This window comes from Puccinia triticina, chromosome 11A (genome assembly GCF_026914185.1).
Source record: "Puccinia triticina chromosome 11A, complete sequence".
Classification (NCBI taxonomy): domain Eukaryota; kingdom Fungi; phylum Basidiomycota; class Pucciniomycetes; order Pucciniales; family Pucciniaceae; genus Puccinia; species Puccinia triticina.
In genome coordinates this window covers 6,539,632-6,611,362 of record NC_070568.1, presented here as the reverse complement: position 1 = coordinate 6,611,362, position 71,731 = coordinate 6,539,632, and the positions used below count along the sequence as shown (strand labels likewise).

At 45.2% G+C, this 71,731-nt stretch overlaps 6 protein-coding genes across 6 annotated transcripts; 2 read left to right on the top strand and 4 right to left on the bottom strand.

Annotated features, from left to right (window-relative positions):
- Nucleotides 1-8,991: 8,991 nt before the first annotated feature.
- PtA15_11A677 (uncharacterized protein) lies at nt 8,992-9,546 on the top strand (the record flags this gene model as incomplete). The annotated part of the gene is made up of 4 exons (XM_053161610.1): nt 8,992-9,126; nt 9,205-9,262; nt 9,336-9,398; nt 9,479-9,546. The coding sequence occupies 4 exons, from the start codon at nt 8,992-8,994 to the stop codon at nt 9,544-9,546; spliced, it is 324 nt and encodes a 107-aa protein (XP_053025540.1).
- Nucleotides 9,547-46,285: 36,739 nt separating this feature from the next.
- PtA15_11A676 (uncharacterized protein) lies at nt 46,286-46,928 on the bottom strand (the record flags this gene model as incomplete). The annotated part of the gene is made up of 2 exons (XM_053161609.1): nt 46,286-46,489; nt 46,569-46,928. The coding sequence occupies 2 exons, from the start codon at nt 46,926-46,928 to the stop codon at nt 46,286-46,288; spliced, it is 564 nt and encodes a 187-aa protein (XP_053025539.1).
- Nucleotides 46,929-47,100: 172 nt separating this feature from the next.
- Nucleotides 47,101-48,018, top strand: PtA15_11A675 (uncharacterized protein; the record flags this gene model as incomplete). The annotated part of the gene is made up of 3 exons (XM_053161608.1): nt 47,101-47,225; nt 47,296-47,368; nt 47,731-48,018. The coding sequence occupies 3 exons, from the start codon at nt 47,101-47,103 to the stop codon at nt 48,016-48,018; spliced, it is 486 nt and encodes a 161-aa protein (XP_053025538.1).
- Nucleotides 48,019-49,063: 1,045 nt separating this feature from the next.
- PtA15_11A674 (uncharacterized protein) lies at nt 49,064-51,048 on the bottom strand (the record flags this gene model as incomplete). Its single annotated transcript, XM_053161607.1, has 4 exons — nt 49,064-49,444; nt 49,525-49,727; nt 49,810-50,801; nt 50,900-51,048. The coding sequence occupies 4 exons, from the start codon at nt 51,046-51,048 to the stop codon at nt 49,064-49,066; spliced, it is 1,725 nt and encodes a 574-aa protein (XP_053025537.1).
- Nucleotides 51,049-52,874: 1,826 nt separating this feature from the next.
- Nucleotides 52,875-54,985, bottom strand: PtA15_11A673 (uncharacterized protein; the record flags this gene model as incomplete). The annotated part of the gene is made up of 7 exons (XM_053161606.1): nt 52,875-53,064; nt 53,353-53,699; nt 53,783-54,035; nt 54,099-54,166; nt 54,231-54,358; nt 54,433-54,475; nt 54,548-54,985. The coding sequence occupies 7 exons, from the start codon at nt 54,983-54,985 to the stop codon at nt 52,875-52,877; spliced, it is 1,467 nt and encodes a 488-aa protein (XP_053025536.1).
- Nucleotides 54,986-68,422: 13,437 nt separating this feature from the next.
- PtA15_11A672 (uncharacterized protein) lies at nt 68,423-69,793 on the bottom strand (the record flags this gene model as incomplete). The annotated part of the gene is made up of 4 exons (XM_053161605.1): nt 68,423-69,120; nt 69,202-69,291; nt 69,371-69,673; nt 69,751-69,793. The coding sequence occupies 4 exons, from the start codon at nt 69,791-69,793 to the stop codon at nt 68,423-68,425; spliced, it is 1,134 nt and encodes a 377-aa protein (XP_053025535.1).
- Nucleotides 69,794-71,731: the final 1,938 nt, after the last annotated feature.

The window sequence follows — 71,731 nt, the reverse complement described above, 5'->3', positions numbered from 1 at the left end:
TGCGCAAGTAGGCGCAGTCACTGCGGCCGCGACCCCAAATGCAACGTCAGGTGACGCTGCGGGCCGCAACGACACCTATTTGCCCGTAGTGTGTGTGTTTAGCTCAGTGGTATAAGAGAAGCTCTCATGAACATAGAAGGTTGTGGGTTCAAATCCCACAACACACATTTCTTTTCACCTGAGTAATTTCAACACATTATCAGTACGGATGCTCTCAGTGAATTGAATTAAAGTTGGCTAAACCCTGTGAATACTTGATATTCATGCTTCCATATGCATATGCAATATTAAATTTTATAATTTTTATGCATTAATCATTATCTATGATGCATGACAAACATACATGATTTGCATATGCAATATTCATAGTTTGTTCATGGTGCATGAAGCAAGGGGGTGTGTTGGAATATACGCTTCAAGCCCCATTTGAGTGGCCAAGCTATATGATTTAATATCCAAAAATCACCAGCAAGACCAACTGTGTGTTTAGCTCACACCAGATGCAAACAGGTGACGATTTCAAGCAATTGTCATCATGGGGATTTGCGCGCTGGCTCCATTGCGGGTTGGTGACACCCGCGTGACAGCTCAATCAACATGAAACAAGCAGATCGTCAGCTGGCCCCGGCACAGCGACAGTTGGCATGTTGCGCGCCGTTGATTTATAGGGCAAATGAGACCCGCAGCGTCAGCCCAGTTGTCCCCTCATATTCCCCGCAAGACAATTTTATTTTGGCATGTTGCGCGGGTGTCACCAATTTGGAATCAACCCCCGCAACAATCCCCATGATGACAATTATTTCAAATCGTCACCTGTTTGCATGTGGTGTCAGTGGTATAAGAGCAGCTCTCATGAATGTAGCAGGTCGTGGGTTCAAATCCCACAACACACAATTCTTTTCACCTGAGTAATTTCAAAAGTAGAATTGGTCCAGCTCTTGCCCTCCACTCCGGTCCACCACCCAATCCAAATTCCGTGGTCCGCAATGCACATAGTGTTTTATCCATGCTTTCCGTTGTAAGAATCAACAGTGGTAATGAAACCCTTTTGCTGAATTTCAAAGGGTATGATGGAGTTGCAAGCTCTACCCTTCTGTTATCAGTCAACAAGACCCACCAAGCTCTGCGCAATTTTTATTAAGTGATAGGTCTGGTCTGTTCTAGATGAAATCTGTTTGACTTGCAACATGTAAGTGTTTTAATGACTATGTTATAAGGGTTGAATTCCTTTATTATAAGGGTTGAATTTCTGTTATAAAGGTGTTAGGATTTGAGTGTGGATGAGTGTTGGGTGACTTGTGAGTTCTGTGTGAGGAACTGGGGAGCAGACCACTGGAGGTGGAGAGAGCTCATTTTATAGAAAAAAGTGGAGCCCCAGAGGGGCTTGCGGGTTAGGGTTTCAGCTAATCTAGACAACAAGGTGAGGGATTTTAGCTGGTGGGAGTAGATACAAATTATTTCATAACCCCTCAGGGGTGCATGAATGGTGTCAGCATATACAGCAAAACATTCTAAACATGCCAGGGGTGCATACATGATGTCAGAATATACAACAGAACATTCTAACACATGCAAAAGGTGACAGTAGATTGCATGAGCTGTCATACAGGGGTAATTAGTGTATACACAAAGTCTGAGGCTGCAGAAACAGTGTGAATGGTGTCATACTATGTAGATAAAGGAGTGTATTTCGCTAATATGTAATGAGTGTAGCCTGGCAGGGAGATGTATGTTTGTATCCTGTGATATTTATAAGTGTACTATTGTGAAACTTGGGTTGAGGCAGGTGACAGCTGGGTTACTGGGGCTGGCCGTGTGATAGGTGTCCATGAGGTGTAACTTCCACACTAGAGGGGGCCCAGGGGTGCTTCCAGATGCACACTGAGCTCAGCTGCATGTGCATTCCCGCCATTGCAATTGATGAGTGGACATATTCTTACACTCTTCAATATAAATCACCACACCACCCAGGGCAATTAGCAACAGCTCAGCGGAAATGAAGATTTGCTACGCTATCTGCTATTTTAGTGGATAGCGGAAGTTCATTGTTTTTTTTCCAGGGAAAACCAAAGGCAGTTAGCTCAGTAGTTACAACATTGAGTCTCTGGAAGGTTCCAGGCTGTGATTTCTTACAAAATGTGATCTGATGTAAGTTCAATGTTAAATTCTACTCTTTGTTCACTTTCTCCCCAATAAAAGGGTAACTGTCCTCACTCCACATGGTTGCAGTAAAGGGCAATAAACTTTGATCAGACAAATATCTGGTGTAGAAATAAAGGCTGGTCCTGGTAAGAAATGACGAGTCCACCTCTTTTCAAGTATGTGCACTGCTGAGTGATCACTGATGATGTCAGCTCTTTACCACTATGTTCCGCTAATCTTCAGAGCTCTGCAATGATTCTGATCTTTAGTGTAACAGTCTGCAGGTGATAAGCTCTGCACTTTTTAAGCACAATTCCACAACAGCAAGTAAGAATAAGTGTAACATGTAAAACTCTCTTGATACTCTCTGTACTGTCTGTAAGTGTAAATACAATGAGATGAGTAGTAATTCAAATGATGAGAAAAAGAAGAGAAAGAATCCCCTCTCTTCCCCTTCCTGCCCTACACACTTTTCAACTTCCATTCCCACAGGAATACGCACCATAGCACAATCCTGAACTAATCCACCAGCTCAGCACAACAACCGCATGCTAGGCTCCTAGGCCCCACTCCTATCCAATGCTTGAACTCACACATCCTCTGGCCAGCCCTCAACATTCAGTCTCTCACTGGTGCCTCCACCCCAGTTCCACCACCTAGTAATCCCCACTCCAGCTGCCACACCACTGCTATTTTCTATGCCTTTGCTCCACCAGATTGCAGTTCTAGCCCCCCACTCTGCTTTACTATCTGGTTTAGCTTCTGATACAACCCCTTAATCCACGAGTTGTCCCTTGTGTCTGCTTTTCCCCAGGCTTTTTGACATTGCCTCTCAGTGCTTATGTCAACAAATGCACAATGAGATCAGCTGCACATGCATTCCAACCAGTGGACATTCCACCAACCAATTCCCATATAAAACACCACACCAGCAATGATTCTTCCTTTTCCTGCAGCCCTTGGAAGGATTCTCCAGGTTTTACCGCTTTCACTCCTTGGCCTAATTAGGCTCTCACTTGTGAAAATTAGGAATAAGGTGCACAACACAACTGTTTCCTTCACATACTCCATGTTAACTGACAATGAAACAAGCTTGAGTCCACTAAAAAACAACTTATGATGCTTCTTTTGCAGACAGAGTGAATAAAGATGAATGAAAATGTGTTTTTTTTTTTTGCAAAAAGTTTAATTCTCAGTTGACTCAATACCTGCTATGATCTATGATTCTGTATCACTACTTGTCAGCAGAATTTGACCTTAGCACAAATTGGACTGTTTCCCACTTAACTCTTGTTTCAATATCTGGTTCAAGACTTTGGCCCCGTTTGGCTGCCACGTTATACATCATAAATGGTTGAGTTTATGACACGCGACGCCTTGGTGGCAACAAGGGTCAACCTTTGGGTTGCGCGTCATAAATTTGACCACTTATGGCAGCCAAACGGGGCCTTGAAAAAAATACCTGCTATTATCTATGATTTGATAGCATCACTTGTGGCCAAATTGCTTAATTTTCAGATTGATTTCATTTGGCATGAGGTGGATGACTGTGTGAAGTGACATTTTAACCCTTGACCCATTAATTTTTGGGAGGGTTGGAGCTGATTTGGTGGGAATCAACATGTGGCAGAGTGGGAAAATCTCCTGTGACAAGCAGTAGCACAGCTGCCTTGAGATCCTAGTCATAAAGAAAGTTTGCAATGGATCAAAAAAGTGGAGTCCACAGACAGTATAAATTGGTGTGGTGATTTTAAATAACTCTATGAAACATTCAGTCTCTTTCTGATAAAATACTTCTTTACCTTGTCTAGATGATTGAGAGAGATGAAAAGGATACAGAAGAAGAAAATACCCCAGAATAAAAAGGTGATGAATTTGGTGGGGAGAATGGAACATAAGTGATTGATGAGAGACAGAGCATCAAAACAATAGTGAACTCCCCCCTTGGAATCCAACATCATGACAGCCTATCTGCATGAATGGAATGCTTCCCTCAGGGTTGGATACCAGTAAAGGATGTCTAACCAGCTTATCTTCTCATTTCAGAAGAAGAAAAATGTAAAAAGGGAATCAGTTGAAACTAGGTTTATTTGGCTGGATAATTTTGGCCACCTTAAACGGATTTCAATACTGACCTACACACCAGACCAGTTATAACGAAACCCACAACAATGAACATGATCAACCAAGAAATCCTGCGACAAACACTCCTATCTACATCGGCACCTTGCCTTCCAAACGGATGTTCAAATTCGCTGAAGGACCCGCACCAGCAACTGAAAGTGTTGTGGTAGTCAATGTCCATGTCGCGAGCCGGGCGACGAACTTGTGCTCGCATGCCCATTTGCCTGGGATTCTGTAAACCTGTGTTTCTCACCGGAGGCTGAAAGCTTGCACTTATCCCCGGAAGCTGAATGTCTGCATTTCTCACTGGAGGCTGATCAAAGCTTACACTTGTCACTGGAAGCTGAATGTCTGCATTTCTCACCGGAAGTTGAGTTTGAACCGGAAGAGAATCGGCCGGCTGTGTTAATGGCGCTCGAAATGGCGCTCGACAGAGCGGACAGGTAATCTTGCCACACCTTTCCCATTCATCAATACATTTGAGATGGAAGCTGTGCTGACAAGGCAACAGAGCTTTATTATCTGGTAAGGGATCATCCACCACGAGCTCCAATAAACATATTGGACATTCCACTGTTTTTTGATTACTTTGACCAGGATCTTGGTATCCGCTGTCTGCTTTTGAAGGATTGGAAGCCGGGATGGATGTTGGTAGGATAGCTGTCCTGCTTAATTTGGGATCATTGTTTGGTTGAATACTTGAATTTCCTGTAGTTGGGCCTCTTTCTTCTCTTTCATGATTGATTGTAATACCAATCTCAGGCTTCTCCATAAAAATTGATTTCCACAAAGTCTTCAGGTCATGGTCCTCACCAAGGCTATAGGGAAGTTTCAGGATAGAGATAAAAAGGGTGCAGACTTACACAGGTGTACTGGTTAGATGTTCCACCATCTAAAGTCAGCTCAACTGAATTTACTGGCTGTCCATGCAAGCATATTGGGTTGGAGCGACTGGGCAAGGACCCTGTTAGCCGTGGACCTGACAATGGAGAGAGCTGTTGACTATTTCTGAGGAAAAATTCAGCCCCTAAGATACCTCCAAGAAGTTGCTACAAAAAAAATGTTGGATGTAAGCTTTTGGATTGAATTAAAATTTAAAATTAATGAAGTGAAGCTGAAAAGTATTGAGGATGATACTTAACTGTTAGCAGTATTAACCAAGCAAACATATCCACAAATTAGAATCTTGACAATGTGCTCTTTTTCAACTAGTAAGCAGCCAATAAAATCCTAAATTAAGGGGTCAGTAATGATTTGGCAATTTTTTCTTGCGGTATTTATTTCAAGTCTGCTGAAGATAGAATCTAATCAGGACAGCGGTTCTGACAGCTTGCATGGATATTTATATCAAGCCTTCCCTGTCAGATGAAAATCAACTATGTATTGGTGGGCAAGAGGCACCCTGTACCCAACTGTCACAGCACACCAACTTTGGTAAAACCAATTTCACATTTTGGTTCAGTTTTTTCTTTACACCCAATGTAGAATTTGAATTGATGTTTGAATGAAGTAACTGTTTAGTTTTAATTATGATTGGAGTTGAAGCACATGTTTCATCAAATTATCTGCATCATCATGTGAACTGGTGACAGTTTCCCAACATGTTTTTTGTAGTTTTGCCATTGAATATGAGGCAATATTTTAAACCCACATTGATTTGTCCTGGCAGTGTAGGTATCCAGATGTTCATGGCATTGACTTTGGAAGGCATATTTCTGTTTCGCCATTGAGGTTTCAGTAGATTGCACTAACTCTGTAAAGGTACCAGATTCATCAAAGACCCTTTCATGTACTTTCTCTAGTATTTTTTCTGAAGGGTGAAATTTACAACCTGCATGTTGCTTTTATTTCTCTGGATCTCAAAGGAGAAATGCACAATGCATCGCCAGGGAGAGCGCTCCGCGCGGGGTACCCCGGAACATGGATGTCCAGTCAAACCAAGACGTACTTTTGGCCCATTTCTGTCACTCTCCTTGAAAACACCCCCAATTGCTATCCTAATAGTATGACCAATGAAAATGGCGCAAGTTGTTGTTTAGTCCAGCAGAATCCAAGAAAGCTTACGCGATAGATCGCCAGCTCGCGCCAAAGGGCTCACTTATGAATCAGAACATAAGGCGTGAATCAGTCGCGTCGATACACACCACAGCTGCAACGGAGACGCCGCTTCATAACCTTGAACTCAGAGTTCAGAGTATACATAAATATATATGGGCCCGGCAGACAAACAGACATCGATATGATCTGATCTGATATGTTGTGCCGCATTGAATATTCATATCCCTACACAAAGTCAAAAGTTCGACCGATGAACCGCAACACCAAGCATGTGGGCTGTGTAAATTACTGCAAGGTCATGAGTGCGTGACTGAAGTGTGAGTGTTTGTGAGTCGACGATGTCCTGGGCTATGGATGCCCACCACGGTTTGTTGTTGAACAGCACGGAGATGTCACAGAATGTGCTTCAAGGCATCGTGCGACGTCCACAGCTTTTACCCTACATACCATGTGTGCTCATGATTTTCTTTGGACATCGATCCTCCACATTTACACAGAACCGGCACTTCCGAGTCTCGACCTGCGAAAAGACCTTGGTGGTATTTTTTTTTCGGTATGTCCGGCTCCTTTGTTTATGACAGTGGAGGACTTTCCTTCGGTTCTCTTCCAGTGTTGGGTTAATAAATATCTTGATGATGCTGGGTTCAGGAATCATTTTGATCGGTAGAGTGGAGTCGTGGGCCAGATGATGTTGTCCGCGACTCCGCTTTCGGCAATGCTTTTAATCCAGGTGGAGGACAGGCGGACTTGTTGTGCATTCCGCCTGACCGACGCGTTGTTAAGATCTTGGATTTCTTGCCGGTGAGGTGTCTGCTGAAAGCGCACGAAGCGCACCCAAGTGTTGAAGACGAAAGAGCTGATCATCAGCTTCCTCCTGGCCGGCTGGTCTCGTGAACATGGAGACGGGGGAGAATAATCCAGCTAGCTCGGTGATATTTCAGTACTGGCGAGGGAAATAATCGGCCATACTTATCATAACAAACGTCGAACACACACCTGGGTTACATATCACTGCTATGTATGTATTTATGAATAAAGTGTGTGGATAATAGTATGGACATAGACATATTTTGGCTACGGGGGCCCCCCAGCGAGAGAGCGAAGACCTCTCCGCCCCCTAGGAGTGGTGCGGTTGAAGCGTGCGTGCCGCTCATTGGTTGAGCTTCTGCGGGTGGACTGTAGTCCAAGCAACACGGTCATCGGTCAACAGGTTTCAGCCCACTAGTACTGCTGCAGCCCCTGCCCGCCTCGCTCTCACTTCCCCCCTCATACACTCCACCACCCAACTCTCGCCCACTCGCTCGCCCCTATATCGCTCCCACCCGCACACACACACCGTCGTCCGCACCTCTTCCACTGCCGCTGGCTCTACACAGTGCACCCACCCAATTCATCCTAGCACCCTGTACTCTTGCTGGCCACCCCACGCCTGCCACCCCATAGCCCTCCCCCATCTCATCCACCGCCCCTAGTGCACGCCCCACCACAGCCCCCTTATATTCCTCTGCCTGTAGCTTTCCTTGTCCAGTCGACTCATTTCCACTATTTGGGAGCATTTCCACAAGCCCCCGGCCGAAGTAGCAGTAGTGAGTCTCCCCCCGGCCGAACCCCCCTCGAAAAGCAAATCCACTACAGCGCTGCCACTTTGCCCTGTTCTTCTTCCGACAATGTTTTGAGGCTTACCAACACTGCTCCTCTGAACCCCAGTTACCACCACCCACGCACTCTTGCCGGACAACCCTACATAGCGCCCGGCTGCCAGTACACCCAAGCCTTCCGTCTCGCGCTTCGACCAGCTGTTAGTCTTTCCTCCAATTCTTCCCCTTTGGTTTCCCGATCCAGACCTGCCATCGCCACTTGGACTGCTGGCCGTCATCATCATCCATCTTCCTTGCCGCCGATCATCCCCATTGGCCCCTACAAGCGTATCCCATTTCCCACTCTCCTGCCAATCCCACCCACACACCGCAAACCCTTTGTGATGGAGATCAGCCCCTTTCCAGCCTATTTGTCCTGTTGATCTGAGATGCTCGAGTGCAAGTCGCCGCGTGTTTCGATCCTCACCACCCCTCCAGAATCCCCCCGAGTTTCTCTTGATTTGGAAAGCACGGGGGACGACCCACTAGCCTGGCCTTTGAAACCCCTGTGGTGTCCACTCCTCCCGTCTATCATAGAGACGCCCTGGGGGGACGTTTCTCTGTTGACAGCTGGCACGAGCCCAGCAGTTGTTGCATGCCATCTTTCCCGCTGCTCCGCCTGTTCTGAGCTTTCAGCCGGACCGACTGACGAGCTTCACAGTGTGGCCTTGGCCGGAGTGGCACCCAACTTTGATCCTTGACGCGCTCCACACGTCGCCACGTGGCTTGGGGCCGATCAAATTTACCTGCCATGTATGACGTAAGACAGTAAATTATCGATGGCCTCCATCCTTGAGCGTCTCGAGATCTGCGGCTGAGTAATCCGATTCATCGCCCTGTCGCGTCCCCGGCGCATACATCCAACTCTCCTTCCTCCTCTCCCCCGGGCTGCTCTCCGCTCCTCCTCCCCAGCAGCACAGCATCGGGTGGCTGTCCACCCTCTTCGCGACTTGACACTGATCCATTGCGCCGGGCGTCTCCCACCTTGATTGGACTCTTGCAGTGACCGCCCCTATTCCCATCCAGCACCATGCCTAAAGACACAACCGCCAGCTCGAAGCGCGCGCCCAAACTGGATTGCGATGGTAATCCGATGCCAAAAGTCAAGAGGGTCAAGAAAGAGAAAGACCCCAATGCACCCAAGAGACCACTATCGGCCTACATGGTCAGTCCTCATCCTCGCTCTTCTCCAACTGTGCTACGAGGGGCAGTCCTGATATTCAGTACTATCTTTCCTTCGCAGTACTTTAGCCAAGATTGGCGTGAACGGATCAAGACCGAAAACCCCGACGTCTCATTTGGTAAGCCAGAACACGTCACCGTGCTCCCCCACTATGTCACTGACCAGTCTAACCGGCCCGTACGCTCCTTCAGGCGAAATCGGAAGGCTACTTGGTCTTAAATGGAAGGCTCTGGCTGAGGAAGAGAAAAAACCTTGTGGGTAAACTTTCCTCTGAAAGGAGTCAGAAGTCATTCTTGGTTACTAAGACTGCGACCTGGGTTCTTGTTTGTTTCAGATGAAGATATGGCTTCTCGGGATAAAAAGAGGCACGAGGCTGAAAAAGCAGAGTACGAACGAAGCTAGAACCTGTGACTTGCTGTTGTGTTTATCCTCTTCCTCCGTCTTCTTCTATCCCAACTTTTAACTCCCTTTTATTAGTTTCTCCAGGAGATATAACGTTGGCTCCACAATGCGCCCACTTAATTACTTCCTCAGCAAGTGTGAAAAGAGCCTCATCTCACTGACCCCTCCTGACAAGCTGTGTTGTATTTTTGCCTTCACGTGAGGGCGCGTCTATACGGTGATGTTTTCTTATGTGTCCGCCCTACTACTCTCATCATCCGTCTTAGCACCTCTGGCTTCAGTTTCTCTCCGGCTGACTAAATAAGTTTCAAAGTTTATCGAGTAACAATTCTCTTATATGCGGTTTCCCCTTCTCTCAAATTGATTCATAACCCATTTTGCCTGGGCGAGCCGCCTCATCAGCAGTTCCCCCTTTCCACAACTCGCTTTCCAATGGGTGGTCGGCTGCTGAGCGGTAACACTCGGCTAGTTGACTGGTCGTGTGCGTAGCAGACCCGGCACTGATACACTGAGCTTCGACAAGGTGCATCGCCACTGCGGGCTCCCGAAGTACGTCAGGACGGATGTCATGGAATCCAATCAGATTGTATTTAGTCGAATACAACACCCTTGAGGCTTGGGGATGCGATGCTGTGATCTGAACTTCTGAGCAACAATTTGAATTATAAACTGGAGTAGAATATGTGTATCCTTGAGGGAAATCACTAAAAGGATGTCTAATTCAACCAGTCAAAATTCCTCCAGCCACAATTATCTAAGTTTCAGCCTGCAGTGTTCTCATATGTAACAGGATTCAGAATTGAAATTTTGAATGCTTGTTTCACTCACTATTTTTTTTTTTGCACGGCAGGAGCAACTCCAATCCTGGAGTGTGTGTGCGTGTGTGGGTTGAAGCTTTGCAGCAGTGCATGCTGATGCTGGTTTGAGATAAGTCATCGTATGAGAATGGCCAATTTGAATTGTGAACCCCGCTGTTCCAAGTAACGTGTCGAGCTTGTGCTGAGTAACCCTTGCTGAGACTGACACTTATCATGCATGGAAATATCCCCGCAAGCAGTAAGGACAACGGTGGGCTGTTACACCCCGTTGACCGAAATGGCCATCGCGAGCTATCCTCGGGGCCCTGGGCTATGCTCCACTGACACCGTAGTGTTAGCGGCGCTATGCTAGGATAATATTGTTGCAATATTACGCCACCTGGCGGTGAAACATAGCAGTTAGCTCTAGTTAGCTTCAGCATAATACATACAGCTAACACCTAACGGGGAATACCGCCGGTGTTTGTGGTGTGACGCTGCGCTATTGTTCTGACAGCATAACTGACCCGCTTTTGGTCAGGAATCAGTCCTGATTTGGGGGCCACATCCATTGCTGCTCTGTCTCTCAAAGGCTGAAAGTAAATACTGCAAAGACAGCTCCAATTATATTCCAGTCAAACCTGCCTAACATCATATTCCTTGGTGGAACTAATTTGCTATGTGGTTGGCATATATGATATTTATATGTGGTTCCAAAGGTTAGCATTATGTGAAGTTCCTTTATACAAGTATGCAGTTGGACAGGTTTGACTTTACACCAATTGGCTACTTACTATCCAGAGCCAAAAACAATCTCAAAATTCCAACTCAATGATATGGCTGCCTGGTTATTACTGCTGAAAGTTAAGCATCTTACCCCACATATTCCAACTTCACTTGATCAATTCAATCTAATTCAATTCAATTTGATTCAAAAGCTGACAGCCAGTGGGATCTCTTTGTCTTTTCAGAATATTCTTGGAGGGATTGTAGGAGTCCAATGTGCATTTCAACATACTCAGGAGTACACTGGCTTGTTAAGTCCACAAACAACAGGGACCTCTGCCGGTCACTTCATTGCCCCCACATTACTTGAACAGCCATCAAGTCAAATCGAGTTGAATGTGGATAGTGACCCATCAAATCTGAATGTCTTTGTAAGTGTGCCATTTGATTTTCATGAGCTTCAGTCTTAATTTTCAACCTACAGGCTCACTTCATCACCTGATGAATTTGCAATATTGTTGTGGAAAACAATATAAAATAAGAAGACTAAGACAAGTACTTCAATCAATGAAGGGGATGAAAGAAGTCCAGCTATAGAAAATTGCACTATTCAGCCACCCATAGATCCCACCTCAAGCAGTAACCCTGAGAAATCTATCCTGGTTGCAGATTTACTCAAGGCAGATAGCAGAAACCAAGCTGCTGGTCAAACCAACCAAGAAACCAGGGACTGTCGGATATGCTTAGAAGAGATTGTTATAGAAGCTCCTTTACAAGCAGTTCTTTTGTTGGATTGTATACACTGGTTTCACTACCACTGTGTGGAAACATGGTTAAAAACTGATGATCGTACCTCATGTCCTATCTGTCGAGTATCAACTGGAGACAATCCTGTGGTAATAGACTTATATACTGGGTTTCCTGTCTTGCTACATACTGATCAAACGGCCCCAAACACCGAATACTGGATTCCAGAGCTTCAAAATGCAGAGCAACCTGTCTTGAATGCCAACCTTCCTGAAACTGGGCAGACTGCCTCACTAGAAGTTGATCAACGGGCTGCCTACATCAACCGTTTGCAGAACACATTTTTTGATTTTCTCAAGCATTTGCGCAAATTCTTTGGAGATATACGGTCATTAGGAAGTGCCAAGATTGAATCCATTCTTTCCTGTGGTTTTGGTTTTTTGGTTTTAATTTTCTTTGCTGCATTGATTGGTACAGCTATTGTAGTGGATCACATGGCAAGGCATCACGCATAGGTCAGTAAAAAATATTCAAATATCTCTGAACATTTCCATTTTTGTTAATAAGCAACCCCAGTTTTAACTCTTTTTTTGCCCTACTTTATTTTTATAAACAAAAGGTAACCTTCAGATTAGCTGGCTGAATATCTTTTATCTGTGTCCAAGATTGGAACCTATCTGCAATAAGATTTGAAAAAGCTCAGAAATTTGCTTCTGTTATGTAACATGCACTCATGACCAACTGATCATAATGGAAGTCAATTTACTGCCACACCTGAAAATTTACACTGAGAAAAACAACTGGGTCAACTGCTTGCAGTTGCAAGCAGTTGACCCAACATGCAGAGTGCTCAAATCAAGCTTTCATTATAACCCCAATTGTAATTACATAAGTACCTTTTAGGCACAACACTGTGCAATGTGCACAGTGAATGGGTATTGAAGCTTGGTTGAGTAATAACTTTGAGAAAGGTGCCAGTAGCACCAGTTCCCATATGTCAACTGCTTAATTACCCAGTTTTTTTGGCAGTGGTAGAATATTTTTCTTCTGCGATTGACAGAATCATATCAAATTACTGCTTTCTTCTGTTAACAGCTGAACAGATTATATTTCAAGGGCTGTAGAGTGTCTCTTCTATGAGGGAATACAGATTTTAAGACTCCTGGAATGGGGTCTTCACTGATGGAGAATCAGGTTGTAGGGAGGACCGGCCAAAGTGTAGAGTTCTAGCTCCACGGCTGGGGGGTTATATTACTAGTAGGCAGATGGAAGGGGTTGGTTGGTTCTCTATTTTTCTATGCTATCTATTGCTCAGAAGGGGGGAAATAAAGTATATAAGAGAAGGGGAAGCTTACCTAGTTGGCAGAGAGAAGGGTTTGGTTGGCTCTCTGCTAGACTAGGTAAGGGGATAAGGCCAGATATGTAGCTGGAAGGCAGTAGTATTGATGTGACAAATATTGTGAATTCTGCAGTGTGCATGTGGGCTTTACACAGATTCAGCTTATTCTGACTCTGGGGAATCAAATACTTGAATATTTTGGGATGAAATTTCAATGGTCCCATTTGTGGTCTCAGGAAGTTAACAATTGTCAGGAATTCCAATGATAAAACAAGAGGCTGGATTAAATTCTTATTTCTGGAACAGTTGGTAAATACTCCCTTGTAATTGAGATGATGATGTCAAATTATTAGGGGGCTTCAAAGTTGGCCATGCAAAGCTTGAATGTACTTTTGGAAGGAAAGCCTTGAACACCAAATCTCAAAAAGAGTAATTCAAGCGGGCTTAGGGGTTGCAGTACCAATATGAATTGCATGAACTTTTGCAACTCAGTGTTCAAGAATGAAATTGAATACTAACTTGCAAAAGTGCATGCACCTGGTCAACTTTGAAACCCCCTAAAACTGCAAGAAAAAGTCAAGCCATTGCAAGCAGTTGACATGTCAGAACTCCAAGCAAGCTTGTGGTATTACACAAGCCTTTCTCAAGGCTTACTGTTGACCAAGCTTCAATTCACAGTCACTGTGCATGATAAGAAGCTTATGTGTGTTTGGGTGGAGCTAGCACATCAGTTCCACAACAGTAACCCACATGTTAACTGCTAGCAGTTGAGAAAGTTTTTCTTGTAGTGTAATAGATTCCAATTGAAGCAAACATCCCGGTGATAAAGCACACTTAATAGCCTTCTCTTCATCAAAATCATCATTTCCCACAACAATAATCAGTGATCAGTTTGATAAAATGCCTGGTGAAGGTCTTAAACTGATGAGAAATTGTGTCATTGGTGGGGGTAGCACCAACATAAAATGTTTAATTTAGCTGCTGAGGGTAAAGGCGCTCTAGCTAAGTAGCTAAGCAAGTAAGCAAGTTTGATTCAATTCAACAAGAGGAAAAGTAAACATGAGCTTCAAACACATAGGTGTGATTTTTGTACAAGCAAGATCTAGAAGCAAAGGATCAGGTGGGATCTTCTAACACCTCTGGTTATGTTGGAGTGTAAGCAGTGTGGTAGGTTTTGATGTAGGGGTTTGAAAAATTGACTCACAAAAATTAATTTTCCAACTCCCAAATGTTGTGGACGTCTGGAAGACAATATTCCAACGTCTGCAACGGGTCGCCAGGACCCAAAACTGGTCCGGGGCAATTTTGGGAATCAGATAATTAATTCTGCTATCAAGAATGGGAGTTGAAAATTTAATTTCACAAAAAATGTCAAAAATAAAGAAAAAATTATATCTCCGCATGGCAGCACCCAAACCACCCCAAAGTGTTACAGCGTGCAGAGTACCCTCCATCCAAAGGTAACATGGGGAGGTGTATGGCATTTGCTCACCACAGGAAAGCCATGCGCTACTGTGGCTGTAATTTGGCAGATTTCCTATGAAGGAAAATTACCACAACCTTAGCTACGGTGCCCTCAAGTGCCCCAAAATTTGAAAGAAATGAGTTAAATAAACTCTATAGAATGGTTAGCTTCTGGGAAGTACCTCACAAACAGAAGTTAGTTTTGAGGGTGTGGCAGCTTTTGTTCATGTCATATCTCCTACTAAGGTACTTATTATCCGGCACATTCATAACTTTTTCTTCCCATGCACCACCACCAGGGGAGATTTTGACGCACTCTCCAGAGAGTGCCATACTGTACCCATTTTCCACAACTGTGCTGGATGCCTTTGATGAAAGTAGTGCAAGAATTAATGAAAAATTCTGGAACTAATCCACAAATGATTTGAAACTGATCCTGGATTCAGGCATAAACCATCCAGAAGTCATGCAGAAGTCAACTGGAAAACAACTGGAATGCAGTTGAAACCACTAAGACACAATGGCCACAATCAAAGCATAATTAAATTTGAACTGTTTGGTAATTGATATGAATTATTGGGGTTCAATTCATATTATTTATGTGCGCATGAAGGTGGTCATTGTTTTCACTTTGCTAATGTAACTGTCATGTGCATGTGTGTAAGTTTGTTAAAAATTGCAGATTGGGCCTCCTGCAGATCAAAAACATGTACACCCCTGTTAGAATGATGTGAAAGGCCCATCTGAATTGGCATATTTCCCTAAAGAAGGCCAGTATCATCTAGAATTGAGCCAAAAAAGGATGAAAGTAGGGTGAAAATATGAGTCAAGTCAAGCTTGGAGGTGTGTGGTCCCAGATTTCAGATAGACATCCTGGCTTCTTAACATATATAAGCTTGTGAGTTGTTTTTGTGTTTGTTTGTTTTCCAATGTCTCCATGCACATGCATGTGAGTTTTTTCCCAATTTGCCAATGTCACCTTCGTGTACGCGCGTACATGAGGGTGACAGATCACTGGAGGTGCCTTTCACAGCTCCAATACAAGTAAAAACTGGTCAGAAAGCCATGAAAGCCCCCGCAGGTCACCTTTACGTTGTTTGGAACCCCTTTGACATAGAGAAATTGATCAACAGAAATTCACCATAAATGAGTAATAGTTGGGCATTGATTAGGGGGGTTCACAATAGGATAAAAGTAAAATTTAACCAGCATCAGCATGCACTGCTGCAAAGCTTCAACCCACACACGCACACACACTCCAGGATTGGAGTTGCTCCTGCCGTGCAAAAAAAAAAATAGTGAGTGAAACAAGCATTCAAAATTTCAATTCTGAATCCTGTTACATATGAGAACACTGCAGGCTGAAACTTAGATAATTGTGGCTGGAGGAATTTTGACTGGTTGAATTAGACATCCTTTTAGTGATTTCCCTCAAGGATACACATATTCTACTCCAGTTTATAATTCAAATTGTTGCTCAGAAGTTCAGATCACAGCATCGCATCCCCAAGCCTCAAGGGTGTTGTATTCGACTAAATACAATCTGATTGGATTCCATGACATCCGTCCTGACGTACTTCGGGAGCCCGCAGTGGCGATGCACCTTGTCGAAGCTCAGTGTTGAGATAAGTCATCGTATGAGAATGGCCAATTTGAATTGTGAACCCCGCTGTTCCAAGTAACGTGTCGAGCTTGTGCTGAGTAACCCTTGCTGAGACTGACACTTATCATGCATGGAAATATCCCCGCAAGCAGTAAGGACAACGGTGGGCTGTTACACCCCGTTGACCGAAATGGCCATCGCGAGCTATCCTCGGGGCCCTGGGCTATGCTCCACTGACACCGTAGTGTTAGCGGCGCTATGCTAGGATAATATTGTTGCAATATTACGCCACCTGGCGGTGAAACATAGCAGTTAGCTCTAGTTAGCTTCAGCATAATACATACAGCTAACACCTAACGGGGAATACCGCCGGTGTTTGTGGTGTGACGCTGCGCTATTGTTCTGACAGCATAACTGACCCGCTTTTGGTCAGGAATCAGTCCTGATTTGGGGGCCACATCCATTGCTGCTCTGTCTCTCAAAGGCTGAAAGTAAATACTGCAAAGACAGCTCCAATTATATTCCAGTCAAACCTGCCTAACATCATATTCCTTGGTGGAACTAATTTGCTATGTGGTTGGCATATATGATATTTATATGTGGTTCCAAAGGTTAGCATTATGTGAAGTTCCTTTATACAAGTATGCAGTTGGACAGGTTTGACTTTACACCAATTGGCTACTTACTATCCAGAGCCAAAAACAATCTCAAAATTCCAACTCAATGATATGGCTGCCTGGTTATTACTGCTGAAAGTTAAGCATCTTACCCCACATATTCCAACTTCACTTGATCAATTCAATCTAATTCAATTCAATTTGATTCAAAAGCTGACAGCCAGTGGGATCTCTTTGTCTTTTCAGAATATTCTTGGAGGGATTGTAGGAGTCCAATGTGCATTTCAACATACTCAGGAGTACACTGGCTTGTTAAGTCCACAAACAACAGGGACCTCTGCCGGTCACTTCATTGCCCCCACATTACTTGAACAGCCATCAAGTCAAATCGAGTTGAATGTGGATAGTGACCCATCAAATCTGAATGTCTTTGTAAGTGTGCCATTTGATTTTCATGAGCTTCAGTCTTAATTTTCAACCTACAGGCTCACTTCATCACCTGATGAATTTGCAATATTGTTGTGGAAAACAATATAAAATAAGAAGACTAAGACAAGTACTTCAATCAATGAAGGGGATGAAAGAAGTCCAGCTATAGAAAATTGCACTATTCAGCCACCCATAGATCCCACCTCAAGCAGTAACCCTGAGAAATCTATCCTGGTTGCAGATTTACTCAAGGCAGATAGCAGAAACCAAGCTGCTGGTCAAACCAACCAAGAAACCAGGGACTGTCGGATATGCTTAGAAGAGATTGTTATAGAAGCTCCTTTACAAGCAGTTCTTTTGTTGGATTGTATACACTGGTTTCACTACCACTGTGTGGAAACATGGTTAAAAACTGATGATCGTACCTCATGTCCTATCTGTCGAGTATCAACTGGAGACAATCCTGTGGTAATAGACTTATATACTGGGTTTCCTGTCTTGCTACATACTGATCAAACGGCCCCAAACACCGAATACTGGATTCCAGAGCTTCAAAATGCAGAGCAACCTGTCTTGAATGCCAACCTTCCTGAAACTGGGCAGACTGCCTCACTAGAAGTTGATCAACGGGCTGCCTACATCAACCGTTTGCAGAACACATTTTTTGATTTTCTCAAGCATTTGCGCAAATTCTTTGGAGATATACGGTCATTAGGAAGTGCCAAGATTGAATCCATTCTTTCCTGTGGTTTTGGTTTTTTGGTTTTAATTTTCTTTGCTGCATTGATTGGTACAGCTATTGTAGTGGATCACATGGCAAGGCATCACGCATAGGTCAGTAAAAAATATTCAAATATCTCTGAACATTTCCATTTTTGTTAATAAGCAACCCCAGTTTTAACTCTTTTTTTGCCCTACTTTATTTTTATAAACAAAAGGTAACCTTCAGATTAGCTGGCTGAATATCTTTTATCTGTGTCCAAGATTGGAACCTATCTGCAATAAGATTTGAAAAAGCTCAGAAATTTGCTTCTGTTATGTAACATGCACTCATGACCAACTGATCATAATGGAAGTCAATTTACTGCCACACCTGAAAATTTACACTGAGAAAAACAACTGGGTCAACTGCTTGCAGTTGCAAGCAGTTGACCCAACATGCAGAGTGCTCAAATCAAGCTTTCATTATAACCCCAATTGTAATTACATAAGTACCTTTTAGGCACAACACTGTGCAATGTGCACAGTGAATGGGTATTGAAGCTTGGTTGAGTAATAACTTTGAGAAAGGTGCCAGTAGCACCAGTTCCCATATGTCAACTGCTTAATTACCCAGTTTTTTTGGCAGTGGTAGAATATTTTTCTTCTGCGATTGACAGAATCATATCAAATTACTGCTTTCTTCTGTTAACAGCTGAACAGATTATATTTCAAGGGCTGTAGAGTGTCTCTTCTATGAGGGAATACAGATTTTAAGACTCCTGGAATGGGGTCTTCACTGATGGAGAATCAGGTTGTAGGGAGGACCGGCCAAAGTGTAGAGTTCTAGCTCCACGGCTGGGGGGTTATATTACTAGTAGGCAGATGGAAGGGGTTGGTTGGTTCTCTATTTTTCTATGCTATCTATTGCTCAGAAGGGGGGAAATAAAGTATATAAGAGAAGGGGAAGCTTACCTAGTTGGCAGAGAGAAGGGTTTGGTTGGCTCTCTGCTAGACTAGGTAAGGGGATAAGGCCAGATATGTAGCTGGAAGGCAGTAGTATTGATGTGACAAATATTGTGAATTCTGCAGTGTGCATGTGGGCTTTACACAGATTCAGCTTATTCTGACTCTGGGGAATCAAATACTTGAATATTTTGGGATGAAATTTCAATGGTCCCATTTGTGGTCTCAGGAAGTTAACAATTGTCAGGAATTCCAATGATAAAACAAGAGGCTGGATTAAATTCTTATTTCTGGAACAGTTGGTAAATACTCCCTTGTAATTGAGATGATGATGTCAAATTATTAGGGGGCTTCAAAGTTGGCCATGCAAAGCTTGAATGTACTTTTGGAAGGAAAGCCTTGAACACCAAATCTCAAAAAGAGTAATTCAAGCGGGCTTAGGGGTTGCAGTACCAATATGAATTGCATGAACTTTTGCAACTCAGTGTTCAAGAATGAAATTGAATACTAACTTGCAAAAGTGCATGCACCTGGTCAACTTTGAAACCCCCTAAAACTGCAAGAAAAAGTCAAGCCATTGCAAGCAGTTGACATGTCAGAACTCCAAGCAAGCTTGTGGTATTACACAAGCCTTTCTCAAGGCTTACTGTTGACCAAGCTTCAATTCACAGTCACTGTGCATGATAAGAAGCTTATGTGTGTTTGGGTGGAGCTAGCACATCAGTTCCACAACAGTAACCCACATGTTAACTGCTAGCAGTTGAGAAAGTTTTTCTTGTAGTGTAATAGATTCCAATTGAAGCAAACATCCCGGTGATAAAGCACACTTAATAGCCTTCTCTTCATCAAAATCATCATTTCCCACAACAATAATCAGTGATCAGTTTGATAAAATGCCTGGTGAAGGTCTTAAACTGATGAGAAATTGTGTCATTGGTGGGGGTAGCACCAACATAAAATGTTTAATTTAGCTGCTGAGGGTAAAGGCGCTCTAGCTAAGTAGCTAAGCAAGTAAGCAAGTTTGATTCAATTCAACAAGAGGAAAAGTAAACATGAGCTTCAAACACATAGGTGTGATTTTTGTACAAGCAAGATCTAGAAGCAAAGGATCAGGTGGGATCTTCTAACACCTCTGGTTATGTTGGAGTGTAAGCAGTGTGGTAGGTTTTGATGTAGGGGTTTGAAAAATTGACTCACAAAAATTAATTTTCCAACTCCCAAATGTTGTGGACGTCTGGAAGACAATATTCCAACGTCTGCAACGGGTCGCCAGGACCCAAAACTGGTCCGGGGCAATTTTGGGAATCAGATAATTAATTCTGCTATCAAGAATGGGAGTTGAAAATTTAATTTCACAAAAAATGTCAAAAATAAAGAAAAAATTATATCTCCGCATGGCAGCACCCAAACCACCCCAAAGTGTTACAGCGTGCAGAGTACCCTCCATCCAAAGGTAACATGGGGAGGTGTATGGCATTTGCTCACCACAGGAAAGCCATGCGCTACTGTGGCTGTAATTTGGCAGATTTCCTATGAAGGAAAATTACCACAACCTTAGCTACGGTGCCCTCAAGTGCCCCAAAATTTGAAAGAAATGAGTTAAATAAACTCTATAGAATGGTTAGCTTCTGGGAAGTACCTCACAAACAGAAGTTAGTTTTGAGGGTGTGGCAGCTTTTGTTCATGTCATATCTCCTACTAAGGTACTTATTATCCGGCACATTCATAACTTTTTCTTCCCATGCACCACCACCAGGGGAGATTTTGACGCACTCTCCAGAGAGTGCCATACTGTACCCATTTTCCACAACTGTGCTGGATGCCTTTGATGAAAGTAGTGCAAGAATTAATGAAAAATTCTGGAACTAATCCACAAATGATTTGAAACTGATCCTGGATTCAGGCATAAACCATCCAGAAGTCATGCAGAAGTCAACTGGAAAACAACTGGAATGCAGTTGAAACCACTAAGACACAATGGCCACAATCAAAGCATAATTAAATTTGAACTGTTTGGTAATTGATATGAATTATTGGGGTTCAATTCATATTATTTATGTGCGCATGAAGGTGGTCATTGTTTTCACTTTGCTAATGTAACTGTCATGTGCATGTGTGTAAGTTTGTTAAAAATTGCAGATTGGGCCTCCTGCAGATCAAAAACATGTACACCCCTGTTAGAATGATGTGAAAGGCCCATCTGAATTGGCATATTTCCCTAAAGAAGGCCAGTATCATCTAGAATTGAGCCAAAAAAGGATGAAAGTAGGGTGAAAATATGAGTCAAGTCAAGCTTGGAGGTGTGTGGTCCCAGATTTCAGATAGACATCCTGGCTTCTTAACATATATAAGCTTGTGAGTTGTTTTTGTGTTTGTTTGTTTTCCAATGTCTCCATGCACATGCATGTGAGTTTTTTCCCAATTTGCCAATGTCACCTTCGTGTACGCGCGTACATGAGGGTGACAGATCACTGGAGGTGCCTTTCACAGCTCCAATACAAGTAAAAACTGGTCAGAAAGCCATGAAAGCCCCCGCAGGTCACCTTTACGTTGTTTGGAACCCCTTTGACATAGAGAAATTGATCAACAGAAATTCACCATAAATGAGTAATAGTTGGGCATTGATTAGGGGGGTTCACAATAGGATAAAAGTAAAATTTAACCAGCATCAGCATGCACTGCTGCAAAGCTTCAACCCACACACGCACACACACTCCAGGATTGGAGTTGCTCCTGCCGTGCAAAAAAAAAAATAGTGAGTGAAACAAGCATTCAAAATTTCAATTCTGAATCCTGTTACATATGAGAACACTGCAGGCTGAAACTTAGATAATTGTGGCTGGAGGAATTTTGACTGGTTGAATTAGACATCCTTTTAGTGATTTCCCTCAAGGATACACATATTCTACTCCAGTTTATAATTCAAATTGTTGCTCAGAAGTTCAGATCACAGCATCGCATCCCCAAGCCTCAAGGGTGTTGTATTCGACTAAATACAATCTGATTGGATTCCATGACATCCGTCCTGACGTACTTCGGGAGCCCGCAGTGGCGATGCACCTTGTCGAAGCTCAGTGTTGAGATAAGTCATCGTATGAGAATGGCCAATTTGAATTGTGAACCCCGCTGTTCCAAGTAACGTGTCGAGCTTGTGCTGAGTAACCCTTGCTGAGACTGACACTTATCATGCATGGAAATATCCCCGCAAGCAGTAAGGACAACGGTGGGCTGTTACACCCCGTTGACCGAAATGGCCATCGCGAGCTATCCTCGGGGCCCTGGGCTATGCTCCACTGACACCGTAGTGTTAGCGGCGCTATGCTAGGATAATATTGTTGCAATATTACGCCACCTGGCGGTGAAACATAGCAGTTAGCTCTAGTTAGCTTCAGCATAATACATACAGCTAACACCTAACGGGGAATACCGCCGGTGTTTGTGGTGTGACGCTGCGCTATTGTTCTGACAGCATAACTGACCCGCTTTTGGTCAGGAATCAGTCCTGATTTGGGGGCCACATCCATTGCTGCTCTGTCTCTCAAAGGCTGAAAGTAAATACTGCAAAGACAGCTCCAATTATATTCCAGTCAAACCTGCCTAACATCATATTCCTTGGTGGAACTAATTTGCTATGTGGTTGGCATATATGATATTTATATGTGGTTCCAAAGGTTAGCATTATGTGAAGTTCCTTTATACAAGTATGCAGTTGGACAGGTTTGACTTTACACCAATTGGCTACTTACTATCCAGAGCCAAAAACAATCTCAAAATTCCAACTCAATGATATGGCTGCCTGGTTATTACTGCTGAAAGTTAAGCATCTTACCCCACATATTCCAACTTCACTTGATCAATTCAATCTAATTCAATTCAATTTGATTCAAAAGCTGACAGCCAGTGGGATCTCTTTGTCTTTTCAGAATATTCTTGGAGGGATTGTAGGAGTCCAATGTGCATTTCAACATACTCAGGAGTACACTGGCTTGTTAAGTCCACAAACAACAGGGACCTCTGCCGGTCACTTCATTGCCCCCACATTACTTGAACAGCCATCAAGTCAAATCGAGTTGAATGTGGATAGTGACCCATCAAATCTGAATGTCTTTGTAAGTGTGCCATTTGATTTTCATGAGCTTCAGTCTTAATTTTCAACCTACAGGCTCACTTCATCACCTGATGAATTTGCAATATTGTTGTGGAAAACAATATAAAATAAGAAGACTAAGACAAGTACTTCAATCAATGAAGGGGATGAAAGAAGTCCAGCTATAGAAAATTGCACTATTCAGCCACCCATAGATCCCACCTCAAGCAGTAACCCTGAGAAATCTATCCTGGTTGCAGATTTACTCAAGGCAGATAGCAGAAACCAAGCTGCTGGTCAAACCAACCAAGAAACCAGGGACTGTCGGATATGCTTAGAAGAGATTGTTATAGAAGCTCCTTTACAAGCAGTTCTTTTGTTGGATTGTATACACTGGTTTCACTACCACTGTGTGGAAACATGGTTAAAAACTGATGATCGTACCTCATGTCCTATCTGTCGAGTATCAACTGGAGACAATCCTGTGGTAATAGACTTATATACTGGGTTTCCTGTCTTGCTACATACTGATCAAACGGCCCCAAACACCGAATACTGGATTCCAGAGCTTCAAAATGCAGAGCAACCTGTCTTGAATGCCAACCTTCCTGAAACTGGGCAGACTGCCTCACTAGAAGTTGATCAACGGGCTGCCTACATCAACCGTTTGCAGAACACATTTTTTGATTTTCTCAAGCATTTGCGCAAATTCTTTGGAGATATACGGTCATTAGGAAGTGCCAAGATTGAATCCATTCTTTCCTGTTGTTTTGGTTTTTTGGTTTTAATTTTCTTTGCTGCATTGATTGGTACAGCTATTGTAGTGGATCACATGGCAAGGCATCACGCATAGGTCAGTAAAAAATATTCAAATATCTCTGAACATTTCCATTTTTGTTAATAAGCAACCCCAGTTTTAACTCTTTTTTTGCCCTACTTTATTTTTATAAACAAAAGGTAACCTTCAGATTAGCTGGCTGAATATCTTTTATCTGTGTCCAAGATTGGAACCTATCTGCAATAAGATTTGAAAAAGCTCAGAAATTTGCTTCTGTTATGTAACATGCACTCATGACCAACTGATCATAATGGAAGTCAATTTACTGCCACACCTGAAAATTTACACTGAGAAAAACAACTGGGTCAACTGCTTGCAGTTGCAAGCAGTTGACCCAACATGCAGAGTGCTCAAATCAAGCTTTCATTATAACCCCAATTGTAATTACATAAGTACCTTTTAGGCACAACACTGTGCAATGTGCACAGTGAATGGGTATTGAAGCTTGGTTGAGTAATAACTTTGAGAAAGGTGCCAGTAGCACCAGTTCCCATATGTCAACTGCTTAATTACCCAGTTTTTTTGGCAGTGGTAGAATATTTTTCTTCTGCGATTGACAGAATCATATCAAATTACTGCTTTCTTCTGTTAACAGCTGAACAGATTATATTTCAAGGGCTGTAGAGTGTCTCTTCTATGAGGGAATACAGATTTTAAGACTCCTGGAATGGGGTCTTCACTGATGGAGAATCAGGTTGTAGGGAGGACCGGCCAAAGTGTAGAGTTCTAGCTCCACGGCTGGGGGGTTATATTACTAGTAGGCAGATGGAAGGGGTTGGTTGGTTCTCTATTTTTCTATGCTATCTATTGCTCAGAAGGGGGGAAATAAAGTATATAAGAGAAGGGGAAGCTTACCTAGTTGGCAGAGAGAAGGGTTTGGTTGGCTCTCTGCTAGACTAGGTAAGGGGATAAGGCCAGATATGTAGCTGGAAGGCAGTAGTATTGATGTGACAAATATTGTGAATTCTGCAGTGTGCATGTGGGCTTTACACAGATTCAGCTTATTCTGACTCTGGGGAATCAAATACTTGAATATTTTGGGATGAAATTTCAATGGTCCCATTTGTGGTCTCAGGAAGTTAACAATTGTCAGGAATTCCAATGATAAAACAAGAGGCTGGATTAAATTCTTATTTCTGGAACAGTTGGTAAATACTCCCTTGTAATTGAGATGATGATGTCAAATTATTAGGGGGCTTCAAAGTTGGCCATGCAAAGCTTGAATGTACTTTTGGAAGGAAAGCCTTGAACACCAAATCTCAAAAAGAGTAATTCAAGCGGGCTTAGGGGTTGCAGTACCAATATGAATTGCATGAACTTTTGCAACTCAGTGTTCAAGAATGAAATTGAATACTAACTTGCAAAAGTGCATGCACCTGGTCAACTTTGAAACCCCCTAAAACTGCAAGAAAAAGTCAAGCCATTGCAAGCAGTTGACATGTCAGAACTCCAAGCAAGCTTGTGGTATTACACAAGCCTTTCTCAAGGCTTACTGTTGACCAAGCTTCAATTCACAGTCACTGTGCATGATAAGAAGCTTATGTGTGTTTGGGTGGAGCTAGCACATCAGTTCCACAACAGTAACCCACATGTTAACTGCTAGCAGTTGAGAAAGTTTTTCTTGTAGTGTAATAGATTCCAATTGAAGCAAACATCCCGGTGATAAAGCACACTTAATAGCCTTCTCTTCATCAAAATCATCATTTCCCACAACAATAATCAGTGATCAGTTTGATAAAATGCCTGGTGAAGGTCTTAAACTGATGAGAAATTGTGTCATTGGTGGGGGTAGCACCAACATAAAATGTTTAATTTAGCTGCTGAGGGTAAAGGCGCTCTAGCTAAGTAGCTAAGCAAGTAAGCAAGTTTGATTCAATTCAACAAGAGGAAAAGTAAACATGAGCTTCAAACACATAGGTGTGATTTTTGTACAAGCAAGATCTAGAAGCAAAGGATCAGGTGGGATCTTCTAACACCTCTGGTTATGTTGGAGTGTAAGCAGTGTGGTAGGTTTTGATGTAGGGGTTTGAAAAATTGACTCACAAAAATTAATTTTCCAACTCCCAAATGTTGTGGACGTCTGGAAGACAATATTCCAACGTCTGCAACGGGTCGCCAGGACCCAAAACTGGTCCGGGGCAATTTTGGGAATCAGATAATTAATTCTGCTATCAAGAATGGGAGTTGAAAATTTAATTTCACAAAAAATGTCAAAAATAAAGAAAAAATTATATCTCCGCATGGCAGCACCCAAACCACCCCAAAGTGTTACAGCGTGCAGAGTACCCTCCATCCAAAGGTAACATGGGGAGGTGTATGGCATTTGCTCACCACAGGAAAGCCATGCGCTACTGTGGCTGTAATTTGGCAGATTTCCTATGAAGGAAAATTACCACAACCTTAGCTACGGTGCCCTCAAGTGCCCCAAAATTTGAAAGAAATGAGTTAAATAAACTCTATAGAATGGTTAGCTTCTGGGAAGTACCTCACAAACAGAAGTTAGTTTTGAGGGTGTGGCAGCTTTTGTTCATGTCATATCTCCTACTAAGGTACTTATTATCCGGCACATTCATAACTTTTTCTTCCCATGCACCACCACCAGGGGAGATTTTGACGCACTCTCCAGAGAGTGCCATACTGTACCCATTTTCCACAACTGTGCTGGATGCCTTTGATGAAAGTAGTGCAAGAATTAATGAAAAATTCTGGAACTAATCCACAAATGATTTGAAACTGATCCTGGATTCAGGCATAAACCATCCAGAAGTCATGCAGAAGTCAACTGGAAAACAACTGGAATGCAGTTGAAACCACTAAGACACAATGGCCACAATCAAAGCATAATTAAATTTGAACTGTTTGGTAATTGATATGAATTATTGGGGTTCAATTCATATTATTTATGTGCGCATGAAGGTGGTCATTGTTTTCACTTTGCTAATGTAACTGTCATGTGCATGTGTGTAAGTTTGTTAAAAATTGCAGATTGGGCCTCCTGCAGATCAAAAACATGTACACCCCTGTTAGAATGATGTGAAAGGCCCATCTGAATTGGCATATTTCCCTAAAGAAGGCCAGTATCATCTAGAATTGAGCCAAAAAAGGATGAAAGTAGGGTGAAAATATGAGTCAAGTCAAGCTTGGAGGTGTGTGGTCCCAGATTTCAGATAGACATCCTGGCTTCTTAACATATATAAGCTTGTGAGTTGTTTTTGTGTTTGTTTGTTTTCCAATGTCTCCATGCACATGCATGTGAGTTTTTTCCCAATTTGCCAATGTCACCTTCGTGTACGCGCGTACATGAGGGTGACAGATCACTGGAGGTGCCTTTCACAGCTCCAATACAAGTAAAAACTGGTCAGAAAGCCATGAAAGCCCCCGCAGGTCACCTTTACGTTGTTTGGAACCCCTTTGACATAGAGAAATTGATCAACAGAAATTCACCATAAATGAGTAATAGTTGGGCATTGATTAGGGGGGTTCACAATAGGATAAAAGTAAAATTTAACCAGCATCAGCATGCACTGCTGCAAAGCTTCAACCCACACACGCACACACACTCCAGGATTGGAGTTGCTCCTGCCGTGCAAAAAAAAAAATAGTGAGTGAAACAAGCATTCAAAATTTCAATTCTGAATCCTGTTACATATGAGAACACTGCAGGCTGAAACTTAGATAATTGTGGCTGGAGGAATTTTGACTGGTTGAATTAGACATCCTTTTAGTGATTTCCCTCAAGGATACACATATTCTACTCCAGTTTATAATTCAAATTGTTGCTCAGAAGTTCAGATCACAGCATCGCATCCCCAAGCCTCAAGGGTGTTGTATTCGACTAAATACAATCTGATTGGATTCCATGACATCCGTCCTGACGTACTTCGGGAGCCCGCAGTGGCGATGCACCTTGTCGAAGCTCAGTGTTGAGATAAGTCATCGTATGAGAATGGCCAATTTGAATTGTGAACCCCGCTGTTCCAAGTAACGTGTCGAGCTTGTGCTGAGTAACCCTTGCTGAGACTGACACTTATCATGCATGGAAATATCCCCGCAAGCAGTAAGGACAACGGTGGGCTGTTACACCCCGTTGACCGAAATGGCCATCGCGAGCTATCCTCGGGGCCCTGGGCTATGCTCCACTGACACCGTAGTGTTAGCGGCGCTATGCTAGGATAATATTGTTGCAATATTACGCCACCTGGCGGTGAAACATAGCAGTTAGCTCTAGTTAGCTTCAGCATAATACATACAGCTAACACCTAACGGGGAATACCGCCGGTGTTTGTGGTGTGACGCTGCGCTATTGTTCTGACAGCATAACTGACCCGCTTTTGGTCAGGAATCAGTCCTGATTTGGGGGCCACATCCATTGCTGCTCTGTCTCTCAAAGGCTGAAAGTAAATACTGCAAAGACAGCTCCAATTATATTCCAGTCAAACCTGCCTAACATCATATTCCTTGGTGGAACTAATTTGCTATGTGGTTGGCATATATGATATTTATATGTGGTTCCAAAGGTTAGCATTATGTGAAGTTCCTTTATACAAGTATGCAGTTGGACAGGTTTGACTTTACACCAATTGGCTACTTACTATCCAGAGCCAAAAACAATCTCAAAATTCCAACTCAATGATATGGCTGCCTGGTTATTACTGCTGAAAGTTAAGCATCTTACCCCACATATTCCAACTTCACTTGATCAATTCAATCTAATTCAATTCAATTTGATTCAAAAGCTGACAGCCAGTGGGATCTCTTTGTCTTTTCAGAATATTCTTGGAGGGATTGTAGGAGTCCAATGTGCATTTCAACATACTCAGGAGTACACTGGCTTGTTAAGTCCACAAACAACAGGGACCTCTGCCGGTCACTTCATTGCCCCCACATTACTTGAACAGCCATCAAGTCAAATCGAGTTGAATGTGGATAGTGACCCATCAAATCTGAATGTCTTTGTAAGTGTGCCATTTGATTTTCATGAGCTTCAGTCTTAATTTTCAACCTACAGGCTCACTTCATCACCTGATGAATTTGCAATATTGTTGTGGAAAACAATATAAAATAAGAAGACTAAGACAAGTACTTCAATCAATGAAGGGGATGAAAGAAGTCCAGCTATAGAAAATTGCACTATTCAGCCACCCATAGATCCCACCTCAAGCAGTAACCCTGAGAAATCTATCCTGGTTGCAGATTTACTCAAGGCAGATAGCAGAAACCAAGCTGCTGGTCAAACCAACCAAGAAACCAGGGACTGTCGGATATGCTTAGAAGAGATTGTTATAGAAGCTCCTTTACAAGCAGTTCTTTTGTTGGATTGTATACACTGGTTTCACTACCACTGTGTGGAAACATGGTTAAAAACTGATGATCGTACCTCATGTCCTATCTGTCGAGTATCAACTGGAGACAATCCTGTGGTAATAGACTTATATACTGGGTTTCCTGTCTTGCTACATACTGATCAAACGGCCCCAAACACCGAATACTGGATTCCAGAGCTTCAAAATGCAGAGCAACCTGTCTTGAATGCCAACCTTCCTGAAACTGGGCAGACTGCCTCACTAGAAGTTGATCAACGGGCTGCCTACATCAACCGTTTGCAGAACACATTTTTTGATTTTCTCAAGCATTTGCGCAAATTCTTTGGAGATATACGGTCATTAGGAAGTGCCAAGATTGAATCCATTCTTTCCTGTTGTTTTGGTTTTTTGGTTTTAATTTTCTTTGCTGCATTGATTGGTACAGCTATTGTAGTGGATCACATGGCAAGGCATCACGCATAGGTCAGTAAAAAATATTCAAATATCTCTGAACATTTCCATTTTTGTTAATAAGCAACCCCAGTTTTAACTCTTTTTTTGCCCTACTTTATTTTTATAAACAAAAGGTAACCTTCAGATTAGCTGGCTGAATATCTTTTATCTGTGTCCAAGATTGGAACCTATCTGCAATAAGATTTGAAAAAGCTCAGAAATTTGCTTCTGTTATGTAACATGCACTCATGACCAACTGATCATAATGGAAGTCAATTTACTGCCACACCTGAAAATTTACACTGAGAAAAACAACTGGGTCAACTGCTTGCAGTTGCAAGCAGTTGACCCAACATGCAGAGTGCTCAAATCAAGCTTTCATTATAACCCCAATTGTAATTACATAAGTACCTTTTAGGCACAACACTGTGCAATGTGCACAGTGAATGGGTATTGAAGCTTGGTTGAGTAATAACTTTGAGAAAGGTGCCAGTAGCACCAGTTCCCATATGTCAACTGCTTAATTACCCAGTTTTTTTGGCAGTGGTAGAATATTTTTCTTCTGCGATTGACAGAATCATATCAAATTACTGCTTTCTTCTGTTAACAGCTGAACAGATTATATTTCAAGGGCTGTAGAGTGTCTCTTCTATGAGGGAATACAGATTTTAAGACTCCTGGAATGGGGTCTTCACTGATGGAGAATCAGGTTGTAGGGAGGACCGGCCAAAGTGTAGAGTTCTAGCTCCACGGCTGGGGGGTTATATTACTAGTAGGCAGATGGAAGGGGTTGGTTGGTTCTCTATTTTTCTATGCTATCTATTGCTCAGAAGGGGGGAAATAAAGTATATAAGAGAAGGGGAAGCTTACCTAGTTGGCAGAGAGAAGGGTTTGGTTGGCTCTCTGCTAGACTAGGTAAGGGGATAAGGCCAGATATGTAGCTGGAAGGCAGTAGTATTGATGTGACAAATATTGTGAATTCTGCAGTGTGCATGTGGGCTTTACACAGATTCAGCTTATTCTGACTCTGGGGAATCAAATACTTGAATATTTTGGGATGAAATTTCAATGGTCCCATTTGTGGTCTCAGGAAGTTAACAATTGTCAGGAATTCCAATGATAAAACAAGAGGCTGGATTAAATTCTTATTTCTGGAACAGTTGGTAAATACTCCCTTGTAATTGAGATGATGATGTCAAATTATTAGGGGGCTTCAAAGTTGGCCATGCAAAGCTTGAATGTACTTTTGGAAGGAAAGCCTTGAACACCAAATCTCAAAAAGAGTAATTCAAGCGGGCTTAGGGGTTGCAGTACCAATATGAATTGCATGAACTTTTGCAACTCAGTGTTCAAGAATGAAATTGAATACTAACTTGCAAAAGTGCATGCACCTGGTCAACTTTGAAACCCCCTAAAACTGCAAGAAAAAGTCAAGCCATTGCAAGCAGTTGACATGTCAGAACTCCAAGCAAGCTTGTGGTATTACACAAGCCTTTCTCAAGGCTTACTGTTGACCAAGCTTCAATTCACAGTCACTGTGCATGATAAGAAGCTTATGTGTGTTTGGGTGGAGCTAGCACATCAGTTCCACAACAGTAACCCACATGTTAACTGCTAGCAGTTGAGAAAGTTTTTCTTGTAGTGTAATAGATTCCAATTGAAGCAAACATCCCGGTGATAAAGCACACTTAATAGCCTTCTCTTCATCAAAATCATCATTTCCCACAACAATAATCAGTGATCAGTTTGATAAAATGCCTGGTGAAGGTCTTAAACTGATGAGAAATTGTGTCATTGGTGGGGGTAGCACCAACATAAAATGTTTAATTTAGCTGCTGAGGGTAAAGGCGCTCTAGCTAAGTAGCTAAGCAAGTAAGCAAGTTTGATTCAATTCAACAAGAGGAAAAGTAAACATGAGCTTCAAACACATAGGTGTGATTTTTGTACAAGCAAGATCTAGAAGCAAAGGATCAGGTGGGATCTTCTAACACCTCTGGTTATGTTGGAGTGTAAGCAGTGTGGTAGGTTTTGATGTAGGGGTTTGAAAAATTGACTCACAAAAATTAATTTTCCAACTCCCAAATGTTGTGGACGTCTGGAAGACAATATTCCAACGTCTGCAACGGGTCGCCAGGACCCAAAACTGGTCCGGGGCAATTTTGGGAATCAGATAATTAATTCTGCTATCAAGAATGGGAGTTGAAAATTTAATTTCACAAAAAATGTCAAAAATAAAGAAAAAATTATATCTCCGCATGGCAGCACCCAAACCACCCCAAAGTGTTACAGCGTGCAGAGTACCCTCCATCCAAAGGTAACATGGGGAGGTGTATGGCATTTGCTCACCACAGGAAAGCCATGCGCTACTGTGGCTGTAATTTGGCAGATTTCCTATGAAGGAAAATTACCACAACCTTAGCTACGGTGCCCTCAAGTGCCCCAAAATTTGAAAGAAATGAGTTAAATAAACTCTATAGAATGGTTAGCTTCTGGGAAGTACCTCACAAACAGAAGTTAGTTTTGAGGGTGTGGCAGCTTTTGTTCATGTCATATCTCCTACTAAGGTACTTATTATCCGGCACATTCATAACTTTTTCTTCCCATGCACCACCACCAGGGGAGATTTTGACGCACTCTCCAGAGAGTGCCATACTGTACCCATTTTCCACAACTGTGCTGGATGCCTTTGATGAAAGTAGTGCAAGAATTAATGAAAAATTCTGGAACTAATCCACAAATGATTTGAAACTGATCCTGGATTCAGGCATAAACCATCCAGAAGTCATGCAGAAGTCAACTGGAAAACAACTGGAATGCAGTTGAAACCACTAAGACACAATGGCCACAATCAAAGCATAATTAAATTTGAACTGTTTGGTAATTGATATGAATTATTGGGGTTCAATTCATATTATTTATGTGCGCATGAAGGTGGTCATTGTTTTCACTTTGCTAATGTAACTGTCATGTGCATGTGTGTAAGTTTGTTAAAAATTGCAGATTGGGCCTCCTGCAGATCAAAAACATGTACACCCCTGTTAGAATGATGTGAAAGGCCCATCTGAATTGGCATATTTCCCTAAAGAAGGCCAGTATCATCTAGAATTGAGCCAAAAAAGGATGAAAGTAGGGTGAAAATATGAGTCAAGTCAAGCTTGGAGGTGTGTGGTCCCAGATTTCAGATAGACATCCTGGCTTCTTAACATATATAAGCTTGTGAGTTGTTTTTGTGTTTGTTTGTTTTCCAATGTCTCCATGCACATGCATGTGAGTTTTTTCCCAATTTGCCAATGTCACCTTCGTGTACGCGCGTACATGAGGGTGACAGATCACTGGAGGTGCCTTTCACAGCTCCAATACAAGTAAAAACTGGTCAGAAAGCCATGAAAGCCCCCGCAGGTCAACTTTACGTTGTTTGGAACCCCTTTGACATAGAGAAATTGATCAACAGAAATTCACCATAAATGAGTAATAGTTGGGCATTGATTAGGGGGGTTCACAATAGGATAAAAGTAAAATTTTAGAGTCAATTTTAAGGTCTTTATCAAGAATTTTTTAAAAATCTGGCAAGTTGTACAGGACTGGGTGTCCCCTGAGAATCAGAGCAAATTCTTCATTTTCAAAAAAATGGATCATAAAGGCCTTAAAATTAGCTCTAAAGTTTTATTTTTATCCTATTGTGAACCCCCCTATTAACTATGATTTCATGAAAGATTGTAATTAAATTATACTTAGAAAATTAAGTGGTTCTATAAAACATTGCACAAGGTCCTGTGATAATTCCGCATCACTTCTGACACACTTCCCATTGACTTCTGAAGAATTTATCAATCATTTCCTAATCCACATCAGACTCACATCAGACCCAGAACAACATAAAATTAGACTCTGGCACTCCCTGGAGAGTGCGTCAAAGTCTCCCCTGGTGCACATGCATAAAAATTTGATAGCACAGATGCACAAACTGAACTCCTTGAAATTTCTAGAAACATTGTGTCATCAGAACATGTGATATAAGGGGTGCACAGCGGAATTAGTAGGAAAATGACTTCTAACTGTATACCTTTTTGCTTTTGTGCCCAAACAGTCTGGAATAATTTGATTTTAGATAATATTCATACAATTGATTTCTGAACAATGGTATGGCATCAGAACATACGTGGAGGGCTTAGTAGGAAAATGACTGCTTACAGTATAACTTATTTTTTACGTGTTCCATCAGTCTCAAAACTTCAGGCAACCTATCATCATGCATAATTTATGTGCCATGAAATTCTTGGCCATACTGGTATGTCAGAAAATGAGATATAAGGTTTGCGCGGTTGTCATAGTACCTACTAGTGCACATCCCTTATATCCCATGTTCTGATGACACAAGATTTCTAGAAATTTCAAGGAGTTCAGTTTATGCATAATTCTCTGTGCTATAAAATTTTTATGCATGTGGTGCATGGGAAGAAAAAGTTATGAATGTGCCAGATAATAAGTGCCTTAGTAGGAGATATGACCAAAAGCTGCCACACCCTCAAAACTAACTTCTGTTTGTGGGGTACTTCCCAGAAGCTAGCCATTCTCAAAGAGGTTATGTAAATCAGTTTTGTGAAATTTTGAGGCACTTTGGGGCACTGTAGCTAAGCTTTTGGTAATTTTCCTGTCCGCTTACAGGGAGCGCAGTGGGATTTGGGCAGAGTCCATGAAGCGCTAATGGATAGGAAGTACACCGCTCTAAAGAGCGGCAACAGAGAGGCACCAACATCAAGGAGGTCCGCGCTCCGCAGCAAGAGTCGCAGCAGCGGGCCAAAACTGTTGTGGCTAGAATGCTTGATGTTCCATTGCTCCTCCCCGACCTCCTCTTGACTCTCCATACTCCAAATGTGGAGTTTGTACACCCCATGCTACAACATCCCCCCTCAAACTCCACACCACTAAGTACAAGATTCAAATGAAAATGAAAAAGAAAGAAGAAAAATAGCTGGGATAGAAAGAAATGAGTAGAACATGACTGGAATTGAAAGGAAGGAATGAGACATGAAGTAGAAAGATGAGACATTTGGGGTTGGATGACATTGAATTATTGAAAGACCGGATTCACTTGAATATTTTTTGCATGGATTGTGAGTGAAGGTTTGCGCGGAGGGGTTTGGTGAAAAAATCAGCGATGTTGTCGGAAGTTGATACCCAGTCGAGTTTGATCTGATGTTCACAAACCGCGTCATTCACGAAAAAGAAGTTGCGCTCCAGGCTTTTCATTCTGCCTTTCAATGCATTGTCGTCGGACACCAATACTGCGGCCCGGTTGTTGCACTTGAAGACTAGTGTTGGCTTGATGTTCAGGGAATGAACAATGGGGATTAGGAATAGCAGAAAATCCATTGCCGATCCAATTGAGATGAACTCTGCCGCGCATGTGGACGTTGCTACAACCTTCTGTCGTCTCGAGCCCCATGCAATTGGGCTACCCATGAACTCGATGATAAATCCCGATGTCGATCGTTGAAATTCGCCCCCCCAACTGGCATCGGACCAAGTCACAAGTTGGTCATTCGAATTCGTTAGCTTGAGTCGTTTGTGCCGAGTCGTTGCAAGATATTGGACAAGATGCTTTAGTTCGTTCCAGTGGCTATCATTTGGGTTCGAGCTGAATTGCGCGAGGTAGTTGACCGCAAAACTGAGGTCCGGCCTGGACCCCAGCGCCAGATAATTCAGAGAGCCAATGAGGGATTGGTAAAGAGTTGGTGATACGGGTTCCTCATAAGACGTGGTGAGGTTGCATCCTTGAAGGGGAGTATATTTCGGAATGATCGATGACTGAACTTGATCTTGGAATTTTTTTATTGTCTGGTCGATCAGCAAAGGTTGACTAAGGAAAATTGCCTGGGATTCATAATCGATCTTGATGCCTACTAGTTTGTCTGGTTGTGATTCCCATTTCAATCGCAAGTTGCCCTCCAGATTTTGCCGAAGATGTTGTAGCGCTGAGTCGTCGTTACTGAATACAATTCCATCATCTACATGTATCCAGATGATTATTACAGATGTACCCTTCCAATAACGGTATAAACATTCCTCCACTTTGTCGCAGCTGAAGCCCCATCCCTGGAGGAGCCCGCGGAAGTGCTTCCACCAGCATCGACTCGCTTGGCGTGTTCCATACAATGCTTTCTTTAGCCGAAGTACCTTGCCCGTCAAGTGTGGAAAGAGTTCGACCGGCGGATCAACGTATATTGTTTCCTCAATCGGGCTATGAACGAATGCCCCAGTTACGTCGAACGAGTTGATCTTCCACCCATTCTTCAACGCTAACGTCATGAGAAGCCGGAGAGTCGTGAGCGAAGCTGTCGGTGCGAAAGTGGATTTGACATCCCGCCCAATCCGCTGTCTGAATCCTTTGACCACAAATCTGGCCTTCAGTCGATCGACGGTACCGTCCGATCGCCTCTTGATGTTGAATACGAACCGGGTGCCGATTGAATGTTTCCGTTCTTTGTCTTCAATCTCAAAAGTATCGATCTGTTCCAATTGGTCCCACTCGGAAATACAAGCCTGACGCCATTGGTCGCCGTCGGGACTTCTGAGTGCATTGCGTAAACTTGTCGGGATGTCGGCATCCGCAATAGCCTGGATTTCATCCAATTGATTGTCCTGGGCGTCGCAGATTTCTTTGGTCTTCTCTTCGCTGAGTTTCAGAATTCTACGTGCAGAAATAACATTAGGAGAAGATACTATGGGCTTTCCTTGAAAATCTAGAAAGTCAGCACACTCAGAGTTTATGATCTTCTGAGTCGCTGGATTCCAAAAGTACCACCCTCTCTCATCGTCTTGATAGCCAACGAGATAACTGATCCATCCACAAGTGTCCATTTTTCGACGCCGCTCCTTGGGAACATGTACGCATGCTTTGGTTCCAAATGGGTAGAATGACTCGGCAGATGGCTTGCGATCAACCCATAATTCCAGCGGACTTGTCGCGCACCGAGTGTTTGATAGCCTATTGACGAGGAAGCATGCCGATTTATATGCGTACGACCATAGATTAGGAGGAAGTTTAGAGTGTGATAAGGTAGTCCGAGCAATTTCGCCTAGGGTACGGTTCAGACGTTCTGCCTCACCGTTCTGTTCCGGAGTGTATGGCGAAGTGAAAATGATTGTCGAGCCGAGGGTTGAGAGGTATGTCGTGAGTGATTGGGTGGTGTATTCTTTTGCATTGTCACACCTGATGAACTTGGGGGTGGTTTTGAAATGGGAGTGTATGCGTTTGATAAGTGAGATGAGAATTTGGGGAACTTCGGACCGACTCTTCATAGGAAACACAAAAGAATATGTTGTGGCGTGGTCCCGTACGGTAAGTAAGAATCGATTGCCCATTATGTCGGGGTCAAGAGGACCCAACACATCGGTAACCAAGAGATCAAGTCGTTTGTCTTTGGGAATGACCTCGGGGAGTGCGTGCCGCCGGCGTTCGCTTTTGCATTGTTTGCATGATTCGCAGATGAATGGAGACCAAGATTTGATATCAAACGAGGGAACGAAGCGCTTTAAGAAACTTTTTACAATGTTGTCCGAAACGTGACCAAGCCGGCAGTGCCAGTCATAAGAAGGGGAAGTCGGAACTGAAGAAGTCGAGGTTGAAATAGATTTTATAGAGGGGGAAACCGGTTGAATCGAGTCGGGAGAAATTAACCAGGACCAATTACAATATGAGGCCGTGATGACGAAAAAAGGAGAAGTCAGGACAATGTCGTTGTTGGTCAGAAATTGTGGCCGGAATCCCGAATCGACGAGTTGACCAAGACTAATGAGCGTGCCCGTCATTTCCGGGCTGTACAGGACCCTCGGGACCGCTAGGGAACCAGCCCCACTGGTTATCCGCAGGTGTCCACTATGGGTCGCCATCATGAAGCCCGTAGACGACGCCAGATTCAGTTTCACTGGAGGTTTTAAAATTTTAAGAAAAGAAAAATCTTGGAGAGAGCCGCTCACGTGATGGGTCGCCCCAGAGTCCAAAACTGTGCCAACACCAGCTGTGCCTGTCGCATCCGCGCCCACTGCTGATCTGACCGCCGGGTTTCCTTCAGTTTGGGTGGGTGGGTCGTTCGGAGGCACAGCTTGGCGGGCGAAACCGGAGACAGGGCGACCAGTGACGGGGGTGTTAGGTGCCTGCAGGCCGGCGTCACTGCGGAGGATCGGACAAGTCGATCGCCAATGACCTGCGCCCCCGCAATATAAGCATGGCTTCCCGAGGAAGAGATTGTGATTGCTGGGACTGGTGTTTCCTTTCTTGATGTTGTTGATCGCCGCCGCGATGTCATTGATTGTTGGGTTGCCTGGCGTGCCGACGTTCTGTGTTCGCATTTGACCATAGCCGGATTGTTGTTGTTGAGTGGCGTTTTGGCCCGTTTGCCGTTGAGGATGAAACCTTTGTTGTCGGGACTGAGGGTTTGACTGATTCTGAGCGGGATTCGGCGCTCCCCATGAGTTGTTAGGATTAGAATTTGGCCAATTTTGGAAAACTGAAGGGTTGGGTGGTCCGGTTGAGTCGAAACGGAGAGATTCCCCGTAAGCCGATGTGACAATTGTTTGGATGTCTCTCGCAGTGACATCTGCTTTTGTGCCGAGTTGTAAAGATATATTTTGAAAGAGTTGCGATCGTGACATCGATGCCGGCGGTGGTACAATGGACTGAAGAACAAGGCTTTCCACCAGCGGCGAGAGTGGGGCCCCAACCTTTTGAAGGTCTGAGAAAATATTGAACGTCTTGTTGAATAGTCCGGTGATTTGTGACGCCTCTGTCGACGGACCGGATACTCGGAGCTCCAATAGTTTGTCCACGAGTTCCATCTGGCGGAAGCGGACCGTCCCTTGAAAATTGGTTTGAACCGCCTTGAAAGCTTCCGTTCCAGTGGTGTGACGATTGACGAGGGATGACAGTTCGTCATGAACCGTAATCTGGATGAGGAATAGGAGGCATGTATTCTCCTGAGCCGATAGTTTGCTATAGTTCTCAGCCTTGTTGAAGAAATTCGGGTGGCCGAGTGTGAGTAATACAACCCTCGTGAGCCCGCGCTTCCATTTAGTGAAATTTGATCCATCTGCTTGGAGAGGCTCTACGTCGGATTTGTATATACTTGGTTGTTGGAGGAACTTGTTTTTGGGAGAAATTTCCGCCGATGATATGTGAGACATGGATGAAACGATTGACTCTGGGCTGAAAGGAACCTCAGAGGTCGTATGTGATGAAGCCGACGGAGACTGGGGAGACGATGTTTCCCTTGGGATGCTGATTTCAGGTCGATACACAGGTGACGGGATGACGATGGCTATGGGTAGGCCGAACGGATTTTGAACAATTCGATTATCAGTTGGAGGTAAATTCGCTGTTGATGTATTTGCGTCGATGTGTCGAGTGAGGACTTTGGAAAAGACGTAAGATATTGCCGATATGAACGGAGAAGGTGGGCGGTTGAGTTCCAACGGATCCGGTTTTTCGTTGTCCGGAGATGGGGGTAGAGGTGGTAATGCTAGGAGTGCCTTGTAGGCCTTCGTTTGTTTTGGACGCTTTGCTCTTGTCGGAGGAGGAAGCGGTCCCTTTAACTCAGGTCGTTCACGTCGGGTGCTGACCATGCAATGGAAGAGTCAAGCCGAGAAAAATGAGGCGAGAAGTCGAATGGGCTAGCGAAGTGGTAGATGTTTTGACTCTTAATCTGTTGTGGCTAGAATGCTTGATGTTCCATTGCTCCTCCCCGACCTCCTCTTGACTCTCCATACTCCAAATGTGGAGTTTGTACACCCCATGCTACAACAAAAACCTAGTTTGCCCCAGAGCAACCGGTAACGGGTAACAGCACCCAACTCGGAACTGCAAAATCACCAAATTTCCCAGATCACAACTTGCTGCTGGTTTATTGCCAAAACGGGATAAAATTTTTGCCCCACCCACCCGCCCATTGGGCTCAGACCTTCCTGCAAAGAGGTTCTTAGGGAGGAGACACGTCATGCTGAGAAGATACGCGGGCGCGTCTTCATACCCCTCCACTTTCCACACCCGTTCCCGGGCACCCACAGGGGTGACAGGAAAGAAGAGAACAAGGAAGGAAAGGAAGGAAAGACCTCTTGTCCCCTTTTCCCAAACTCTGGATGACTTGGGGAGTTACTGGAGTAACTCCTGGGCCATCCTTGGTGTTAGAGAAATTAATACCATCATTTCCACAACACCAAAAGAGTAAGCAGCCACAGGCCAGTGAGTTACAGTTACTCACAGGCCCACCAAGACACCTAGTAGTGTCAGCAGATTGGATTCATAAGAAATCTGCCAAATTACAGCCACAGTAGCACATAGCTTTCCTGCGGTGAGAAAATGCTGCGCAGCTCAGCATGTGCCCTTTTTTTTTTTTTTTTTTTTAAGTGAAATTTGGCCTATGGCATTGCTCACTATGAATCTTAGAGACGTCATGATGAAAGGAGATAACAACTATAAATCTACTACACAACATATAAATTGAGGGTGAAATCAAGTCAAGGTCTGGAGGTCATAACATGTTTAATTGGTCAACAAACAAAAGGAGAAAGAATTGAGAGGAAAAAGAAAAGACGGGAAATGGGAATCATCGAGGGGGAAGTTGTTCTTGAAATTGGTTCGTCTTGCTCAGAAAGTTTGCCAAAGCCACGTCCGCTTTCCGGTTATTGAGGATTTTGTCTAATCTCTCCGCCCTGAATCGAACTTTCAAGTGCCGGAGTTGCTTTCAAAGAGCCGCCCGTTGTTCCTTGAATTTCGGGCAGAAATTCATCAGATGAAAAACCGTCTCCTTGGCCCCACAATTTGGGCAAAGAGGATCGAAGGCCCTGCAAATGCAAAAGAGATTTTTTTTCAGCGCACAATGACCTGAATCCAATTGGTTGACTAGAGCGCTGTAGCCTATAGGTAAGTCAGAGGGCGCCGGCTTTACGATGGGTAGGCCTTCCACCACCCTGCAAAGGACCTTCTTGTAATTGCTGTTGACATCCAAAATTTGCGCTGAGGGGGACTCCAACGCGTCTTTGGCTAGTTGATCTGCCAATTCATTGCCTACGATGTCCTTATGGCCCGGACACCATACGAATGAGATCTTTAAGCATGCTGGGAGGTCTGCGATGGCTTCATTAATTTGAGAAAATAACCGTTGCCCTGGTTTCGGAGCGACTGGATTCTTGGTTCTCAGGATGACACCCTGGTTATCAACAAAGATTAACACCTGCCGATATTGAGATTTCCTGTACAGCTCCTTGGCCAGTCTGACAGCAGCCAGGACCCCCGCTGCTTCGCTTTCGTGATTCGACAGGATCGCCTTCTTCCCAAGGGAATATGCGCTGAAAACGTTCAGAGTCGGGCAAATAGCCGCGCCCACTCCTCCCTTCTCCGGGTGGAAAGACCCATCGCTGAAAACCAGTAACGCCTCTGGATCTAAAGAGTGTGAGGAAATGAGGGACTTAACCAAGGATAAGGTGTCTTCCTTTGTGAGCCCTAAATTTCTGTACACCAATTCCCTTGATGGTCGGGGATTGAAATCAAAAGAGAGCTGGATCCGCTCCGGACCCATCGAAATGGTGCATCATCCACCAGTTTTGCCGATAGGCCGACTCTGGCCGAATCGGGGAAACGAGCTCCTGAGTCGGCTCTGCTGGACAAAATAAAAGATCGAACTACATTACTAGCTTTCACCGTGATTATCTTTCTGTAGAAAAAAGAGAGGCTTGTTTTGATAACTTCACCAAAAAAGGGACGAGCCGCCGATCTCGCCTGGATAAATTCGGAAGATGTTGACTTGAACACCCCAAGAGTGAAAATTCCCGTCAAGCGATCAACCTTGTTGGCCAATAATTCAACTTTCACCTTGTTAGGCTTAGTCGCCCAGAGCGCCGCGCCATAGGTAATTCTAGGAAATAAAACACTCTTGATCAGTTTCAATCTGTCCGGCTCCCTGGTGCCCCAGCGTGAGTTGCCGAAAATCCTTAGCTGATTGAATGTCCTGTGAGCTTTTTCTTCCAGGGACTTGAAGTTCTTATTGAACAAGAGCTTCCGATCCAACCATACTCCCAACCATTTGACTTCCGTCATTGGCTTAAGGTGTTGAGCCCCGAAGGGGAAATCCTCCTCCGGTACCTTGCCTTTGGTCAGCCAGAGAAATTGAGCTTTGGCTTGATCGAAGATCGCCCCATGGGAATTACCCCATCAAAGCGAATGTTGGCCTTCCTCAATTAACAATCCTCTGGCCACATCCGCTGAGCTAGCCGCGACCAAATGGACCACATCATCCACATAGCCTATCGAAACTGAATCTAGGGTTGTACAGAAATTCTTGATTAGCAATGAATTGTTGTACAAGATATATAAGATCACCGAAAGAGGGGAGCCTTGGGGGAGTCCAATTTTGATGGGGAACGCCGTTGAGGTGAAGTCGTCTAGTCTGATTGTTGTTGCCCTGTCCTTCAAAAAATTGGTGATGATCAATATCAAATATGTAGGGCATTTTAAGCGGAAAAGATAATCAATGAGCCTGTCAGGGTGTACTGAAGGATACACCGACTTCACGTCAAGAAACAATGCAGCCACGACCTTCCCTTCTCTCCATTTTGACTTGACCCAGTGTTCGAAGGCAAAGAGCGCGTCCTCCGTCCCTGAACCCTTGCGACCCCCAAAGTGGCCGTCAGCAAGCACATCAGCCTCTTCGGCCCACGCCGTGAGACGCCTGGCAAGAATGAGCTCAAACAGTTTGCTCATGGTGCTGAGCAATGCGATGGGGCGATATGCCCCCGGGTTAGTGTAGTCGGGTTTACCGTGTTTCCGGATAATCGCCGTGACTGCAACTTTCCAGGAAGCCGGGAATTTGCTTCTTATTAGTATATTATTGTACAATTTTGCCAGGTTGTCTGCTAGGGGAGTGGAAAAGGACTTAAGAAGTTCGTTGGCAATTCCATCTATCCCAGGGGCTTTCCTCGGACGGACCCGCTGGATTGCCAAAGCAACTTCCTCGTTTGATATTGGGGGATAGCTGCCGAATCTACACGACAGGTCCAAATTCACATCCGATAGATCAATTGGTGTCTCTGTCACTGAGGTGCCTTTGAAAAGTAACTTAGCCTGTTGGTGTTTGTCATGCACTATTGCACCGTCCTCACCCTTCAGGGGCAGGACCTCCCCTCCCAACGATTTTGAAGAAAAGCGGAGAACCCTAAAGAGATCACCCTCTTCCGGGTTCTCCAGGAGCTTTCTCCACTTCTGTTGCTTCAGGGATCTAACAAGCAAAAGAAAATAATCATTCCACTGTTTATAACAGTCGCAGGCTTCAGGGGACTTAGCCAATATCATCCATTTCCGTGCCTGGTTACGAGTCCGAAGGACCGGGTCCAAGGTTTTGCGACACCACCAAACCTTAGCTTTGGCCTTATTGGACTGGACCTTGCGCCCGAGCTGCTCCTGGGCCTCTTTCAAACACATTGTCAGTTTCTCGGCGTGTGTGTCTGGGTCCTCAGGGATCTCAGAGGCAAAGGACGATAACTTAGCAGTAATGAGATCAATCTTCCCGTTATCCAACTCCGACCACTTCGGGAGCCTCCAGTGGTAGGAGGGAGATGGCCGCTTCATTGTGAACTGGATCTGAATCGCCTGGTGATCGGACCCAAAGTTCTCACTTGAGATAGCCGTTGAGGCAACCAGCTTGGATCCTAAAAAATTTGCCCAAATCAGGTCAATTGTGAAACCCTTCCCCTTGGATGAAAAGAAAGTGGGAATGTGTCTTGGCGATGCAAGACAAAAACCAAAACGAGAAAGTGAACTTAGCAGGTCTTGGGCCTCTGGCTTGGCTTTCCGAACACCTGGAGGGTTCCAATGCCGGTGGTGCAGGTTGGCATCCATCGCAATGATCATCGCCTGTTGTCGAGAATAGAATCGCGTCAGCCAGCTCTTCAATTCGGGAATTGCGGAAAAGGAGGACGGAGGGTTATAGATGTTCAGGAGCCGAAAGACCTTCCCCGAGGGATGTCTCACTTCCACCCCGACAAAAGTCTGGGAACCCCCCTCGAGTAACCTTATTGACTCCGAGGGGATAGACCGCTGTATATATATAACAGTCTTATGTCTTTCATTCCAACATCTGGGCACATGCTCATAAGCAACATATGAGCGCCAAGCTGCATGTTGAGGCGGGCAGAGATCAATTGAGTTGATCCAAGGTTCCTGAAGCATTAAAATATCAAAAGAAAGAGACAAATTCAAAAGACTTAGCGTGACGGATTGTGAGACATGGCAATTCAGGTTGAGTAGAGAGAAGGCTTCGGGATTGAAGTTTTGAGAAGGGGAGGAGGCGTTGAGGTCATGACGGAGGGCATCAGCAGAGGCGATGTGAGAAGGGGGATCTGGCGAGAAGACTTGAGAGGGGTGCTGCGGTTGGTGTTGAGTGTGGTCGCGGGTTACGTTGGTTGTATATATCATTGAGAGGGTAGGGGTTTTTTGTCGAACCATCCCTTCTTGTAGGGACAAGTTAAGCTGAAGGGGGTATGGTCAACGCCGGTGAAGCCAACGATCTTATTCTTGAGGCCGGCAGTGCAAAGCACACAAGTCTTGACTCCTCCGACACCGTCGGGGCACTCATTTGTTGGGTGTTTGCCCGCGCATTTCGCGCAGCGAGCATCCTCTCGGCACCACTTGCCGAAGTGTCCCATTCGCAAGCATTTAAAGCACTGAGGGGGCCGAGGCTTGAAGCGTTCAGTTCGGTGGAAATCAAAATTCAAAAAGATACCCGACTGTTCAACGCGGCGCGCCAAATCCTTGTTGACGAACGATAGGACGATAGATCCTGCCTTCTTGGCCAAAGGTTCATTGGAACCCATCCATCGAACGCGTGACAGGTCCGACGCTTGAAAGCTGTTCTCGGAGGCAAGCAAGCTCAAATTAGCCGGGTTGCTGATGTCAAAAGATTTAGGGACACCGTGCGCCATCACAGAGTATGTGCTCGGAGTGGCCTCTAAGTCTGAGTGTACTTCCTTCGACCACATGTGTTTGTTGGTCATCAGCCACTTCTGGTGGGCTCGGTTGTTGGTGTAGAACAACACATCCCCCGACGGCAGCATGCTGGCACCGCGGATGGCCACGTACTCTCCGTCGGCTTTGGCATCGAGTTTGACTAGCGCCTTGTTGGCTCTCTGGACTAGGGCGCATTTGGGCACGTCCTTGAGGGTGGTGTTTGCTGGGTTCGAGTGTATGATCACCCGCTTCGGCTTGAGTGAGGCGATGGTCTGGGCGGGTGGAGGACGCGTGATCGGCGCGTGGATTGAACCAGTTAGGCCTGCGGAGGTCGCAGACGCGAAGGATTTGACCGCAGGTGCCGCCGGTTTGGGACCAGTCTTGAAAAGTTTTTCGAACTCGGCCATCTTCTTCATGATAGGGTCGATCCTGGCATCGACCTTGGCATCTACCTTGGCGTTGAGCTGGTCTACGGTGAATTCTAATCGTTGGACCAATCTCTTGTTATTCTCCAAGAGTTCCAGCACCAAGTCCGCGAGTCCGGCATCGAGCGTGACCGAGCCGTTTTCGTCGCGTACACCAAACGTCTTGGTGAGCAGGATATGGAGACTAGACGCGGGGGGTTAGTTGACCGGGCGGGGAGGAAGGTGGGCCTCCAAATCTTCCATCATGTCCGAGTGGTCCGCGGGAAGCGCGCCGGACAATTGAATGGGGTCGGGGGGGCGGTGAGTGGGAAGCATAAGCTGCCCAAGGGGATGGGGGGGAAAGAACTTTTCTGATTTTAGAAGGGGGTTGGTGGGTTTTTTTGAGGTGTCGACGCGTGTAGTGGGGTTTTTTGTGGTTCGCGGCAGAAAAGTGTGGCATGTGCCCTTGTGAGCCACAGACCTCGCGAACTCACAGAAAGGTTCACAGAGGTATCACGGACCGACACCGAGCTCCCTACATAGTCCCTCCAGTCCCGCCTCTCCTAGCTCGGCAGGGAAGTACTGAAACTTCCCCCGAGCTAGGTGAGTAACCTTCCTTTCTCTGCCACTTCCGTCTCCCTTCTCTCTCTCCTTCCTTTTCCTGCAAGTTGTATGTAGAGGGAAGTACTGAAACTTCCCCCGAGCTAGCTCCATTTCCCCTGCAATACAAACAGAGGTTCTAGAAGCTGTTCCGTGCCCTCGCGCCCTCGCCTCGCCCTCGTAACCTCGTCCTCGCCCCTCATCCCTCGCCCAGTGAAGCTCTCCCCGTTGAGAGCTTACAGCCCTTTGGAGGGTATTCTGCACGCTGTAACACTTTGGGGTGGTTTGGGCGCTGCCGTACGCAGATATAAATTTTTCTTTATTTTTGCCATTTTTTGTGAAATTAAATTTTTGACTCCCATTCTGGATATACAGAATTAATTTTCCGACTCCCAAAATTGCCCCGGACCAATTTTGGGTCCTGGAGACCCGGTGCGGACGTCGAAATATGGTCTTCCGGACGTCCGCAACGTTTGGGAGTCGGAAAATTAATTTTTGGGAGTCGATTTTTCAACCCCCTTGATGTAAAGTAAACCGGTGGTAGGCATCATCTGGTTGAGCGTTGATTCATATAGTCATACAATTCAGCTTTGGATTGTCTATTGACGAGCTGAGGTTATTCTGAAAATTGTTTCTTGAAAATGATATGACTGATTTGTTGGATTTCTCCAGCTATCTGTAGGCGGGATCCCTTTCGACCAGATGAAACATGTCTTCGAAGATCGGAAAGCCTTTATAGCGGAAAGCAAGAATAGGATCGTCTTTATCCCATTCGTCCCACCAGGCTGGGTCGAATATCACTCGCTTGCTTCCTTCGTGCCAACCACCACCACTCATGTTTTTTAAACGTTTGAAAGTCCTATACATTTTTTTCAGCTGCATTGTAAAAAACATTCCACAGGTTGAGAGTCAAGATGTGTCCAGCTGTCGTATATATGTCAATGGATAGACTTACTTCGTTGAAGCGAGCTTTACAAGCTGCAGCATCCTTATCCATCGGATGGTCTGTGTCGTACGAGTTAAACTCCTCGGCTGCCTCGGGCCAGACACTTTTGTCAATGCGGTTCATAGGACACGATCGATTGGCTTGTATTCCTTCAAGGATCGAAATTAGAGTAGCATCTTCAGAAGCAGACCATTGAGGTGTTGGCTTAGGTTGTTGAGCTTTGGTAGTTTTCTTCGCTGCTTTGGCGGGTTTCGCGGTTTGAGTTGGTGTTGGGGAATGCTTGCGCTTCTCGACTGATTTTCTTGCAGGACCCGATACGACCTCTATTTCAGGTGACTTGAGACGTGCTTGAGAGGGTCCTCCCGCCATTTTGGATCGTAGTGAGTTGTGGCATGCGATGACTATGAGCGGGAGTTGTTGAGTCTTGAAAGGAGGCTTGGGAAGTTTGGATATACTTCGAAGCCCCCTTTTATCGTGTGAGAGATCGAGTGCCGATCGGGCGCCTGCCGCAGCCGCTTGACCAGCCGATCAACGGCTCGTGATGGAGCCCTTGGCAGCCTTGCACGATCTCATATCTCAACTCATCGTCCCTCATCGCCGGCACTCATCAACCAACTTGATCAACCGGCTGGTGGCGGACATATGGGCAATTCGAATGGAGTTAAGGTTGTCCCCTCCCTTGTTTCCTTTCCAACAGGTGGAAATAAGTGACGACTGATTCATTCGACTGTTCCAGATGGGCTTGTCTGCTGGACGGTATCGCGATTAGTGAGGAGATGTCCATTCAGATTGCCGATGGCATGAAAAATGTGAGTTTTTTGATATTTATTTAAAGCACATTGCGTATTCACATTGGCGTTATACCAGCGCAATCCAAATAAATCCATTGACAAACAGACGTGCAAGAGATAACAACTGAGAAAAAAAAATGCGTCACAGATCAAATGCCTTACGAATCTGGTGGTCCTTCATGAACGTCTATCCTGCTCAACTTTCATATGCTCAAAGTCATTATGGAAGGCACGCTGTGAGCCAGGCTGGCAACCTATCTGCATAGACCTATCGAGCAGGCCTCTCAAAATTGCAAGTTCCGTTCCAGACAGACCAGAATGTCACCTATGCTCTGGCAATCGATCTCATACTGGCTGTAGGAATACGTGTTTATATACAGTTGGAACATCTTCCCGGACCCGTCATGCGTGCACTTGAAACTTGCGAAACTTCCGGCCAGCTTCAAACCTCTAACCGGATCATAGTCGAGCTTCAGCCGGCATCGACACTTGTAAGCCTTGCGGGGCTATTCCTGGGTTACCCCTGCACCTACTGTAATTGTTCCTCAAACCAACTAGTCACTGGTCCCTTGAAGGTGGTTCAGGTGGCTCTCTTAAAGCCCACCCCGTCGGCTGAAAGCTTACCGGACATCCTGCCATCGCGGTACGCTTATTTTCAAATCTCATAAGCAAACAATCCTCATTATTTTCCTTGTAGTTGCTGATTGAGAGGCGGAAATTCACAAAATCAGGTATCAACTAATGGCTTTCAGCTTCCCAGCTGAATTCGATCACCCGGGATCACTTCTAGAATTGAACAAATTGATTGATAGGCTCAAGCATAAGATTCAAGACAAGTTGAGATCAACTGGATGTTCATATGGCTGGGTGACAGTGGAGATACACGTGGAACATACTGTTGGTATTGAGCGAGTCGCACTGTAGACTCTGTTGATTGAATTGGTTGCTTTCATTGCTACGCACAAAACTTTTGAGAACCATTGCAAATGTTTTCTTGTTCAAGCTGACTCAACAATGTCTCGTGTGTTGAACATTTGTGAGCGTCAGGTTATCCAGTTTGCCTATGCCAAAGTGGCAATCCAGTAAACATGGAAAGAGTAGGGGCAAGCGCTGCACCAAGCAGTGCTTCTCCCATGCGGACATGAGAAAGCCGCAAATTTCGACGACATTTATTATTAGATGTGTGAAACTAGATGCCGCCAATGGATACAAAAGGTTGAGCAGAGAAAAATTTGAAGGGGTAAAAGATTGGAACAACAAATTGGATGATCAGAGAGCAAGCAAAATGGAACAACACGTGTGGCGGATGATCAATGAGACAGAAGGGGGGGGGACGGATCAAAGAGACGGGCAGAAACTGCACAGAAGCCAACGATCGAGATTACAAGAAAAGAAAATTAAAGAAACGGTCGCGAAGAAGAAATCGGAGAGAAATGATGGTGACACTGGGGTTCCGCAAGGCGACTTCTCTCTATGCTAGATACACTTTTACATTAACAAGTGACGGAACGGTTGGAGAAAGAGAACAATGTGAGTGGATGTGGATGTATCAACAGTATGAGACAGAATGCTAATTTGGAGAGTGTCATGAAACAACAGAATGTGACCCAAAAGTATCGACGTGGCGATGTGAAGCTGAAATCGTTTGACCCACCTAAGCAAAACTCGACAAGTTTGGTCGTGGGTTGTCAATTAGCACTAGAACCAGCTAAGCTAGGGCGCGCTTGCTGATACATAGAAACTAATGAACATGATGCCAACATAAAGAACGAATGAAAGCATGCTTCCATCGACTTGGTGCCCTTGGCCACTGGGTTTTTCCTCTGGAGTGGTCGTGTTTCCTTGTGGGTTTTCGGGCGCTGGGGGAGGAGTCGGGGCGGGGGGGTTGCTGGGCTGCGGGTCTTTCCCTTCTCCAGAAGATACGGTCGGAGTGTCGGGCGTCTGCTGGGGGTTTTCGGGCGTCTTGGGCTGCTCTGGATTTCCTCCAGAGGTGACTGGTGGAGTGTCGGCGGGCGGGGCTTCTTTCTTTTCACCATTACATGGTGGTTTATCCGCCTTGCAGCCATCTCCTTGAAGGTTTGGATTGGTAGGGTACTAGAAAACAAATGATAAATGGGTTAAAAAAACTGAGTTTGGCTGATTTTACAGTATGTGGTCCGAGAAGCTTGGCTTACTTGAGTAGGGCAAGTGCTACCTTTAGCCAACTTTAGGAATTGATCAAAGGTCTTGTCCCCAGAGTCGGGGGGGTTGACAGCGAAGACCATTCCGGAAGTGCAATGGTGGAGAGTAGCACACATGAACCACAGCGGTTTACTGTCATCTGTTATTTGGATCTTCCAGGTCTTGCCTGTACTTTTTTGCTCTTCACTGACTTTGACTGGAAAGCGGAAAAAGTTGGGCGATCAGGAATTGCCTTCGGCTGACTTGGGTATCAGTTCACCCGATTAGGGAAAACTCACCAAATCCAGAGTCTAATCCGGTCGGTGTTGGGCCTGCATCAGTTTTGTCGGTGCCAAGCTTCGAATCCGTATTGGCAGAATCGGTCTTGGCATCCTGTCCGGACGCGGGAGGCACGCCAAACCCAGGGATCGCGGGGGCAGTCGCGGGGGCAGTTGCGTCTGGGCCAAGGGAAGCTGTTGCGTCTTGGCCTGTGGGAGCGGTGTTCAGCTGAGTAGTACCGTCGAGCGGCTGTGCGTTCTCACTGGCCGAAAGGTCGACTTGTTGCACTCCGTCACCGATGGGCGAATTCTCGTCTCTACGAAGTAACCTCTTCCTCAAGTAAGCAAAGCTGTAGCTTTGCAAGCTGCGTTTCTTCTTGGAGCTTTCGCCGCATTTTTTGCACTTTCCGTCTTCGATCTTGCACTTCGAGTCGCTTGGTGACTTGCTCTGAGCGTCACAGTCCGTCGAAGTTTGACACTGCCCAGAGACCTCTATGCATTTGGCCTCGCAGGTTTTTTCTTTTGGGCTTGTGGGCTGTGGCCCCGTTGGATATTCGGACGACGGTGGGGCCGGGCAGAGACACTGAGGCGTGGTTGGTGGTGGGGTTGAAGGGTCTTTAGAGGTAGGAGGGCTTTGGGGAGAGTCAGGGACGTCTACTGGCGTAGTTGGTTCTGTGGGGGGCGAAGCAGTGGGGGTATTTGGGATCTTCGAGGGATCACCAAAAGTAGGATAATCTGCTCCAGTAGGGGGTTGCGGGCTCCCACTGGGAGGCTGTTGCTCGCTTGGCGGGGGCTGTTGCTCCTTAGGCGGAGGCTGTTGATCGCCAGTAGGAGGAGGAGGCTGCGCTCCCCCAGTGGGAGGTTGCAGGCCGCCAGTGGGATAGTCTCCTGAGCCGCCAGTAGGATAATTCGACGGGCCAGTTTTAGCATCGGTGATGGTGCAGAAGGAATCCGACGGTGGATTCAAGCCGGCGCAAGGGTTATTGAAATGGGTCTGGGTTAAAGTGTGTCCGCTGGAATAGCAAAAGGGGAGTAAAAGGAGAGAAAGACTACATTTAGAAGGGTGCAACTACCATAAGATCGGAACCGGACCCAGCGTACAAGTACTTACTCCTGGAAAAAGACAAAGGTGATGGTGTCCCCCTTTTTAGCGGATATGTGGGAGGGTTCGAAGCCTGATGTTCCTCCGCCTTTTCCTACTGTCACCTTGTGGTCAGTTCCGGCAGGATCTGTCGTTTTTACCCCCGCCATTAGGTACATGGTGCCCAAGAGGCATGTTCTGGGTGTAAGCTTCATCGTTAGAGATATCTCTGTGGCTCCGGTCTTTGATGGTGATGGAACGTCCTTGATCTATGACTCGGGAAAGGTTTATGGCTACGCCTATCTAATTTAGTAGCAGGTTGGCGGCTACTCTCGAGGAGACAAATAATAGTTATGAGGATGATTTGGAGTAACGATTGGCGTGGCGATTGAAATAAAAATAAAGAATTTCTTGGACGGACGTAGGGGGGGAGGGGGTAGGCTTGTCAGCGGGTAAGATGGGAAGGCTTTATAGTGAGATAATGGTAGGGAAAACTAGCGAGGCAGGTGCTTGGGGGAGGCGTTAAGTTTTTGTCGAGTGAAATGCTAATGAGGGGCACGACGGGCGCCATTAGAAGCCAGACGGGGAATGTAAAAAACCCTTCCAGCCTGAAACTCGATACACCCATACAAGAAAACCATGGATAGCGTGAGCTGAGGGTATTCGGCACCACGAAAACGCATGCGATGTCCCCCTCGATATGCGCCAATGACCGTTGTCCGAGTAACCATTGGCAAAGCGCTGTTTCTGCTGGCACCTGCTTGGCCGTTTTCGGAGACTGATGCGCCTCCAAGTCACGCCTGGGTGTGAAGGGAGAACGCCACAGAAGGAACAAGGACTCTTTGTGAGACCGCCGTCTCCGAGTCTGTCTAGATAGCGTCAGGGTCTTCCTTCCACTAGCGCCGGCGCTCGTTGCCATCGGGACCAGAATGTCTGGTTGTCGAAAGCAGCCAAGTTCCGTCCGAATCCTTCCAAATTTCATTTGTATCCATCCGAGTCGTGTTGGCCATCGGTCATTCGTGACTCAACTTCGCGTCGTGCACCACACGACATAAAGCCTTCCCAGTATATGCGCCGAATTGGACACACCGATAGAGCAGGAAGAATTTATTCAAGACTCGCTGCCATGATACGGCGTAGGTACCCTGGCCATTGAGCGGAAGAAAGCATGTGAACCCCTTTTTTCTTCAAGCGGCCAAGGGTTTGGTTATTCATCAACTGATGAGGAATTGAGGGCATACTCCCGATTGAGGTAGCCCCGACGCGATGGCGCCGCCATTGGGTTTGAGTGGGGCCCCAACGTCATGTCTCGCAAAGATGCTTCAAGGACTGCCGCTGATAGCTTGCAAGCGGAGAGTGAAAAGTGTTTGAGTGATCATTGGCTTGATAGAGTGTATTACAAGGTAGAATTGATTTATAATCATGCATGTTCTTGCGAATTGCTTTTTGAACTGGACGATCAGGTCATCGCAACACCTCCAGGGGGGATCTCTAAGATAGGTTTCTCAAAATCCATCCCGCTTTCAATATGATTTAAAGAAATTATACTCGGGGCGGGGGGTAAATGTTGAGCAAGAAATGAGGACAGAAAACACAGCCTTGAAGACCAGCTTGCACAAAGCTGGAGTGTAGATATGGCAGGATTTGCTTTTATGTTACTATGTATGCATTAGATTAGACGATCGAGAGACTAAAAGGAAAAGGAAGACGCGCTCTGATACCTCGTCCTTCGCGTTAACACGTACGTTGTTTGGGTGTATCTTTGTGTGAGAGTGTGTGTCAAAGAGACTGAGGTGTGTCATAGACATTGAGTAACCGGTATGAAAGGAAAAGCAATAGTGTTTTCGTGTGTGCTTGTGTGTTTAAAGGAAAGAGAGAAACAATGATGATTCGAGACAAGAATAGTGACAACAACAAGGATACAAAACAAACTGATATTCAGGGAGCAGAAACAAGAGAAGATACAATTCCCAACCCCAACAGAGAGAGAGAACAAAGAAGAGGATTAATTGTGAGAAGCCGGATGCTGATTGTCAAGATCGTGGAGGTTATGGTCGAGCTGAATATGGTTGGAGTCGAAGCCGAGAGGAGCAGCGAGGGAGCCAGACCTTCCGCTAAACCTGCGCATTTTACCGAGGGCTTTTTCGGAGCGTTCGACGGGAGTGATGATGGTCTCGTCGAAAGGGTCATTGTTGCTGTTGTTGTTCGTATGGGGATTGATGGCATGAGGAGGAGGAGGAGGAGGGGCTGGTCGTGGGGATTTGGGGGCCGGAGGACGGGAGGAGGAAGAGTGGACGTAGAACTCATCATCGGCGGATGAGTGCGAGTTCCTGTCGGGAACAAAGTAGCCGATGGGTTGTTGTTGGACAGGGTCGGCGCGCAGCCTGGGCGAGGGCAATTCGATGCTAGGACGGGAGGAGGAGGAGGAGCCGCCGGCGACGGGCCCGTCGTCGGCGGTGAGCAACGAGCTCGTCCGCGGGTACCGGCCGGCTTGGTGTTTCGACAGTTCCTTGGCCTCTTGAAGCTCGCGCTCGGCTCGGGCCAGGCTTTCGACCTCGTCGTACTGTCGAAAGGCGTCGACCAGCTCGGTGTTCACTGACAGTAACAGCGACAGGAGCTGCTCTTCCCGTGAACTCCCACGCTCCCCATTCGGAGCCCCCTCGTTCTCATATGGATTTGTTCGCCCTACCCGCGGCTCTCGTGGTTGGGCCGATTGAGCGGCAGCCGCTTGTCGTTCATAATAGGCTCGGGCGTGCTCGGCTTGTTCGGTCGCCCAAGGGATATCATCCATCAGTTGGTTTCGGCTCTGATAACACTTCGTGTAAAATTCCTATAAATATAAAACAAGAAACATATCAAGTTAGCAGATTGGTTGTGTGCAAGGGATTTTCTGAGAAGGAGGGGGGTATTAACCTGGATGATTTCGTTAGACTCCATTTCAGATGGATGGGTGAACGCGAGGGCCTCAATCAGCAGCCTAGCATTACACCTTGCTATCTCAGCCTCTTCCCGGACGTCGCGCATTGCTGGGATCGTCTGTTGCACGGCCTCGAGGGTCGGCTGGGGTGGGTACAGACCTGTTGCCTGTTGCTGGGGTGGAGGGCCGGGTGTCGGATTGACTGGGATGGGTGCAAACATCCCATCGGATGCATTCAGCGGGGTCCCACTATACACAAACATTTTGTCAGTCGTAACTCATTGGCTGGGTGATGGGGTCAGAAACACGTACTTCAAGGGCGCGTCACTGGGCTTGACTTTGTTGTAAAAATGGGTGAATGCACTTAAATCTTCATCATGCTGAGAAGAGTGTTTTGATTAGAAATCATGGGTGTTTACTGCTGGGCAAGTTGGATGTATGTACCTGAAATTCATGACCAAGGATAGCGAATGCTTGAAAAAGGATCTCTTTGACGGGCTGCTTTCGGCTACTCTTTGCGGATTTGTGGTAGACATCTTCGAGTACGTCGAGTAATTTCTTCACGACAAGAACTGTGTTGTTTTCTCTCGTTAGAGAAGATAATCAGCAAGTCTCATGGAAGTAGAGATTGGTGTGAGTGACTGACGTCTGAATCGGTCAGATGAATTCAAGACAAGGATGACGGTAAGCTGAGAGGGAAGCAAGCAGAGCCTCAGCAGTCATAGATATATGCGAATATATATTTTTTCGGGTTAACTGACTCTGATAGCCCTTATCTGGATGGGTTGTTTTGCGGATGTTTTGATGAGTTTCTTGAGTGACTTGACGGCTTCCCGTGATTCTGGTTCGCTTTTCGAGAGTCTGTCGGAGAGTTCGAGGATGTGTGGCCAGTTTTGGAGATGGGTGTCGTGTTTACAGGCCCAGTCGATTGTCTGCTCGACGAGTGATTGGTTTGAGGGGGAGGGTGTTCTGAGCTGGGCCGTTGCTGGGGATGGGTGGGGCTGGATGAGCCGTGCGAAGAGGCTCTGCTTCTTGATGCTATTCCCCGGTGGCTGTGGTGGTTTCTGGGATGACAGCATGTTGTTATCGTTTGGGAGTGTCCGTTCTGGGAAAGCTGAGTTTGAGTTGTATCCTGCTGGGGGGGATGGTGGTTGTTGGCTGGCTGGGGGTCGTCTGCTGGCGGCCAGGAGGTTTCTCATCGCACTGGGCTCAGTGCTGGGCGCGAGCGGAGTGCTGTGCTGAAAGAGGGAAGAATCCCTTGGCTCGGCGTCGCCGTCGACCCTCACAGCCACTACACTACATACAGCAGCTGGGTACATAAATAAATAAACACCCCTCACAGGAGGCCAACCCACTTCCCATTTAATGTTTGATCACCTCAAAACATTCATCTTGCACCTGATGATTTCAAACGTGCACTCTCTTAAAATCATCACAAAAATAAGCTGTGAAGCATCAAAATATCCATATGGAAAACTGAGCAGAGCACAGACCAGAACACAATGTGTAAGGAAAACAGCCAGGATTGAGATGCAGAAATCTGCCAGACAAAGGAAAGTTCAAAGATAACAACAAGTGGAGGACAACAAATGTCAAAAAAGAATGGCATGTTGAAAGTACTTCTCATGAGATGTAAAATTCATCAATGTTTTTTTTCTTGGACAATGGTGTCCAGACTGGGCTAGATGATCATAAACAGGAGCAAAAATGAGAAACAAGGAAGAAAAATATCATCCAAAATAATAAGGTGAAAGATTGGGTGATGTGGGTGGAAGTACAGAAGTGAGTGATTGATACAGCAAATGTGTATTCAGTACCACTCATAAAAGACCGTCAACCAGCTTATTGTCCCAATGCCTTTATAAAAATCAATGGGGAAGAAGATCAGTTTAAACTTTAACTTTAAGGGTTTTTTTTTTTTTTTGTAAAAGAGAATGGAATGATTCAGGAATATGAAATGCATTGTGAGACTGACCCCTGATGCCCAAATGACCTCACCCATGAGAACTCAACACAAAAAACATAAACAAAATGAAAAGTGAAAATAAATAAAGACGAGAACAAGAAGTTTCAAAACTGCCGCTCCGAAATGCACACGGATCCAAGAGAAATCTACAGAGAGGGTTGAGCCGAATACGAGAAGTTTGCCGTCGCCAGACATCCAGACCGGGATCCGGGTATATGGGCCTCTGCACGTCATTTGAAGCGGCCACAAATCTTGAAATTTCCACCGGATTTGGGACTCCAGTAACAGGATCCTGGCTGGAAATGGGAGTCTGTAGACCAATATCTAGCAAGACAAGCTCCTTAGTATGCAAGTCTAGCACATACGGATTTGTGTATATATTCGCAGGTACTGCTCGACAGACTGGACAGGATTTGTTCCAGCCCTTTAACCAACTTTGAATACAGTCGTGGTGGAACCGGTGTTTGCATCCCAGCATAACTGCCTGTGACGGCGCTTCTATAACAAGTTCTTCTATGCACATTGGACATTCCTCGGCTTCTTGATCGTTTTGACCAGCGGCTTGCAATCCACTGTGTTCATGGAGAGGATCTGGAACCAGGATGGGTTTTGGTGCGGACATCACTGTACTGCTTGGTGTAGTGGGTGGTTGGAGACTGGAATTTCCTGAGCTAGGCCTCCTTTCTTCATCATCACGATCAATTGTAATCCGGATCTCAGGCTTCTCCATAAATACACATTCCCACAAATTCATCAGGTCGTGGTCCCCACCCAGGTCAATGGGAGGTTTAAAATTAATATCAAAAAGATCAGGAGATGGGGCACACTCACACATGTATTCTGATTGGACGGTCCACTATCCACAGTCGGCGCAACTGAGGTTGATGGCTCTTGATGGAAATCAATTAGGGTGGAGTCACTGAATGAGGTCCCTGTTATTCGTGGACCTGACAAGCGAGAGGGTTGTTGACTATTTCTCAGTGAAAATTCAGCCCCTATAAAGATCCCTCCAAGAAGTGGCTACAAGAAAAAAAAAGCATTGGGTGTAAGCTTTTACAATTGAATTGAATTAAAATCAATGATTTGCGGCAGAAAAATATTGAGTAGGATTCTTAACTGTTAGGAGTATTAAACAAGCAACCATATCCACAAATTATGAGCTTGGGAATGCAATTGGTTCCAAATCATATAAGCGGTCAATAAAACTGAAGAGGGGGGGATAATGATATCTTGTTATTTTTTCCTTGCAGTTAAGATTTATTTCCAGTATGCTACAGATAGAAGTCAAACGTGATGTTGCTCTGACAGCATGAATGAATATTGATATAAATCCATCATTGATACATACATACTGATGTCTCAGCAAGTGGTACCATTTTGCAAGTTTTGATGATTCCAAGTTTCAATTCTTGAAAACCTCTCTGAAGATGGATAAAAAGTATGTATTTGAAAAGGGTTGTAGTATGAATTGGCTGCTTTAAAAGTAGAATTTCCAAAACCATGGATAAAATTAAGGGCACATATGCAGAGATCCAAATCAGAAAATGATTTCTAAACCAAGAAAGGACTTCCAAGAGCCTATCAAGCATCTTGAATGACAGTACAGCTGTTACAAGAGAGGATGTGCTTCTGGTCAGCTGTTATGAGCTGTGGTATAGGCTCCACAGCCCAGTCTTCCTTGTACATAGCTTACACGTGCATGTCACCAACAGCACTCTCAAGGTCCAAGAGCTGGAGCTCCCAGGATGCCTCCTCATCCTGCAATCTATGTACCATATTAGGATCCTGAACCCCTGTTAACCCAGGCTTCCTCTTTCTCTCCCAAGACTAGACTATAACATCAGACCAGCCGGCCACATCCAAGTATGTTCATCCAGATCTGGTGTGATCATTTCCTGGGTCTTTTAAATCAGATTTAATTAGGCCCTGTTTGGACATTGTATTATATGTGATAAATAATTGGATTTATAACATGCAACCCCAAATTTACCCCTATTTGCATCAAATTCTAGACCCCCAGGGGTTGCGTGTTATAAATATGATGATTTATAAAATACAAAACAGATAAAAAAGAGGGGCTTAACTGTGACATGCTTTATCTTCATCTGCTCAATAGGCCCTTGGGAGTTGAAGTGTTGAAATATACTCATAATTATGATCTGGTTAGAATCTGATTTTGGCACTGCTTTGATTTCTGAATCTGTGCCACTAATTTCTCTGTTTTAAGGTCTTCTTGTAGAAGGGCCTGTTAATTATACAACCATGTTCAAATAACTGAAAAGTATACATATGTGGAGAAGTGCCTACAACTTGAAACTTGGATTCAGTGAAACTTGCAAAAGATTTTGCCCCTTTCTGGGACTTTCAGTATCAGGGGCAGCTTCACATCAACATTCACACACACTGCCAGGACAGCCATTGATTCTTGCTTCTTTCTGTAGCGGACTGGAAATAAATCCTGCAAGGAGCAAATCAGAAGGTATCATTATTCCACTCCCCCCTCTTGAACAATATTTTCCACTGATAGCAAGTTGGATCAGCTTGCTTTCTCAAGATACATAATAGTATTTGGATATGATTGATTGGTTAATACTCCTAACAGTTAAGCATAGTACTCAATATTTTTTTGCTTTGATTCATCAATTTCAATTCAATTCAATAAAAGCTTACACCAAATGATTTTTTTGCAGACACTTCTTGGAGGGATCTTTGGGGCTGAATTTTCCCTGAGAAATACTCAGCAACCCTCTTGCTTGGCAGGTCCACGAATAACAGGGAGCTCTTTTAGTCAATCCACACCAATTGATTTCCATCAAGAGACAAAAAATCCTATTGAGCTGACTCTGAATGTTGCAAAATATGACCAAGATTCTACTGTAAGTGTAATCTATCTCATTATACTTTATCTACCTCCCTTTGAGATTGGTGGGGGCCATGAACTAATGATTTTGTGGAATGTTTTATGTATGGAGAAGCCTGAGATCAGGATCAAAATTGATTGTGATGTTGAAGAAAGAAGCCCAACTTTAGGAAATTCTAGCGGTCAACCACCCACTGATCCCACATCAAGCAGCACAGCAATTTCCACACCCAAACCCACCCTGGTTGCAGATCCTGCAAAAGGACATAGTGAAGCCCAAGATGCCGCTCAAACCAATCAAGAAACAGAGGAGTGCCTGATATGCTTGGATGAACTTGTCATAGAAGCTGAATTACAAGCAGTTATGCTGGGTTGCACACACCGGTTCCACCACAAGTGTGCTCAAGGTTGGTTAAGACTTGAAGCCTACAAACATTCATGTCCAACCTGTCGAAAAGTACCCAAGGATACAGAAACAAATCCATATGTGCTAGACTTACATACCCAGCAGCTTGTCTCACTAGATATTGGTCTAGCGGCCCACATTGCCAACATGGATCCTGATAATGGATTCCAGAATCCAATGGAAATTACAGAATTTGTTGATCCAGCTGTGGATGTTCACCATGAAACATTTGGTACTTGGGTCAACCCTCTCTATGAATTTCTTTTGGATCCGCTTGCATTTCAAAGTGGCAGTTTGGAAACTTCTCTTTCTCGTGTTGTTCTATTTTTTTGTATTATTTTTGTTATGTACTATACTCTACATTCTATAGGGTGAGGTCCTTAGAGAATCATGAGTCAGCATCAAAATCTATATAATATGACTGAACTGTTCCATTCTATTTTACAAACAAACACAAGTTGAACTGATCTTTTTTCCTCATCTGTTTTTCCACAAGAAATTTGGATATAAGCTTGTTGGACTTATTTTTTATAAATGGCACTTCACTCTGATAAACCTGTTTTTTAAAAAACCTCTTGCCATCAATCACTTTTGTTTGACTCTCAGTATCCTAATTATGATCACCTTCTCATTATTTTTCTTTATCTTTTTATCTTGCTTGATCATCTAGCCCAGTCCAGACACCATTGTCCCAGAAAAAAAGAGTGATGATTTGTAGAGTAATATATATCAGAATTTCAACACTCTTTTTACTCCACTTGTAAGGTAGAAATAGTGACCAAGCAAAGGGAAGTTAAATGGTATGGAGCTCTTCTGGTGTCAGACTGTAGGCAGCGCGGTGAGGGGAAAATGCTCTACAGCTGCCTTGTGATGGTCTGTAAAATCTTGAGCAGAAAATGATCAAAACTATGATAGCAAGGTAGGGGTGGATTCTTTTGAGAGATGGAGGGAGTGGATACCCTGGGTGGAAGCGTAGGAATGAGAATCAGAGTAACAAAGTCTGACAAACAGTGTCAGAGAGGCAGAGAAGGGATGCACATAGTTTAAAACTATGAAAATGGCGGGATTGGAGTAGAGATTGCCCCAGTGGACCCGGGTACCCTTGCAGCACCAGGGTACCTGGTTGTTTTTCCCAAAAAACAGACACCTGGTCCCACACCTGGCACCACCTGACAGGGTACTGGCGGTACCCCATGGGGGTAAAAGGGGTACCTCCCATCCTTCTGTTGATGCTCAAGCATTTCCTGATTTTGAGCTATGGTTTTCTTCCTCTTGGTCAGTTTGGCCGCTGCTTTCAATACATTTGTTCTCCGGTTGAAGGCTAGGTTGAGAGGAAACCATTGAAGGCGCATGCAAGGAGTTGAGTTGGGTTCAGTTGCGTTTGAGTGGAATCAACAGGGATGGCTGGTGTGGCCCGGAGGTCAGGGGTGATGGCAGCGGATTGGCTCAGCCTCTGAGACACTGTTAGCGTCTTAAAGAAATCCACCCCTTGTGACGGTGGCTGCTGCTGGTGGTGGTGGCGACAGAAATCGCGGGGTGGATGGTGGTGGGCAGTGGGTTGCTCTGGGTGCCAGGCTGGGTTCGGCAGGCAGACATCCGTGCGCGCGGACCGTGCCTGCGGCCCCCCCAAGCTCCCCCAAGCATGGTCTGCGCGCACGGGTGTCTGCAGCTGCGGCGGCAGGAGCCCCCACCTGGGTGAACTGGGGCAGTACCTGGACGGGTACCCGGGTGCCACACCTGGTTAGCCCAAAATAGAGGCACCCGTACCCAGACACTGTGGAACTCCGACTGGTGCTGGGCTGTTGGCAGTTACTTGAAGGGAGAGTTGCGCTGTGCGCTGCCTTCGCAGTGGTCCTGAGAAGTAGAGAGTTTGAGGAATCAAGGATAGCGGAAGTTGGATGGGGATTTGTTGGGAGACAACAGGAGTAGATCCTTGTTGGTGGTGGTTTGTTGTTGGATCTGAAGGGGAAAGGAGTCCGGCAAAGAGGGCCGGAAGATTTGATCTAAAGAAGGGATTTGGGGAAAATGGGACTCAAGGTGCTGAGAGTTTGAACTCAGAAGACACACAGACTCAGAGAGGGATCAATAAAATTAAGATTCTGGATGGATGATCTGAAAGGCCAAATGAAAAGGGTTCAGATGAAGTCCATGCCACCCCATCATCTGAGTTTGAGCTGAACTCAGACTCTGGGGACTGTGACATGTTGTGGACAGGTCATCATACACCTGTGTGCCTCTGTGCGCACAACAACAAAACAAGGCAAAAAGAAAACAAAACCAAAAAAAAAAAACATAGAAGAGAATAGGAAGAGGAAGAAATCCTGAAACATCTTGAGGATGCGCGCCACGCCGCTAGAGATGGCACTTGGGTACCCGTTTGCGGGTACCCGGCACCCGCCAGCAGGTACCCGGAACACCCGCCGGCGGGTGCCGGGTGCGGGTGCGGGTGTTCAGTTTTTGGGCAGGAAGAAAACGGGTACCCATCCGGGTACCCGCCCATCTTGGTGGGCCAGATGGATCGGAGGGATCTCTCCGTTTGAAGAGGTGGGAGGTGTATATACCACCTCAAGCGGAGCGATCCCTCCGCCCAGAGGTGTGTACACCTCCTCGACTGGAGGAGTCCCTCCGGTCAAAAAGCTTGTGCACCTCTTCAACAGGAGGGATCCCTCCGGTCAAGGAGGTACTATACCCCCAGGACTCCGGGAGGAATCCCCGGGTCGGCAAGTATATTGATGACCGGGAGGATTCCCTCCCGTTCATCGATATAATCGATGGCTGGGAGGACTCCCTCCCGGTCATTGATATAATTGGTGGCTGGGAGGACTCCCTCCTGGTCATTGATATAATCGATGTGGTAGACGGAAAAGTGAAAAATCAAAAGTTTTTTCTCATACATATATTTACTCACCCTAGGCCTCAAGATACCACCAAATAGACCTCATTAATGGATTCTACGGCCAATTTTACCCCTAGTCACCACTGGAAGCGTCACTGGAACCCCGCAGGATTGGAAGTTACACCCTCTTGGACCCTCATGGACACGGCCAGCCTCAGTCATTAACCTGTCACACCCCTCAAGTCACCTTTCCCAGGTATACACATACTCAGCCCCAGCCAAACACATACTCTTTTCTATCCCTCTTATCTCCACTGCATATGCAGGGGACTAACCCCATTTCTTCTGTATTTGACATGTCCCCGCCTCATTTATGCACCCCTTGCAGCTGCATGCAGTCTTCTGACCCCATTTCTGCACTCCTTGCATTAGTCTGACACCACTCATGCACCCCTTGCATGAAGTACCTCTGTATTTAACATTTCCCCGCTTTGTTTATGCACTCCTTGCATAGTATGACCTCATCTTTCATTTCTCACCCCACTTTTTGTCTGTATTTAGTATCTTCTGACACCACTTGTATGCAGCCCACCAGCTAAAATCCCTCATCCAGGGTCCCCCTTGTAGCTAAAATCCCTCACATTTGTCTATATAAGGAGCTCTCTCCCCCCCAGTTGTTTTTCCCTCAGCTCAGTATTCCCCAGTTATTTACATACCACCCTTCACACTTACCATCACCTTCACCCATCACTACAACCCTTATATTTGCAAATAACTACTGAACTCACTCTCAAATCTCACATACCTGTCATCGAACAACTTCATCTGGAACTAGACCAGACCTATCACTTGATTAAAACTTGCCAAGCTTAGCTTAGTGGATCTTGTTATCTGATAGTATAGAAGGGCAGAGTTTGCACCTCCATCATCCCCTTCTCCATTCAGCAAAAGGGTTTCACAACCACTTTTGAGTCTTACATCAATGGCTGGGAGGACTCCCTCCCGGTCATTGATATAATCGATGGCTGGGAGGACTCCCTCCCGGTCATCGATATAATTGATGGCTGGGAGGACTCCCTCCCGGTCATCGATATAATTGATGGCTTGGAGGACTCCCTCCCGGTCATCGATATAATCGATGGCTGGGAGGACTCCCTCCCGGTCATCAATATAATCGATGGCTGGGAGGACTCCCTCCCGGTCATCGATATAATCAATGGCTGGGAGGACTCCCTCCCGGTCATCGATATAATCGATGGCTGGGAGGACTCCCTCCCGGTCATCGATATAATCAATGGCTTGATGGCTGGGAGGACTCCCTCCAGGTCATCGTGATGAGCTTGCTGACTGTGGGAATCCCTCCCGGTCAGCGAGTGTATGTATTTCTGACCGGGAGGGATTTCTCACCGGCAGTGAGTATATCAGACAGGCATCGATATAATCAATGGCTCGATGGCTGGGAGGACTCCCTCCCGGTCATCGCGATGAGCTTGCTGACTGTGGGAATCCCTCCCGGTCAGCAAGTGTATGTATTTCTGACCGGGAGGGATTTCTCACCGGCAGTGAGTATATCAGAGCGGGTACCCGCCCCTGCACCCGGCACCAGCCAGCAGGTACCCAGTATACCCGCCGAGCACACGCCAGCGGGTGCCGGGTGCGGGTGCGGGTGTTGAGAATTTGCGAAATTTCAGGCGGGTACCCGCACCCGCAGTGGGTACCCGGGTGCGAGAGGCCATCTCTACACGCCGCGCTGTCGGACATGAGAAAGTCTTGAGGACTGGGGACTGCGCCATAATTCTCATTGAGTCGCGGGACCCAATCATATTTCATTGAGTCGCGGGACCCAATCTTTGGGCGTGGGTTAGAATCCCACTGTCTTCACCACCTCATTGAGTCGTGGGACCCAATCAAAGGAATCTTGATCTTGCTGCTGTCATGACTGAAACTGGAAAATGACTGGAAACTGAATGCAACGCCGGCGCCACGAGTTTGGCCACCACAACACGGCACTCACGGGCGGGTGCGGCCGGTGCCTGGTACTGGCCGCGGGTGTGCACCCAGATTCTTTAACCAGGGACCTCTTGCAGGGCGGGTGCGCCGGCGGCAACAGTGAAACAATACAATACGGGACTGGTATTGGCCAATACTACGTGTCACTGCAAGAAAAACTCTAGAAACTGCTTGCAGTTGAGATGCAGCAAGCTTGAATCAAGCCTCAGCTCAAGCTGGAGTCAAGCATCCAAATTCCGTGCTGGTGCACCTTGAGTGTATGCCTTGTTCAGCATCCCAATGCTGAATATTCTGTAGTGAGCATGCAGTAGGATGAGGCAAATGTTCAACCTTGAAAATGAGCATCCCCCTGAGCACCCTTTTATTTTATTTTATTAAACACTCCATGTGCCATTGAATCCAGCCAGAATAACATAAAAAGGGTGTGTACACATGAAAGGGATATGTACATAAGAAATGAATATGTAAGCATGAAAGGGGAATGTGAGAAGGTGTATTAACACATAAAAGGGATATTTACACATGATGAAAGGGGTATGTATGCATGAAAAGGGTTTGTATTTATGAAAGGAGTATGTGCAGTAAGGGGTATTTGCACATGAAAGGGATATGTAAACATCAAAGGGGTATGTAAACCTGAATGATAAAAGGGGTATTGAAAGGGATGTAGAAAATTCAAAGGGGACATGTAAACATGAAAGGTTCATGAACACGTGATGAAAGGGGTATGTACACATTGTGAAAGTGATACATGCACAAGAAAGGGATACACACACATGAAAGGGGTATGTGCACATAAAGGGGTATGGACACATTATGAAAGGGGTGAATGCATAAAAAGGGATATGTGCACATGAAAGGGGGATGTGCACATGAAAGGGGAATTTGCACAGGTATCAACTCAGTATTTTGGAGCCTGTACTCAGTTTTTTGGAGCTTAGACTCACTCTTGCATAAATTATGCAATTTGCATGTAATCAACCAGTGCTTGATTCTTGCGTGAGGCACAGCTTGCCTTGAGCTCTTGCATCTCAACTGCAAGCAGTTTCTAGAGTTTTTCTTGCAGTGTATAGTATTGTTTTTTTGATACATCAGAATTCAATACCATGTATTGTATTGAAAAAAAGATACAATACGGTGGTATTGTATCTAAAAAAAACAACACCTTTTCTGGGAAATTGGCGCTCAATCCACTGGCCCCTCCCAGCAATACACTTTTATTGTACACCAGGGTAGACTTTGGTGCACTCTCCAGAGAGTGCCAGAGTCTAATTTTTTGTTGTTCTGGGTCTGATGTGAGTCAGATGTGGATTAGTAAATGATTGATAAATTCTTCAGAAGTCAATGGGAAGTGTGTCAGAAGTGATGCGGAATTATCACAGGACCTTGTGCAATGTTGTATAGAACCATTTAATTTTCTAAGGATAACTTAATTACAATCTGTCATGAAATCATAGTTAATCAATGCCCAATTATTACTCATTTATGGTGAATTTCTGTTGATCATATTGAGGCACATGGTTGACTGGACACGTGAGCGTCCTGCTGCGGATAGACCTAGTTGGTGATAGATATAGACCTAGACAGATGTATATAGTTTCAACTACTTTCAACCACATTGTACCTTATTCATCTCTTCATTATATCAATCATCAACTCATTCTTCCTTCACCCGGTTGTCCACAGGTATGCCTACAGTGTCTTCTCTCATCACTCTTCATGTTCTCTCATATTACCGTGTTGTCATTCTTGTCTCAGGTGTGCCTCCACCTGAGTTTCATCTCACTGTTTGTGTTGTAGCTCATAGCAGTATTGCAGTCCTCATAGGTTAGTAGTTGTGTCACCGCGTTTCCTCATTCATCTCTTCATTATATCAATCATCAACTAATTCTTCCTTCACCCGGTCGTCCACAGGTGTGCCTCCACCTGAGTTTCATCTCACTGTTCACGTCATAGCTCACAGCATTATTGCTGTCCTCATTGGTGTGCCTCCACCTCAGTTTCATCTCAATGTTTGTGTTGTAGCTCACAGCATTATTGCTGTCCTCATAGTTGTCCAACAGCTTGTCGTCCATTAGATCAATTTTCTATGTCAAAGGGGTTCTAAACAACGTAAATGTGACTTGCGGGGGCTTCCATGGCTTTCTGACCAGTTTTTACTTGTAATGGTGCTGTGAAAGGCCCCTCCAGTGATCTGTCACCCTTCGCAAGCAACAAAGACTTTTAGGGTTCTGCAAGAATCTGTATCAGTTGAAACAAACCCTGGGGTGACAGTTGGATTTTTTTTGCAGGCAGATTGCCTTGTTGTAATTGGCGGGATGGGTGGCCCATGGGCAGGTGTACTGGTAGAATCAGGGTTTGCGATGGCTGGAATGTTGTCTGGAGTTGAATCAGGGTTTACGTCTGCCATTTTATGGATTCTATGGAAAGATATGATTCTAGAAGCTGGAAAGCCAAAGAGGTCAGGGCCCATTCTGGGAACCAATCAAGGTTTGTGCAACTTATGCCCAATCACACATAGATTGGTGAGAATGCACCGCACACCCATGATGCGCTTTTCAGGCGCTGATAGCGGTATAGCGGGATTTCTCCGCTAACAGCGGAGAATAGCGCATTGGTGCGCTACTGTGCTAAAGCTTTGCTATTTTGTAGTGATAGCGCAAAAAAATCACTCTGCTACATGGAGTTCCAATTTATCATAGCGGGAATTTCGCTACGCTACCGCTAATAGTAGCGACAATACCGCTACGCTTTTGCTATCCCTCTATGCGAATAGCGGGGCATTACTACGCTATGCTATAATGCTGCTTTTTGTAGCATACCGTAGCTGTTGCGGTGTTGATTGTAGGTGGATAGCCCGCAACTACAAGGGAGCAAGAAAACATTTGGGAACGAGTTGGAATCTGCTTTCAGAATGGTTTCTAGTTCATTGTGTGCGGACGTCAAGAAAAATGAGTCACCAATGCTGATTTCAAATATTGGGGGAATTCAAAGTTGGCCATGCACAACTTTTGTGCACTTTTGCAAGTTGGTGTTCAAGGTTTTTATTGAACACCAAATTTAAAAAAAATGTTCAAGCAGGATTAGGGGGTGTAGTACAGTGTGGCTTGCATCAACGGTGGGCCAATACACTAACATTATTTGTTAGTGTAGTGTATTTTAGCCAAAACCAGCTAACAATAACAACATTTTCTGTTATCTTGTTTTTTTTTGTTGCTAACAATAAAGGAACTTGCCCAGGAAATAGTGATGGATAACAGCAATAACTGTTATTGTATCCTGTTAGTAGCAATAAAAGGCCTGTTATTGTTGTTATTGCTGTTATTTCCTGTTATTGTTATTATGGATACTTGTATCTCAGATAACAAATAACATGAATTAGGGAGTGAATAAAATGGCTACACTAACAGTTATTGTCCAATAACGTTAGTGTAGTGCAGTGGCCCATTGCTGCTTGCATGCACTGATGCAATTTGGTGTTCAAGAATGAACTTGAACACCGAGTTGCAAAAGTGCATGCAAGTCGCATCTGTCCAACTTTGAAACCTCCTAATTTTTGAAAATATCTCAGAAAAGTACTGGTTTCTGATTTATTTCCAAGTAGTCTATGAAATGCTCTCCTGGGATCTTTCCGCGCACATCTAATTTTGAAAGTACCTCGGAAACCACTTGAGCTTGAGCAGTTTCTAGAATACTTCCAAGGACCCACAAGAATTTCAAAATATGATGCAAAATATCTCAAACCCCCCTTTTTGCTGGGAAACATTTGATAAGCCGAGTTTGTGGGTTACGGACTACGGTGTTGCTTGTTGTTCATCACGTTGTTGTTGCTTTTGTTCACCTTGGGGTTATTGAAGTAGCTGGTTCCATGTGTCCTACGCTGGGTTGTCTCTTTGATTAGCAGAAACAATAGTAGTACAGACAGGTTAAAAAGAGCTCAGGTTCAAAACATTTCGATTGAAAGACATTGTGAGGCAGTATTTATGCATGCTTCCGCTGTTTCTTCCACTGAATACCAAAAGCCACCGTTCAGCATTGACAAATGTTTAGCCAGAATGCGAGACAAAACCAAAGGCATGGTTAGAAGGGGGAACACATCAGAAATTCAATTTAGAGACGCATTTTAGTATAATCCATTGCTGGATGACCGGACCCAGCTGGCAAGCCCATCAACTCAATCTGGCCATCAAACTTGGGGAAGAGTGAGCCGCAGCATATACTCAGGTACAGTTCAAGCATGCTTGCCCACTATTGGGGCACTCAGACTCAGATCATCAACGCATCAAAAGAATAATTGTAGGTCGCACAGATTTGATGGCAATGTATAACGTAGTTACATGATCTGGTAGTTCAAGATCAAAAAAGTGGCTACAATTATTCATGGGTACCAAGGAAGCGCGTGGATAATGACAGGGGTTTGTGAACGTGTCAGACAAATTAGAAGGGAAAAAATGCTACCGGTAGCTGGGTGCGAATTCTGTGGGATGAGATGACAAGAGTAATTAGCAAACTAGGCAAGAGATAAGATGGAGGGGGCAATGGACGTACCCAGGAGGGCTTAAAGAAGGTTACTGAGGCTGCTCATGCCTGGGAGACCGCCAGAGGTTAGACCGCCGACACCGGGGATGGAGGGCAAGCTGGACATGCCGGGAATGCTCGAGGACGCCATCTTGGGAAGGGAGGTCAAGCTGCTCATGCCGGGGATTGAGGGCAGGCTATCCATGCCGGGGATTGAGGGCAAGCTGGACATGCCGGGGATTGAGGGCAAGCTGGACATGCCGGGGATTGAGGGCAAGCTGGACATGCCGGGGATTGAGGGCAGGCTGGACATGCCAGGGATTGAGGGCAAGCTGCTCATGCCGGGGATCGATGGCAAGCTTGACATTCCGGGGATCGATGGCAAGCTTCCCATACCGGGGAGCGACGGCATCGAGGGCAAGCTGCTCAAGCCGGGAATTGCAGAAAGGCTGCTGGCTCCAGGGAGAGAGCCGATCAATGGAAGAGATCCGAGGCCAACGTCACGTTTGAGCAAGTGGGGAATCAATAAGCCGGAGGTGGACAAGGGTGAGGCTTGGTGGGCGCCGTTCAATGAGCCAAGCTTGGAGGTGAGGCCTTGGGTGACAGGAAGGATAGAGCCGACGCTGCCGAGCACCGGGAGGGTTTGGACACCGTTGGTAAGCGAGCCCACGGTACCCAAGAGGTCGAGGCCTCCTAGTTCACGGCGCTCAAGGGAGCGGGTGACCTCGTCTAAAGTGCCTTTGACATCGAACAAAACATCTCCACCAGTCAGCTTAGTGTGTTGCAAGAAGAGGGAGCGGAAGGCCTCAGCCAGCGTACCCTCAAGGTCAATTAGTCCACCCTCGCCAATCAACTTAGTGTCCGAGAGGACCCGGCGCTCAAGGGAGCGAGTGACCTCGTCTAAGGTGCCTAAACAAAACATCCTCGCCAGTCAGCTTGGTGTCCCGGAGAAGTCGGCGCTGAAGAGAGCTGATCTCAAGGAGCGTACCCTCAAGATCGATTAATCCACCCTCGCCAATCAGTTTAGTGTCCGAGAGGACTCGGCGCTGAAGGGAGCGGGTGAGGTCACCCAAGACACCGTCGTCGTGATTTAAGCCCTTCTCACCAGCCAACTTGGTGCTGGAAAGCAGGTCGCCGGAGCTCTGGTCTTGGAGAACATTGTGGGTAAGGTCTCCAATAAGGGGGACCGGCTCCAAAGTGTTGGCGACACTGCTGACAAGGCGGCCTTCGTTACCGAGGACAGGAAGCTTAGGAAGACCTCCGATCGGCACGGCACTGGTTTGCTCAGCTGCTATTTACCGGTAAGAAAAAATTCACTCGTTAGTGTCATACGCTTCGCAGTAAAAAACTTGAATGAGATCGACTCACCAAGCATGATAGCAACAGACACGAAAAAGCAGGTGACACGCATCTTGGGGTTGATAGCTGCTGGTGACTGTGAAGAAATTCGAAAGTAAAGGCTGGTTGATCAATTAAAAAGAATGGATTAATATCGATGCCCAAAGGAATGGATTTGTCGACTCTCGAGAGGTTGAAGTGGATAAGGTGGATAGTGGGATGAAGAATGGGTCTGAATGCCCCAGACTCGTCACTTTAATACATCCAGGTTCCGATGGCACCTCCGCTGGAGGAGTGGAGACTGTCAGCTGGCCAAATCCCTGCACCAGGATCGCTAGAGCTTAGCGTGCAATTTACAAGCGAGTGCGTAAACCCGACGGGTCTGGTCTTTCATTGGACGGTCTGTCCCAGCGGAGTTACTTTGGTCATTCATCGGTCCTAAGCTTGTACCCGCAATAGAGAATCATTCCAGGCTATTTTGAGTGCAGCCATGGTGGCTGGCTGAAACCTCCCATCAAAAATGCCAGAAGTCCCCCTCCCCCCAATGATAATACATGGTAGAGCTTTTCCTCCTCAGCTATTGGGAACGGTGAAACCGCTGATACTCGAGCACAATCAGCCTTGCTCTATCCAACGATCTACCGCTGATTCTTGCTGATGACCAGTGTTGGCCAATGGTGAAAGTGCTATGCTACAGGTAGCGTAGCATAGCGTTAGCATAGCGGAATTGGACAGCGCTACGCTACGCTTTTTGGAAGCGCAAATGCGCTGCCGCTATCACTACTTGGCTTCTAGGGATAAATTTGCAAAAGATTAGCGCACTAAAACAGCGGACTGGTGGCGCAAGCGCGCTACTTTTTAGCTCAAAAAGCGCGTAGCGCACTATATTAGCGCGGCTGTAGCGCAGAATAGCGCGCTATTTTTAACAAGCAGGGGGGAAGAAAGGAAACAGCAAAAGAACTCAAAACCTATAAGTAGAGGAAGATTAAACAAGATATGAGAGCACCCAGATAATGAGAAATCAAAACATTATCATCATTTTCTGGAAGTGACGTTGCACTTTTTAACAGATGCATTTCTATACTTATTAAATTTAATGTTCTGTTCAGCAGCATTAATAACTTCTTGACAGGCTGCAAATTCACCGCCTAGCTGGACTCCGTTGCGCAGCCACATGTGGCTGCTTATGCATTGCTCAATTGTCCAGATTGCAAGGCCAGACCTACCTGAAGTGCAGATTGTTGCAGCTGCCGAGAATGTGCACTCAACACTTGCCGAGCTGGCTGGGCAGGCAAGGTAATCCCAAGCCAGCAATCCCAGCACCGGGAAGTCCTTTGAATGTAACTAGAGAATACCACCAAATCAGAAGAAATTCAAATAGGAAAAGTTAAATTGAAGTGGTTAAACTCACTTTCCACCAGCTCAAAACACAGGCTTGGGACGTCCCCATTATTGTAACGCTTGAGTTTGGTATTGACATTGACCAAATTGGAATTGGCGGGGTAGTAGTTGAATTCATCCTCCTTGGTTTCAGAGTCAATTGGAATTGCATTTGTCTCGGGTGCTACATTTGGCTGAGCCAAATTGTTTTTGAGCGTTTGAAGAAGCTTCTCTTGAGCATCAAACTTAACTTGAATCAGTCAAGTGATCCTAGTGAGGTGATTTTCAGATTGTTTTGAAAATAGCATCATCCACCATGCTGGATGAATAAAAGTTGCCATTATAACTGTGTTGCATGCTAATGCTACTTTTAGATACTTTTTTGTCACCTTGATCATTGGATCAAACATTGGATCAAGAATGGTCAAGTAAGCAGAAGCCTTCTTTTTTTCCGGGCTGTCCAAAATTTGAATGTATTTGTATAGGACCATTGGTGATTTGGGCCCATCCCCTTCCATTCTTTTTGTGAGCTCTAGGAATTCCTGTGGGATAAACAAATGTGTTTGACTCAAAAAACCTTGGTGGTTAAGTTTGAAAGTAGAGACATACCCTTAAGATGGTGTTCAATTTG